Below are 69,789 nucleotides of genomic sequence, written 5' to 3'. Positions count from 1 at the left end.
GCTGGAAGTCTTGGGTTCTATAAGAGAGCAGGCTGAGCAAGCCAGGGGAAGCAAGCCAGTAAGTAACAGCCCTCCATGGCCTCTGCATCACATCAACTCCTGCTTCCTGACCTGCTTGAGTTCCAGTCCTGACTTCCTTTGGTAATGAACAGCAATGTGGAAGTGTAAGCTGAATAAACCCTTTCCTCCCCAACTTGCGTCATGATCTTTATGCAGGAATAGAAACCCTGACTAAGACATACATGTTCTTAATTGTTGAACCATCTTTCCAGTCCTTAAATATTTTAAGGAGTTTTTATTACATACCTCTCTCTCTCTCATGCTCATGCATGTGTGTCTGCATGTGCACACTTATGCATATATCATCCCACAGCACACAAGAAGTCAGAGGACAACCTGTAGAGTCAGTTCTTTTCTTCCTGAAATAGGTCTCTTATTAAATTCAGGTCATCAGGCTTAGCAGCAGGTGCTGAGCCATCTCACCAGCCCCAAAGAATAATTCTCTTATTAAGAATGCTGATGGCAAAATAAAAGAGAGAGAAAGGAAAAGGAATGCTGGGGGTGGTGCATGCCTTTAATCCCAGCCTTGGGAGACAGAGGCAGGTGGATTTCTGAGTTCTATACAGAGAAACCCTGTCTCAAAACAACAAAAAACAAAAAACAAAAAAAACAAAAACAAAAACAAATGCTGATGTGAGAATATGATATAAAGAAATTTAAATTTATGAAGTTGTGAATTTCCACTTCTGTTAATAACAAATAGTTGCAAACCTTGTTCCATAAAAGCAGAGTCAGGGGACAGGTTCATCCCACACAAAGAGCTTCATCTAAAGTACGCTCACGAGCTACTGTGAACTTTGAGACTGAGAAGCTTTTGGGAGGCAAAAGCCACAGGAGGCAGACTCTGCACCTATGGGCTGGTAGGACAGATTGGGCATTTTTATATCTTAGGGACTCAGAAGATAGGTTCCCATGTGGAGAGGGGATTTAATTTTCTCCATGTGATATGAAGTGGAGATGAAAAGAAATCATCGCCACTGCCTTGCCAGCTTCTGCGTTGCTCTCTCAAAACCTTTGTTCTCTTTGGTGATATAAAAGCATCATGCTTAAATGATACTTTACTAGTAAGTACATTTTAGCCCAGGAGCCATTTTTCTTAAAGCTTTCCAGGATGCTCATGGCCATCTGGTTCTCCTGGAATGATGTTCCTTTTGACTTGATATGACTCTGTCTACAAGTTGCCTTTGTGGTTTTATTCCGTTTTAGTTTTCTGCAGTTTCACTATGATGTACAAAAGACATGGATTTCTCTTTAATGCATTGTGTCTGGACTCCTAAATCTATAGATAATATCATTTCTTACTTTTGGAGACTCTTCCTTATTCTCTCTCTCAGTGCAGATTCAAAACCTCCTACATTTTCTCTCCTCCTCCTGTGACATTCTCCTCATGACTCTTTCTTTGTTTTTTTCCATTCTTGACCTTGTTCCCTCTGGTCTATCTTTCAGGGCATGAGGTTTTATCTTTACTGTTGGTCTGCTGTTGAACTCAAATTATTGTATGTATGTGTGATTTAAATGTTTTAGCTATTGTAGTAAAGCTCTAGGATTTCTATTTGGCTCTTTGAACCTGGAGTATCAATTTTTACAGCTTCAGTTCTCCATGGAGATTTTTCAACCTTATATTTATCCTTTTTATTACTCTTATAGCCCAATTTGAAGGCTATTACCAGTGGCACATGTGCTGGATTTGTTCACTGTGTGCAGAATCATAGAAACAAGTTGAAGCCATATCATCCTGGGAACTCCGTCTGGAACTTTTGTTGTATTCTTCTCAGGCTTGGACACCACATCCATCTGAGGCTGTTCTGACCTAGTGACCAGGACAGAGCTACCTGAGACAATCAAGGCTAAGCTGTAGCTCTGACATCAGTAGACTAGGTTTGCCAGGTAGAGGCTAGAAAGCAGAACTCACCTTCCTGTGGGTCCCAGTGACAACACCTGCCCCCCGCCCCTGACCTCAGGATACCTTCAAAAGAGTGGGTTCAGCTTTCAGGACTGGCAAAGCCTGCAGAAACACAGCTCTATCACGAACTCTTCATATTTCCATTTCTCTCGGGCGTCTATGATTTCAACCACTTTCCAATGCCTTCATTCATTCTATCAATTTTCCCACTGGCCCTTAGCATCAACTTAGTTTAAACTTAACTAAGCTTTCATTCTTAGCAATTATTTTTTCCTGTTTAGTGTTTAAAGAGACACTGAATTGGGCTGGAGACTCCATGACTCAATGACTTCTGTTGCTCTCCCAAAGGACCTGAGCATCTTCAGATCCCAGTACCCACACCAGGTGTCTCACAACTGCCTGTTATTCAAGCTCCATAGGATTTGGCCTCCTCTTCTGGCCTCCAATGATACTTCTCCTACACACACATGCACATGGATATATAATAATTATAAAATCTTTCTTTAAAGAAATAAAGAAAAAGACATTACACTTGCCCCACTCTTCTGCAGCCTCTGGCTTTGGTCTTTGAGTGAGGCTCAAACCTACCATTACCTGTTCTTTCTTGAAAAGTACCATGTAATACTCAGGTCCAAACTCTTTTTATCCCAGGCACAACCTCATATCCTCAAGTCACATGAAAGAAAAGACCATCTTATTCCTGTTTCTTTTATACAGAAGATACTTCTAAACTGCGTTCATAAGCAGTCTTTTCCCTGAACTATCAGGAATCATAAGCAGATATCCATCCTTGTTTTGTTTGCTTGTTTTTTGTTTTGTTTGTTTTGTTTTGTCAAGCTATTTGAGAAGAAGGAGCCACAATTAAGAAAATGCCTTCATAAAACTGATCTGTGGGGCATTTACTTGGAGAGTGGTTGCTGTGGGAGGTTCAGTTCATTGAGCCTGCAACCTGGGATGGTCATAAGGTATTTAAGAAAGCAGACTGTGCAGTTCAGAAAGCAGGGTTCCTTCATGACTTCAGCTTCAGTTCCTGCCTTGAATTTCTTCCCCAACTTCCTTCAGTGATTGAGTGTAAGCTGAAACAAAATATTTCCTCCCCAAGGTAATTCTGGTCATGGTGTTTTATCACAGCAATAGAAACCCTAATAAGATAAGGCTAAACACAGAAGCACAGGTATGTGGGTCTTTTGAGCTGCAAATCAGAAGGCTACACACACACTGGGTAACTGAAGACAGACATTCAGATTCTGAGCTGTATCTTATCAACATACTGTTGGGACCCATCTCCCTCCATGGGCTCTAGGGTAAAAACTGCACCAGCCTCTCCTTTGTATTTATATACTATCTATCCTCTGCACTTCTGTGTATCCAAATTTCACTCTTCGAACACTGACATTAGTCAAAGGCCTACCCTTATTCAAGAGGATCCTCTTAACTTAGTTTCATCCGCAAGCACTATTTCTAAACAAAGATTGGGTGTTGGAATTTGTGGGGATATTTATTTATTTATTATTTATTTATTCATTCATTTATTCATTTATTTATTTATTGTGTGTGCATGATGGGATGATGGCATGCACTTCCCATCTACTTGTCCCTTATTTGGAAGCCAGTTTTGTTTTATGTTCACTTATCTGTCTGGAGTTTCTATTTCATTGGTGTTTGTCTAGTGAATCCTTCCCATTATCCTTAAATATCCCAAATCATTATATTTAAAGTGGTCTGTTTATTGGTATCATATATATATATGTTTGAAAACAGTGTTCCCAACATTGACCATACATGGCATATAAATTTTAGGGACATTAAAACTAACAAAATTTAGAAAGTCTATATTAATCAAACACCAGCCACAAAACAGATGCTTTGTTATGGTCTTGAGAGGCGAGGCGCCACAGACTACTGGGATGACACTATTGAATGTGGATGTGCCTAGTAAGAAGGCTATAAAGTACCATCTGGACTGAAGGATTAGAAACCTTAGGCTCTTGCAGGGTCATAAGCAGTGCTTAAGCTGGCTAACTTAATGTCTCACAAGTCTGGAGCCCAGAAGTCCAATACCAAGATGCTGTAGAGATCAAGCCTATGAGGCCTCTCCCGTATAATCTAGATGCAATCCACTCCCAGTGGCTTCTACTTTGTCCTCGTGGCATAGTGCCCATTGTCTCCTGCTCCTCCTGGGAGTTTCTTTGTCATGGCAGGTCAGGGTTCACCCTCTAACCCTCCTTTGACACTCACTGTCTCTTGATAGCCCACTTCTAAATACAGTCACACTAAGGCTCAGACTTCAATGTGGTTATGCTTGGGCACGTCAGCCTTCCCATCCCCTCTATAAATAATTCCACACAGATGGAAGAACGTATCAGATGTGATCAGTACTGTGTAACCTTGAGGCACGCTTGGTCCATGGATCTTTCTACTTAAGACCAATACACATTTACCTTTAAGTACTTAGGGGCTCTTTGCCTTGAGTTACATGGCATACCTGACACAGAAGCAAACTGGGAATCAGTAAAAAAAACTTCTCTGGTACCAAAAAAAAAAAGACATAGACATGGGGAAAGGATTCATTGGGGGATGGAGGGGGGCTGACAGGGTAGAAGGGAAAAAAAGAGGTAGAGAAAGTAATCTGAATGTTTTTACATATGTATGAAATGTTCAAATAAACAAAATTTAATAAAAGTTATAAAAGCTGTTTTGAGAAATAAAACAGTTTTAGTAAAAAAAAAAAAAACTTCTCTGGTAAATTCTCAAATATGCAGAAATTGAACATTATTCTAAATAATCAGGCCCAAAGAAGAATAAAGTCATTTTCCAGAATGAACATAAAGATATAACTTATTTTAATTAAACAGTGTTTAGAGGGAAATTCATAAAACTAATTATTTCTATTAGCAGAATTTAACTAGAAAATAAATTTAGCATAAAAACTCTTATATTGAAACAGAAGAAAGTTAAAAACAATAGTCTAAGTTTCCATCTTAAATTAATTTCAGGAGAAAATGAAACCAAGATCAAACAAAAGAATAAAAATAATAAACATGTGAAAGTAATGGAATTGAAAACAAATACAGTAAAGAAAAATCAGTAAAATTAAAGTTGTCTTTGTTTGTTTGTTTGTCGAGACAGGGTTTCAAATTTATATAGCCCTGGCTATCCTTGAACTCACTTTGTAGACCAAGCCAGCCTCAAATTCAGAGATCCACCTACTTCTGCCTCCTGAATACTACTAGAATCAAAGGCATGAGCCTACACTACCAAACCAAAAGTTGTTGTTTTGTTTGTTTGTTTGTTTGTTTGCTTTAAGATAAAATGTGTAAGTCTTTAATCAGACTGATAAGAGAGAAAATTAGGGCAGGGGAGAGAGATGGGGTAGGGATGGAGGGAGAGTGGAAGAAGGGAAAGAAGGGAAAGAGTCCATTTTCAACTCCACATGCACTCAGCAAACTGAGAATAGGAAGGAAGGAACTTTTGTTTTGTTTTGGTTTGGTTTTTTGTTTTTTTCAAGACAGGGTTTCTCTGTGTAGCCCTGGCTGTCCTGGAACTCACGCTCTAGACCAGGCTGGCCTCGAACTCAGAAATCCACCTGCCCGGCAGGAAGGAACTTCTTTAACCTGGTGAAACATATAAACTGAAAAGCTTACAGCCAACACTGCTCTTCACCGTGGTAGAAACCAGGCTCTTTCTCCCAGAGATAGGGTCACAAGGAGGTCCGTTTTTTTATCACACATTGCAAACACCAGAAATACACTAGCTAGAGTCACAAACCTGAGGTGCCCAAGCCTCACAGGCTCTCAAGGAGGAAACGAAACCATTGATATACTGATGGCGTCACTGTTTGTGAGTCTAATTCCAAGGAATTAGCCATCAGACAAGCCCTGCTAGAGCTAGTTAGTCAAGGTCCCAAAGTCCCAGTGTTGGCACATAAAGACCCATCTCTACTTTACTCATAGGCAGGGAGCACATAGGGATCACAACTCATGAGAAGGATTAAAACATGTTCACCAAAGAACATGAGAAGACACTCACTCAGCATTGTTAGCTACAGAGGAAAACCTGTAACACAATAATGTGATGCCATCATACACCTAGGAGAGAGCACAAAAGTTGAAAGGAAAGGAAAGGGACTCACAGACAGCATAGCCTTGCCTTGGATTTATACAAGAGGAGAATGGCTCATTCCAAAGAGAAGCCCACATACAACTCTAAGGCTCACGTGAAGAACTAGAGAATGAGCTTCACACCCAAATGCAATTAATACATGACCTTTTAAAAACACTTTCACGCCGGGCAGTGGTGGCCCACGCCTTTAATCCCAGCACTTGGGAGGCAGAGACAAGCAGATTTCTGAGTTCGAGGCCAGCCTGGTCTACAGAGTGAGTTCCAGTACAGCCGGGGCTACACAGAGAAACCCTGTCTCGAAAAAAAAAAAAAAATAACACTTGTCACAAATTTTGACAACTTGTCTGCTCTACCTCCCTGAAGTTTCACTCTGAATCTTTAATTTTTCTTCAAATCCCTAAGGGTTTTACTTAAGGATATTAAACAAGTCATTTAATGCATTGCTTAACTAATGCAATACTTATCTTGAAAAGCAAAATAAAACTAAGTAAAGTCTGTGACATAGCTGTCATGTGGTGTAGTGTAGTGCAGACGGATCCAGAAGTAGAGAAAGACTAAATGCAGTGATTAAAGAAATGGGCCCGATGGAGACCAGCTGGAAACTATTCCAAGCAGAAGAAACATGAGGTAAAAAAGAGTGGAGTCTGGATCCTCACTTGGCAATGGTCAGAGATGGCAGCATCAGCTAAGAGTAAGACAGGCACATACCCCCACCCTCGCCCCTTGCCCCGAGTCTGGGCGGCAAGGGCCACTTAGTCTCCACAATCCTTTACTAGATGGCAATTCCAAGTCCCTAGCACCCTCGTAATCAGCCTGTGTTGTCCTACTCCATTCAGCTGCCTTCTGACAGCTTTCCTAGGTCTGTGATCGTTGCCTGCCATTTGCTTTTCTTCAAGGACTTTGCACATTTCACACCCCTGGAATAGAACCTAAGCCTTGGGGGGCTTGCAACAGACACATGAAAGCAAAGGGATGAGGCCCTTTGGGCATGAGTCAGCAAAGAAGGTTCTTGGGCTCTGACCCAGAGCACCTGCCTTCCCAGAACACAGGAAGCCAAGAAAGATAGCAGCCAGGGAACAAGGCCAAGGGTCAGAGGTGGAGGCTGTATCAGGACCCTGAAACTGGGTGGAGACATTGGCAAGAGTGAGCCCCCTTGTGATGGAGCTTCCCCCACCCCTCTACCACATACACAGGGACCCCCACCCCACCAGGTGGATCATCCTGCCCATCCCTTCATTGCATGCCTTCCCATTTTCCTTGTGACTTCAAGTCTCACTCTCTGCATCCCACGTTGGGATTCTAAGACATCAGTCATGTCGGTAGATCAAGAGCTGGTTGCTAAACACACCCCTTGAAGTTGCTGGGAATTCAGGTGTGTGCTGGCCAGCCCTGCTGGTGGACCAGGTGTGGGTGACTTAGGACTTCAAAGGTCTTGGGCAGGAAAGAGGTTGTGAGCTCAAATAGGTGAGTCAGGTCCATTGTTCCGTATATCTGAAAAATCAATTGAGTCCAAAGTAAAGCATGTATTTAACCAGCAAAAGTGTATGGCTAATTTGTTTTTAAAGGATGTGCTTCCTGATCCTTGATTCTAAAAGGGACCCAAGATAAAAAGAAAGAGAGAGAGAGAGAGAGAGGGAGGAAAAAGAAATGAAATGAAGCTGCAATCCGAGACCAAGTATAAATAGCAAAATAGCATGAAGTCCACAGAAGGCAACTCCAGCTTTCCTTTGGGGGTAGTACTACTCCAGCGAGAGACAGCACATAAAGACTTGTGAGCATGTATCACCAGAAACAGCAGGCTGATAAGGGGGTAGGCTCTCCCAGGGATCCATATGTCTAATAGACAAAAGCTTAGGCTTCTCTGCATGGGTTCTGGGTCAGAGCTAGGTAGCTCTCTGGCTCCCTGGCTAAATCTTCTGTAAGATGAGCTCTCGACTCAGACAGCACTCATTATGTTCCTGCCCCAGACAGCACAATGGAAGTTGCAGGCTACTGTGCCTCAGGTATCTTTGGGGAACAGGTTCTCAACCCTGAAGAGTATCTGGTAGGTTTGTTGCCTCTTAGAATGATTGTGTCTGGATCCTTATCAGCCTTAGATGTTCCTGTGAGGAGAGGCAGAGACAAGTGCTACTGTGTGCTACAGTGGGAACCAGCTGGGCTGTAAGTATGATGTGAGCCCTGCTTGGGCATAGCTTCTGAGAGAGAATTCTAGGGCTCTGAAGTCATCTTTTGTCTCCCCATGTGCATACTCAGGGCTGACATAGACTGGAGATGTGGGTGAGAATTTTGCACAGCAGGCAATGTAAACTGCAGTGTGATATGACCAGCCTCCTCTGGAGCTGCTGAAGAGACAGTGAACATGTATGAACAGCTTTCTATGTTAGGTCCCCATCAAACTGTCTTCTATATTCTAATGTTTTGATTCATTTTTGGATTAGGAATGTATAAAAATTGTCCTAAATGGAGTCATTTGTAGCAAAATAAATTGAAAATGTTTATTTGTTGTGAAGAGGGGGACTCTCATGTTCATGTGCCTGATTAGCAATAGCTATGGAGTAAGACTCTGCCAGAGTCAGAGCCAGGCGGAAACTACCCAAACCTCACATGGGAAACTTCTGCCAGTAACTGCCTGTTCATATTATGGTTACTGACATCCTGGTTTCTGATCTTGATAACCAAGGATTAGTGTTTCAAAACAACTTATGCAGACGTTTCGCTTTGCCTTTGAAAGGCTTCTTTTGTCTCATGTGTCTCATGTCCTGAATGTGCCTCGGATACATGGCTTACACGGTCTCCTTGTTTTCAATTCCAAACGCAGTAGAGTCTTTGGAGACACTCTGTGATTGGGGTTGACAAATAATGTGTGTATCTGTTGTTTCTGTGGCTGCTTTACCAAATTACTAGAGATTTGCTCCCTTGGAACAGCACAGACTTCTTGTCTCTGTCCTGGAGGCCCCAAGTCCCAACCAGAGGTATGGGTAGAACCGAACTCTCTTTGCACCACTAGGGGGTGTCTTTCCTGCTTCCTCCAGCTCCCATGACCTCAGGTGCTCTTAGACTAGGCCTGCCTCACCTCAGTCTCTGCTTCAGTCTTAACTGTCTCCTGTGTCTTTTGACTCCTACAAGGACTAGCCTAAAAACCAGAAAACTCACCTCAAGATTCGCAGGCAACTCTGTCTTCTGTCTTTAAGAGGTAACATTTGATATGCGAGCATTTTTCATGGCATCTCAGGCAATTCATGCTGCTGTGAGATGCTGTGAGCTTCAACAGTGTATGCTTCTTTGTCAGACCTAGAGTCCAGGATCAGGCCTGGTCAGGTCCACTACTGGGGACTTGCCTCCCTGCTTTCCTTCTTGACAGAGACTAAAGGAATAGCTTGCTGCTGCCTCTTGAAAGGGATTGATCCCAGTGAGAGGCTCTACCATATCACCTCCTAAGGCCCCTGGGTTTAACCCTTTTCCGCGGAGGTTAGCCCTTTAATGTGTGAGTTTGGGGCTAGAAACACATCATCCATAAAAAAAACATATGCTTTAGTTTAACAAAAGAACCTTTCCTAGCATATCACTCACTTGACTGAGAGCTTCTAAAAAGCTAAGTTCTGTCTTCTTTTCCTGGATGCTATCTATACTCACATATCCCTCAGCTCAGGAAAAGGAGTCTCATCCAAATGATTAAGTTAATATATGATTAGAAATGATAAAGGCCAACAATAAGCTCTCTGATTACTCCCTGCTTATACAGCTTATATACCTGGAAACCAGGTAAACAACATGCAAGTTTTTCTTTGTGCTTTGCCCAGATCCACCTTCACTTACCCACACTGCCTGGACTTCAGCCAGCTGGATCCCTGTCGAGGGTGTGACATCCCTCGGGTTCCCCTTCTAATGGCGCTCCTTGGGGTCTTCTCTGCTCCCTCATATCGCCATGCTCTGGGTACTGGATCTCCTTAACTATGCCTTGAGTCCCCCAGATAGAACATGAGTTCTCTTTAGGATCACAGACTCATTGGAACCTTCTTATAGTCACATGTTTTCTGGCTATACACCCACTATGTGGTGTGGCCTGTGCCAAATATATTGCATCCACCACCATGACAGATCTCAACAGGACAGATCAGACACAGCAGCAGTTAAGCAAAGCCAGTGTTTTCTCTCTCACTCAGGGAAAAGTCTACAGTCAGAAGGTAGTGACATTAGTTTAGAGCCCAAGTTGAGCACTACTGTAATGCCATTTCCTCCCTCTCGGTTTCATGGTGGCTGATACAGCTCTGGCCATCACAGCTCAAAGCAAAAAGAGAAGGTATGTAGCTTATCTCTTTTTCCAGAAACTCAGCTTTAAAATGTCATTGTAGTTTTATACCTACATCCCACTAGTCAGAACTTGTTACCCCAAGCTCTAAGAGATAGATCTCATCCTCTGCGACGGGGAAAGGCAAGGCTGAGGGGGTGAGGAGCCATTAGTTACATGAATAAAGTTTTAATATTTTCCATTTTTTAAAAGAGGTGAAGAAACTGAAGTTTGAAGTGAAGCCAGTCCAGGGGCACAGAACCTATGAGTTCCCACTCTTAGTACCCTGACAATATGTTGATATGCTATAAAGCCAGGTTGCCCTCTGACCCTTGCTTTAACCCCTGCCATGCACTCAATCTGAGAGGCTACTTTGGCCCATGCTTCCTGCCTTGTGCTGTCATATCAAGGTATATGACCGTAGAACAGAAATGGGTAGTGCTCACATAGGTCCTGGCCTCACAGAATCTTACCGCATAATAGCCTTGAGCCTAATGAAAACAGCACTCCAGTGGTGACAGGGCTGACATTGGGAATCCCAGGTACCAAAAGAGCAGAGCTTGTTGTTCTAGCTCATAGGGTCTGGGCCTGCTGATTAAGGCTGCTAAGCAAAGCCAACTTGGTGTGAATGGTAGCAGGATGGTGCTGAGTGTAAGTTCTTGTTTATAGGACACCATAGGCCTTCTACAACCTGGCAACCTGGGCCACATTGTCTAGTCTAGACAGAGAGTGATCTCCCAACTCTTCTAAGTGAGGAGGAGCTCCTCTAGACAGAGTGAGCCTGGGCCTCAGAAACACTAGGCCTTGGCAGAAGGTGCCTGATCCACCTAGAGTGGGGCCTCGCTCGCTCTGTCTCTTCTTGCAATATGCAAGCCTTGGTACAGATAGTTTGTCTGAGTGAATGGTTGAGGGAAATGCAAGGCATAGGGTAGTTCCTGCTGAAGACATGGGCACAATGTTTATGAGGTATTGTGCACCATAGCATTCTTCAGACATCCCAGTATTCCAGTTGGTTACTACCTGAGAGTTGTAGATACAGCTAGTTACCCAACCTTCCTCTCTGAAGATCATAGCTCAGCATTAGGGACCAACGAGTACATCTAAGGATGTCACACCAGGAAGGTCACAACTATGGAAGTCACTGCCAGTGAAGATTCACCACCTGAAGGGGCACCCATGTGGCACCATACCTGTGGGGGCACATCTGAGAGTTTATGCCTTATAGATCATCATCCAGGGGTCACACTTGAGTGGTCTCCACCTCTATCCAAGAGGCTCTTCCTCAAGGAGTGAGGCCTAGGCAATTTCTACCTAAAGGACCATATCTTGGGGGTTCATGCCTAGAGAGACCCTACCCAGAGGGTCATGCCTGGGGAGTCTACACCCACAAAGTCAGGACTGCAGGGTCACCATCTGGCAGGGTCCATGAAGAGTCCTATATCAGGGAATTATGCCTACGAGGATCAAGTACCTGGTAAACACCAGAGTGGTACCCACCTAGGGAGAATCTTATCTCTTGGGTTTGGAGCACATTTGGAGCCTCTACTACTTTTGCTATTGTTATACAGAACCCAAGCAGTCATAGAACTGGAAGTAGAGACATTTCACTTAGCTGTACATGCTGGGAACTAGCTCCCTCAGGCCCAGTACTGCATAGATACCAAGGCAGTCTAGTCATGGACAGGACTGGCTGGGCTCTGGCCTACGAGACCATGGGAGCTCTTTTGGGTTTCATGTCAATTTGGCAAGGTTGATAATCCTGAGACTCACAAAAGAAAAAGAAAGAAAGAAAGAAAGAAAGAAAGAAAGAAAGAAAGGAAGGAAGGAAGGAAGGAAGGAAGAAAGAAAGAGTTCCATAATTCTAAGCCAAACTTGAAACAAACTTTAATTAAATACTGACCAGGATGGGTCTCTGATCAGGTCTATTCCCTGGAATCCCAGCAAGAGTCATGTGTTGTAGGAGGTTTTTAAGGGCAAAACCACATGGCTACCATATTTCTCATGTGGCTTTGTTTTTTTCAAGGACTACAACTCCCAGCATTCCAGGAAGTTATCTGGTCCTTGGGCAGGTGGGGCTTACAAGTTGACATTGGCTCTTAAGGATAACCCAGCTGCTATCCGAGACTTAGCCTTTGGTTCCTAGGGCAGGACAATGCCAGTGGCTCATCTTCACCACTGCCCCAACTATATAACAGTGTTTTCAACTCCTGGATACAGTGTCCCGCTTCAGGAACTCATGACATGAAATTACTACAGCCTGGTCTTAGCTGACCTTTTAACTTCTGACCCAGGTTAGTGGAACCTGGGTCACTGACTTTGAATTCTCACCTTTCCAGAAACAGGATAGAATTCAAACCAGAGGTGCTTTCTAAATGCAATGAGAGGTAAGCTACAGCCAAGACCAGAGAGAGTAGATTCTCTCCCTAGCCATCAACCAGCTGTGAGAGCCAGTGACCTCACAGTTTCTCCACACAGTATATCAGAGATCTCCTCCTGCTCCTGTTCCTCACTAAACTGTTTGTTCCCTGTGCTACTCTGAGCAAAGTGTAAGAGCAGAATGTGGTCCCCCTCATTGGATTTAGCTTATAGGGAAGGTAAGATACCATGATACAGGCCTCTAGGCCCACATCAATTATGTTTATATAAAGCAGCCATAGGAAGGGCCTTGCTTGACATCTCTGTATGTTTTAGTGTATATGTGGGGGTTGGGGGTGGGAAATACATTGATAACTACCAGGCATTAATGCTGATCTTAACTGGTAGAGATATGGCTAGGGGGAAGAGTAAAAAACAGTTGCGACATGGATGTTAGCTGGCCCTGGATCAGAGCCTCTTCAAGAAGGGAGGTAATGGAGAGCCTTCTCTACCCCTTCCCCTACCCCTAATCCTGCTTCACTCCTTGAGATAGCAATAGTTTTTGCCTTTAAGGATGAAAGCCATTCTGCATTCAGTCACAGCTTTATATTCCCCTCATACAGCCCCTGCACCAGTCTCCTCCTGATGTACTGCCTGTGCCTCTTGTTTGCTCACTATCCTTTGCCAACATTACTGGGTTTAACACTAGTTTGGGGATACACAGTCAGAGCCAGAGCCTCTAGCATCTGTGTGCCTTGTATCAGTGGGAGGTCCACATATGAGCATGGAAGGGTTCCTTTCAACATTGTCAGCAGGCTGGTGTGGCTCCTGATTGACTTTAGGAGGAAATTCTGTGGTATGCTTCCCTGTGGTGACACACAAGCCCAGCTTTTGTAACAGGAAGGAGAGATCTAACTAGCTGACAAAGCATACTAGAGTATTGCCCCTATAAGAGAATGAGGGGCACTAACAATGTCATGTCACCCATAGCTCTAAGAGGCCCACTGAAGACACAGGGCCAGGATGAGCCCTCCTCCTATCTAAAAACGCTCAGTCTTGATGGTACCTTCTCCTTTTACTCCTTATGGCCAAAGATAATCATGGAGAAAAGCAGAAATCCTCAGGGGCCAGCTTGAACCCATATTTTTTTTTCAGGCATGCATGGGTCTGCCTCAGGCTGCCCTGCCTCCCTCCTGGTCTTTTGGAAGATGACTATATATTTTGTGCCCACATGTTTAGGGATTCAGGCTAGGGAGTAAGAGCCTCCATGGAAGATCCGAGAAAACCGCAAGGGGTATTGAAAGGAAAAAGTAAAGCTTTAGACCTGTACTGACTAGGAAGAAAAGTTATGGGCCTAAGAATCCATCACAAGCTGGCCCACATAGGCCTGGGAAGGAGCAAGCAAGTTGTTAGATATCATAAGAGCTGGCAGGTCAAGAAGACATAAAACTATAAACATAGAGGAAAACATGTCTAGGCAAACGAGGACATGTCCAAGGCCCAGGCCTGCAAAGACGTGCCTGGTGGACACTAAGTAATGGACCATCTGGTCTCTCGTGATTCCTTGGGTGTACGTCCTCCTGAGATTTGAGTGGGGGTCTCCCCCAGGGGTCTTTCAGTATCAGGTAGAAAGAGCCAGAGAGGCCTCCTCTGCTCCCACCAAAGTCCAGCTAGCCTAGATTGTGGTTCTTCTTTTTTTTTTTTAAGATTTATTTATTTATTATATGTAAGTACACTGTAGCTGTCTTCAAACACCCCAGAAGAGAGCATCCGATCTCATTTCGGATGGTTGTGAGCCACCATGTGGTTGCTAGGATTTGAATTCTGGACCTTTGGAAGAGCAGTCAGTGCTCTTAACCGCTGAGCCATCTCACCAGCCCCTAGATTGTGGTTCTTAAGCAGCACATATTTAGGCATGTCCTATAGGGATAGCATATAAAAAGAACCAGTTTTCACAAGCCCTATACATGGCAACAGTGGCTCTTCTTACCCTATCTCAGGCATCTGATGAATGCCAAGGTTGGGAGCAGCATGGAGGAGAGTGTATATGAGATCAATGGAATGTTCTGGGTAGAAGGACTGCCTGCCAACTCTCCAGGTAGTAGGGAAGACCAGGCTGTGGGCCCTCAGCTAAGGAAGGTTCCTGCTAACCTTCAGGTCTAGATGGGAAACCTTTATGAACTATGAGGCAGAAGGGATAGCTCCTGATGTGACCCAGCCTGGCTCACCATCTCTATCTCTGTGCCACATCACCATTCCTTGCTCTGTGTTTTCACCAGCACCAAATCAAGTTCCAGTGCTGCTGGTTTACTCCAAAACACTACAAATGGAACTTAAGGACATAAGACATGTAAGTTTGGCTTACAGTCTAATGTTACCATGGCAGATGGTATTTAATAAACCACAATAAAGAGTACTTGGTAGTAATTAACCATCATTAGCATAAACTTTTACTGAGGCTTGTAGAAATCATAGGCTTGTAGGAATCTCTGCAGTGTGCATAACTAATCCTTGTCCCTCTTTAGTGGAGATGCAAAACTTTAGTAAACAGAAATGTTATTTCCCAAGTTTCTACTGGCACTTTCATTGCAGTAGAAAAGCTGGTCTTGGGATCCCAGACAGACCACCCCTTTCCCCAAGGTTCCACTTGGACTCTGATCAGGCAAAATAGAATGAAAGAGGGAATTTGAAGCCTGTGCTGTGTCCTGAGGCGCCATGTCTCTTAGATGGCAACCACACAAGCCTTTATTCTGCTTCTGAAAAGCTTAGATATCTGTTCAGGGCCTGGAAGTCACCTAGATAGTTCTCATTAGTAGATCTCAAGTTTGATGAAGGGACTTTCAATGTGTCTTAGGCAGGTGAACATGTCGAAACTTTTGCACACAGCCACAGGATGAGGACTTTTGGAAGCACAGCGAGGCAGGGGGTGTGGGGCAGCATCTCAGGGGCTGGGGCAGGAGGGAACTTTAAGAAGGAGGGCTCCTGGAGGGAATAAGAGATGAATGGAAGTGGGAGTAGGTGCGAACGCCCCGGGCACTAACAGCTGTTACCACAAACCACACTGAACACAATGGGGTTGTCCTGGGCAAGATCCAGAGCAGAGTGAGGTTGCATTCAGAGCTCAGCCTGTTGGGATGGAGTGGGTGAACTTGCTCCAAGGAAGTTGTAAACACAGTCGAAGCTCCGCCCACTCCTCTGTGTCCGCCCCTCTCAGGGTTGGTCCAGCCCATCTCAGTCTACTACACTGCGCAAGCGTGCCACGCGCCAGCGTCCGGTTTGAAAACATGGCGCCAGGCCAGCGGTTGGTTTTGTGCGAAGAAACTGTACGGGAGCGCAGCGGCCTGGGTCCCCACCGCGACCTGGGTGCGTGGGGGGATAGACAGACATCGGGACTTAGGGTCTCCCTGGGTTGGCCTGCCTGGCCTGATAACTCTGCCTCAGTGTGAATGCCACTTGGCCACAAACGGTCCCGGCCGGTGGGGCAGGGAGGCAGGGCCGACTGGGCGGGTTTGTGGGGAAGGGCGTGGCTGTGGTTCGGGAGAGCCGGTGGCCACCGCCTGTGTTTTTACACGTGGGGCCATGGTCAGGCCTCTTTTTTGGCAGCAGCAGCTTTCATCTGTTTTCCTGGGTTCCTACATGGCATTTCGTTTATGAGGGATGCATGTCTGTTTTTATATGGTTTGGACATCAGAGCCTCATGTTTTGTGCAATAGATCGTGTGGAATTTATGCTGTGATTTTTTCTTTTTAAACTTTTCCCTCCTGGACTTTTACAGTAAAACCACGCAGGCCTAGAATTTTCCATTGTTGAAGATTTTAGGTTACAAATACGATTTTTAAACTTATAGTGGTTTTATCTAGAGTGAATTTTTGTTATCACTCCATTTCGTTATCACTACTTTATTTTTTTCTTGATTGTCAACCATATCTACATAGAACGGACTTTTATTATTTATTAGTGCTTGTGGGACCTGTAGGAATATCCCCTTTTTCATAAATGGTACTTACACTGGCTCTATTTTTCAGTCATGTTGGAGATTTATGGTTATTGATTATTTTAAAAACACCACTTTTGGGTTGGTTGATTTGTCTTCACTGTTTCTAAATTTTACCTTTTTCTTTGTGCTTGCTTTGCATTTATTTTTACTCATTAGATTCTAGAAGTGAAACCTTGTGGAGTAGAGCTTGTTTTATAATTTAAATATTTTAATCTATACTTTTCTCTTTATGTATCACATAGCTGCACACACTAACACATTTGTTAGTGTTATATCTCTCCTGTTTGTAATGGTTCTGGAGGTAGAATCTAGGACTTTGCATATGCTAAGCAAATGCTTTGTCATGAACTTCACACCAACCTTTTTAAATTTTTCAAGTGTGTTATTAAGCCAAGATGACCTTGATCTCCATATTTAACCAAACCTGGACTTGGAATCCTCAAGTGGCTAGGATTGAAGGCAGTTGCCACCATGACTGGCTCTAATTTTCACTGATTTTAATATGCTTTTCAAATATCCCTCTAGGTATCTCCTTAGACCTATGAATTATTTAGTAATTGCTCACTTTTTTATTCTTTAGTGATGTCTTTTTAAGGAATCATATGTTGGGAGGTTTTCTTGTTATTTTTCTGTTAATTCCAGTGTAATTCTATTATGGTCAGAGAACATACTATATAGGAGTTTAGTTCACTTAAGTCTGCAGAGATTGTTTAATGACCAAGAATCTGGTTTCTGTTGGAGAGTGTTCTAAGTATACATAAAAAGTGTGTCAGGTTGATTTTATTGGCTGAAAGTATTCAGGTCAATCAGGAGGATTTTCTGTATAAAGACTTTATTTAGTAAAAGGGTATATTAGTTGCTTTTCTCATTTCCTGTATTTAAAAAAAAAAAATCAACCTCACAAGAAACAACTTAAGAGTAAAAAGGTTTATTTTGACTCACAGTTGGAGGAGATAAAAGTCAAGATGAGGAAGGCATAGTGGCGAGGTGTCACATTGCATTTGCAATTAGGAAGCAGATAGCAATGAATACTAGTGCTCAGCCTGCTGTCCTCCATTATTTGTCCATTCATTCTTTCCAAGACAGGGCCTTGCTATGTAGCTCTGGCTGTCCAGGAACTTGCTAAGAAGTAGTGGTCCATACCTGTAATCCTGGACTCAGGAGTTTGAGGCAAGAAGATCTAGCATTCAAGGTCTTCCTTGGCTGCTTAGATTTGTCTCAAAAAAAAAAAAAAAAAAAAAAAAAAAAAAGCAAGCGAACAAACAAAAGCAAGCACATTAAAAAAAGACTATTCAGGGCTCTTGAGATGGGCACAGGCCCTGATGCAGTAGGATTTTTGCAGTATAAGAAGATTCTGTTCCCTGTATGACATGGGCAAGTAGATGTTTTAGCCAGCAAGTAGGGTAGGGAGGCAGGGGTCCATGGCTGGAGCATTACTAAGAGGAAATGAGGGAGCAGAATGTTGCTGTGGCCCTGGGGATAATGAAGGATAAGTGATATGATGAGGGACCAAGGTGGGCAGACACCAAGGGCAGAGAATTCTTGATGAACTGGCATCAGGGTTTTCTGCTAACCTCTGATTTATAAGAAGTGTACCACTGGGCCTAGGATAGCATCTATAGGCCTAACTTTGGTCAAGCAGAGTGTGTCTGTCAGTATCTGTTGTGTTTCTAAAAATGTCTAAAATATCCCCCCGAATTGAACTTCTATTATACTATTTTATATTTTAAAAAAGATTAAAATCTTACAATTTTCTCTTCTTAGCTGAACTTCGATCTTTATCTATTCCTGGAACATACCAAGAGAAGATTACTCACCTGGGGAACTCTCTGATGCATTTGACAGCTCTAAAATCCTTAGACCTCTCACGTAACTCCTTGATTAGTCTTGAGGTACGTTTAGGCTTATTTGTTAAAATATCAGTATCAGAGGAACATATTTTAATGGTTTAAAAAGAATGCAACATATTTTGAGACTACACAAATAATGCTTATGGACTATTCCTTTAGAATGATTGTGTTATGTTGTCACTAGTGTTTATCTGGAGCTACGCATCTAACCCATCCCATATCTTTAAACTACTTTGAATACCAAAGTAATAGCTTTCTGAAGAAGATGGATTATCTTTAAAGGGAAGGAAACAAGATCCCAAAACCTAAAGTGTTCGTGTCCATGTCTCTCCATCCCTTCATGTGCTGTGCTGCCTCCTCCTGTAGGTTATATCTATCCATGGTTTGGCTTTTGGTCTTCTACCCTAAATGGCAGTATGCAAATTTGGGGCTCATTGCAAGTACCCAGTCATGATTTGAAAATAAAGAAGTCTCCCAAGGTGACACAAGTGGGAAGTTTATATAAATACTGCTTATTGCTCAACTCAGAGAGGAAGGCCTTGAAAGAAACATAGGGTGTCATTGCCTAGGAAGATAGTACTTAATAGAGACTATTCCTAACATTGGTTTCAGAGTCTGACTTGTTTAGGGACAGGCTCCAACTTTGACTAAAGGAAGGATTGGCCTTTCTCTCAATTTCTAAGCATTAACCTCCTGCTCTGGGAATGTGGAGAGTAAATGAAATTGTGTAAATTATATAACGTGATTCATATTGGGCACTTAAGAGAGAGTAGCTGTGCTTAGTACTGCTGGGACTAACAGGCCTCTCTTCAGAAACCTCAGACGGTTGTTACCCTATATGGAACATAGGATTTCACAAGTAAGAACAAGTTACATTGTTAGTTTTTTCTGGTAATAGTATGTGTTCATTATAAGTGTGTTTAAATTGGTTAGCCCATACCATTGGTTTATTTTCCATGATGAACTGATTGAGATATTTTCTTATTAACAGGGCATACAGTATCTGGTCTCCTTGGAGAGTCTCAATCTCTACTACAACTGTATTTCTTCATTAGCAGAAGTATTTAGGCTCCACACCCTAATGGAGCTCCAGGATGTGGACTTCCGGCTTAACCCAGTTGTTAAGAATGAGTCTGACTACCGCCTGTTTATCGTGCACATGCTCCCAAAGCTGAGACAGCTAGGTGGGTGGAAGAGCCATTGCCCTCACGACCTCATGCAGTGGAGCTGTTTTTGTGCTCCTGGACAGATTATGCTGCTGTTCCACTACCACCCGGCCTGAAGCTGGTTTTTTAGCACTGATGGCCCAAATCCCTGTCAGCTCTGGGGTATCCTTCATCCTCCTGGTGTCACTCTTGCTAGCCAGCCAGTCCAATCTAATCACCAAGTTTTAGGCCCAGTGAGAGGCCTTATCTCAAAAACAAGATGGATAACACCTGTGAAAAGACACCCAAGGGCAGTTTACATTTGACCCCCACATGCATAGATATGTGCACATGCACTAGTAAACACATGTATACACAATACACACACATACCACCATCTCCACCACCACCACCACCAACAAATGCCAAGTTTACAAAGTCATTCCTGAGTTAATATCTGTAAGTTCCCAAGATAGTATTTGTAGGACTTGTAGGTCAAGGAGCTTGTAAGCGTTTTCTGGAATTTCTGTTGTTATTGGGGTCAGACCTCCTGTGCCTAGAGGATCATCAAAGCAATAAAACCACTAAAAGTTCTGTTAGAAATATTAGAAAAATAGACCATGTTTCCTGGAGGAGTGGCAAATGCCTGGAGGTACAGAGTTTGCCATTCAAAGTCTTTTGGAAAAGATAAAGTTCAGATGCTTGTTTTTGGGTCAGTGGGTAAAATAGATAAAGATACTTGCTACCAAGTCTGATGACCTGAATTAATTCCCAGGAACCACATGATGGAAGGAGAGAACTTTTGCACATTGCTCTCTGACCTCCACATATGCACTCACACTCATACATACACATAAATATGTACATAAATATAATTTCTTAAAAAAGATAAAGTAGCAAAAAGAGAGGTATACTTGAATGTCATCAAGCTTGTCTGGATAATTTTAGTTTAGCTTGGCCCTTATATGTAGACAGGCATGTGTTGGCCAGATCTAAATCAGCTCTGGATTTATACCCTCTACATAAATACAGGACAGACATCATCAGTCAGTCAGCCTTCTCATAGATGGCCCCAGCCTTTCACATCCATTTCTCAGGCCTGGGAGACGGACACTGGATAAGTTCTGTCCTGTGGGTTTATCAGTATGTCAAGAGCTTTCATGAGTGTACATCAAGTTAAATGCATCCATACAGTCTGGACTATCTTGTCATAGCACCAAGAGTTAGAATGTCTTGACCATGAACTGATCTTCTCTGTGTAAATGGTGTTCTGATGCCTTAAACTCCCTTTCCTTGCATCTCAGAGATGTTTCTAGAGATAACAGAGGAATTTAGCAACATGGAAGCACATGTTCCTTTTGTTTCATCCTTCTATAACAGTGTTAACTAGTAGAGTGAATTGTTCCTTGCAAAGGCTGTCCTCACTGGTCAGCCACAGCTTGACTATTATCAGAAGTCACCTATTTAGTAACTCAGTTGGCACTATTTTCTTCAGTCCTCTAAAGGAAACTTGAGGACTTGGCATAATAGCCCTGAGTATGGGCTTGCCTCTCCTAGCCCAACAGGTTATATTTCCACAAGAATTCAGCTCCTAGGGCGGGATGGGCTAGTAGCAATGGTGGGCAAGCCTGTCTCGTTTGTGACTGGTAGTCTATTGCCCATGCAATGGTGGAGGTACTCCACCACTAACTTTAAGGTACAGTTGTTGGCTAAAGGCGGAGGGTGCAGAGTGCCTGCACCTTCTGTGTCCTGACCTAGAGAGCCCAGATCCAGCACATTGTGAGTACTGACACTAATGCTCTAGTCCCTGTGTTAAGACCCCATGTCCTACATTCAGTTCAGTTTTGATAAAACTTGTAGCCATAAATTTGTGCTATGGACCTCCTGTAGGCATGAACACTGTTAGACTACAAAGTGTTGAGCCTGGGTGCAGATGGGCCAAGTGCCTAGACCACATTGTTTAGTTAAAACATACTTGGAATTTCTGTGTTTAATTTGAAGATACTTGGAAGGGATATGTACTGTGTTCTATCCTTTATTTGACTGTTTAAGTAACTTATAAACAGTTGAGTTTGGCTTTGTATTTAGAAGCATTACAACTATGGGCAGTCTTGAATTCTTCAGGTTTAAATCACTGCCTTCCTCTTTCCAGAAGAGTTTAGATTCAGAATCACAGTTTGTATGGAGAAGGAGTGTAAGGGATATTTTCATACAGAGCAAAGGGATATTACTGAAATCAGAGCCATTAGAAAAATCCTGTCCAAAGGCCCTGGATTGACAGATGCTGGAAGAAGAGTATGTTGGCCCTGGACAGGTTCTGTTGTAGAGAAAGGAGCAAAGGGGTAACCCCGGGGGCTGTAGGATGCAGTAGGGTCAGAGAAGATACTGCTGCCAGGAAAGATGGAAGTTTATGTGTGGGGTGAACTTTATTGGCTTTGGAAGTTTTGCATTTGAGTTCTGGTGGAGTAGGCCAGGGATTTGCACAGCCTCTGAAGGGAAAGTAGCTCAGCTTAGACATGTTCTCCAATCCAGAGAAGACATGTGTAATTATGTAACATTGGGGGGGGGGGTTCCTCACTTCGTACTGTTTTCTATAATTGTGTGCCAAGGGGTAAATACTGTTTTGAATGGGACCTAACTACATGCGCAACATCAAATGAGGAAAGTTCTAAAACTAGGGGTCTTCTCATCCTTAGGTACTTAGATAAGACATGTCAGAAGGCTTTTTGGTCAAGACCTTCTGAGGCTTTGTATCTCGTTATGGGACATTTGGGATTTCTCTTCTGTCTCTGTGTTCCAGCATTGGGCTTCTGGGACTCACCATTAAGAGCAAACGTATATAGTTGGAGTTTTTATTGTGCGGAGGACTCTCCTCTGTGCAGACCCTTGAGTGTGCTTATATGACAAGACTTACCCAGTGTCTGGCATGCACATTTAATAAACATTTAAGAAGCATGTCTTAAATGTGCACCTTACATGTCCTACTTTTGCAAAGAGCATCAGCCTGTTCCAATTGCAGCTCAGAAACAGCAAGCTCTACGGGCATGGGCCAGCCTCTTGGCATTGTGGGGAAGCCAAGTGTAGCCACCAGAGCTCGTCATTCTAGTATGATGCATGCCATTCAATGATGAGAGATTGTGTCAGCTATGAGGCACCAAAGCCTTCAGGTATTGTGAGCTCCAGAATGGGAGAAGTGGGTATATCCACTGTCATGAAGAACATGGCAGTCATGCCCCTGTCTTTTGTCTTTAGATGACCGCCCTGTGAGGGAGAGTGAGCGGAAGGCTTCACAGCTTCATTTTGCCCCAGAAGATTCACTGAACTCAAAGGAGAACTTCTCAGCCACTCTGACAGTTGGAAGGTATGGACTGATGTGGTTCCACTCAGACAGATTTCAAACATGCCTGTTGACAGTACATTCAGCCATCAGGCACAAGTGTCTGTGTGCCACCTGTCCCTGAGGGACAAGTATGCAGAGCAGATAGAAGTTTTCAGTTCTGCCTGGAGCTCAAGTAGATGGTGGTAGATGTCTATCTCTGTTTCTTCCCAAGTTCTTCAGTACTGCCAGTTCATTTCTTTTTTTTCTTGAAATTTTTTATTATTTAATTGCATTTTATACATCAAACATATTAACAATATTGAATATTTTGAGATCAAATAATACATAAAAATTTGTTCAACTTTTATATTTCATATCCTTTCATACCCTAAAAATATCATTACTATTTAATACTATCCATAACTGAGGATCCTATATCTAATGTTGAATATTAAATTGTTTCAAAACATATAAAAATTCTTTGGAAGTTAAGCATAGTAAAAGAGCATAAAATATTAAAAATGAATCATTAAGAAATATATTTATTCAAAAGCACTTATATGATACCACCTGACATAGATCAGATCATAGTGAGAGAGTATTTAAAACACATTATATATCTGTGTTCATTGTTTCACAATCAGTTTACTTAAAAAAGATTATCAGTGTTTCTAAGAGAGAAAATATTTTATCATTAAGTATATTTTGAAAATAGCAAAAACTTTGAAGTTAAACATTAAGAAAATGCTAATTTCAAGCACAGGGAGAAAAATTATTGATAATATTTCCATGAAGTTTGTAGAACATGATTTTAATATTTTCAACTGTTAATATTCAACAAACAGAATAATTATTTTAAGATATATTTCATTGTTATATCTTCCTTTTCATTTCTGATTTTATTGATTTGGATATTGTCTCTGTGCCCTCTGGTTAGTTTGGCTAAGGGTTTATCTATCTTGTTGATTTTCTCAAAGAACCAGCTCCTGGTTTTGTTGATTCTTTGTATTGTTCTTTTTGTTTCTATTTGGTTGATTTCAGTCCTGAGTTTCATTATTTCCAGCCATCTACTCCTCTTGGGTGTATTTGCTTCTTTTTGTTCTAGAGCTTTCAGGTGTGCTGTCAAGCTGCTAGTGTATGCTCTCTCCAGTTTCTTTTGGAGGCACTTAGATCTATGAGTTTCCCCTACTCTTTGGGCTACCTCTTGAGTAGATTAATAGTTTCCTTTGCAACTCATAAAGTTTTGAATTTCATGAAGTCCCACTTGTTGATTGTTGGTTCATTTCCTGGGTCACCACTGTCCTATTCCGAAAGCTCTTTACTTGAGGCTATGTCCTGCAGTGTGCCCCTACTCTTTCCTGTAAAAGTTTCAGTTTCAAGTCTAACATTGAGATTTTTGATTCATTTGGAATTGATTTGTGAGCAGGATGAGAGAAAGGAATCAAGTTTTATTCCTCTATATGTAGATTCCCAGTTTCTCCAATACCATTTAAAGATGCTGTCCAGATTGGTTATTTTAATACTTTGTACTCATTGTTGATGCTCTCCATTTAATGAGACCTGTTCTTATATCTTCTTCTAGTTCTTTATTATGGTTTCTTCCAGCTTGTCGAGCAAGATTTTTGTCTAGAAATCTCTAATGTCTTCACTTTGTCAAGTAGTTTCTGACTTCAGTGGGGTTGGTTTTGTGTTTCTCATTTTTCTTTTGTAGTCAGTACCTTCTTTTTTGTTTGTTTTGAGACAGGGTTTCTCTATGTAGCCCTAGCTATCCTGGAAATCACTCTGTAGAACAGGCTGGCCTTGAATTCCGAAATCCTCCTGCCTCTGTCATCCGAGTACTGGGATTAAAGGTATGCACTACCACTGCCCTGCAAGTCTGTACCTTCTTGTTGCTCTGAATCCCTTTCAGTTTCAGTTAACAACTGGACATTTTAATTAATAACAAGTTTGGTAGCATCTCTGGAAGTCAGTCAGTTTCTCTCCAGTCAGTTGGATATATTGTTCTTGAGCATTGAAGTTGTCATTGTTTGGTGGCAGTTCTGAACAATTTCTGTGAATTTTCTTCTTTGTTGTATATGACCCCTGAAGTCTCAGTTTAATTAGCTTATTGATTACTGATTAGTCAAAGATTGTCGTTCGTATATGGAACCAAAAAGTTGAAGGCTATGTTATGCATGCCTCACTCTGCTGTAGATAAATATGAGCATCAGGGACATGCAGTCCTTTAAGTTTCTTGATCACATGTAGTTCTTGTGAATGCGTCAAGAAAAGAATAAGTTGAATTTTAGCCTGTTAGAAGATTGTAGGAACAGAGGAACATTCTAGAACTTACATTTTTTAGCTAATTCTAGTGGACTTCTGTTTAATACTGGGGCAATAGAATTGGTGGCATCTCATGACATTGTTACTGGTTGCCAGTTGTGCTAGGTAAGTCCCTTTTTCAAGTTACTTTATAATGAGAGCCATCCTAGGCTGGGAGTATACCTGGGCATGTGGACACTGAGAAGTCTCCTTTTCCCTTGCAGACCACACCACCTCAGAAACAGAGGTACTGAGACCTCGGCCAAAAAATGCTTGGTCATGGATGCTGATGATGAGGCTGTCCTGAACCTCATTGCCGAGTGTGAATGGGACCTCAGCAATCCTCCTGGGAACATGAGCTCCAGCCAAAAGGAACATGAAGCTGACCTCCGTTATGCCCAAGGTGTGCTTCATAGCACAGTGAAAACTCCATGGGTTAGATAGGCCCTGGCTTGAGGATACACTTACAGTGCTCACAGTATTGACTCTGAAAACTAGTATTTCGACTATGGAATTACAAGGGGAAAAGTTAATGGATCAAAGTTGAGTCTGGTCATAATTGCAGTTGTTTGAATTTCATTCTTTCTCATAGCATAGGAAAAAAAAATGTCTGATGTAAACAAGAAAGCTAGATGTCTACAGCACCTGTGGATTTCTTTTGAAATCCTGGTGCTCCAGAGCCTGGTAGGCCGCTATTCTACCGGGATCTCAAAACTTCTCAAACCCTGTGAACTTAATGTGCACAGTCCAGGGACTCTGCTTTTCGACCAGAGACTTGCTTATAAGCTTTAACTTAATGTCTTATACTCCATGATGAGTTTCCCAGAGCCATTCATGCTGAGGCCAGCAGCTCCTAAGCCATAATCTCCCATTGCTGCTGTCCTCAGTCCTCTTAACTCTCGTTCCTCTCATGGGTGTGTGGGTGTATTAGTTTAACTTGCCTTTTCCTGGCAGGTATTGATGCAGTGTTGGCCATCTATATCTTCTCTTGATATACTTTAAAGCCTCCCACCCTGTTGTTTAATAGTTTATTTCTTTTTTTGGTGTTGAATCATACAAATTACATGTGGATTTTAGATCTAAGACCTTTCTTTCACTCCACTGATTGATTGCCTTTTCATATTCCTAACAGCACTTCGAAGAACAACTAAGCCCAATTAGACGTTTTTTTTTTTTCTATAATAGAACATGCTTTATTGTGTCCTAATATAGACATTTTCCCATCCCATGCCATAGAAGGACTACCCAGGTTTATACATGGTCCACAGTTGGAGTCAGTTCTGAGTGGTTTAAGAGTACTGCATCACTGGTAAAGACCTCTCCCACCTGCAGTTATTCTGGGCATCTGTTGAAAAGAGATGTCATGTAATTACTCTGGGCATTCGTTGAGACAGTTGACTTGCATCTTAATCAACATTAAGTTGATTGCATTTCCCAATCTGTAAATTCTGTCTTCTCTACACCTCCATCCCATCTTAGTAACTTGGTATTGAGTCTTGTCACGCTCAAACACTGCCATTTTCCTGCCTGTAGACTATCTGGAACTCACTGCAGTGTTGACTGCTATATTAACCTACTCAATATTTTTTGTCTTGCTTAATTGATTTAAGGAAAGTATATTTTATAGATTACATTGCTCTCACAAACTTAAAATGTAATTTTTAATGAAGTAAGGCTTAAAATGTTTTTAATAAAATAGAGTCCAGACATCTGTTGAGTCCTTTGTCAATCCAGCACCAATGTGGGGACTCAGCAAGGCGAGGCCATGAGAAGAAGAAAGTCACCTCCAGAGGGTGTCCAGGTCATTCACCACAGGACCAGCTCTGTGGGGAGCTCCCCCCACAGCATGGCTTGCCAGAAGCCTGCCATATGCATGTACAGCATGCCCGAATTACTTCACAGCCAGGTAATCAGTCAATCCTGCCAGGATTGAGCTGCCTTTCTAAATAAGTGTACACATTATTCCCAGTGTTTGCTATAACTCTGAAGTTTTTCCTGATGTCTTTATACCTTATATATGAAGTTGTAAACTATCTTTGGAAAGGATTTAGCACATCAAAATTTATCACACACCCATATTTTGGATTGCTAGTTTGGAAATGTCTTGGTATTTTTCCATTGTACACACACCCTCTTTCTCTGCCTCTCACATTTCTTCCTATCCCTCTTTAGTCCCATAGATGCATATTGTCTTCTAAATACACAGGTCAAGCTCATGAAACTAGCTACATTTTTAATACCAAAGATGAGAAAAATTAAGTAGTTGATTGAGAGTACCATGAGCATCTACAGTGTAAGTATCAAAACTTCCCACATAAATGAACCTGCTATCTTGAAGCACTTGTTTCAGTCACATTTGTGGGACCTTCAGAAGTACAATGGTCAGGTAATGTGGCTGTTCAGAGTTCTAGGCTGTGGTTAAGGCAGGGCCATGCTCCTGTTCAATGCCTTCCCCACTGTCATTGTTCTTCCCTAGACAAAAGTTTGTCTGCCCCTCCCAGAGAGTATTAGTAAGTAAATACATGGATCTCCCATGTCATTTCATTTTATTTTCCCGGCCCATTTAATATCTTGGAAACACACATGTGTGATGTTGTCTAGAGAACTTTATTGACACATCTGTTCTGTATGAGCTGATGCAGAGCAAGTGCCGACAAAAGCCTGCTTCTTAACAAGAATGGATTCTGTCCACTTTGTCCAGGCTCTTCTCAAAATCCATGTTTTACCACATGTGCTTCCTCATGTCCCTCCTCCTGCCTCTTCCTCTCATGTGTCTTTGTGTGTATGTGTGTATGTGTGTGTGTACGCGTACATAGATAAGCATGTGCTTGTTTCATGTGCCTGTGTTGGTGGACACACATTCATACTCATGGATATACTTTTTAAAATTATAAAACCAGACTCCAGATCGCAGAGGATTCAGTGTAATAAGGGCTCTGCCCACTTTCTCTGTGTTCCAGACTCTGTGGATGTTGACGACTGTGCTTCATCTTCTCAGAAGTCAACTTTGTCATCACAGAAAATAATAAATCCTTTGCCTGTCCCTGAAAAGCACAGGAAGCGAAGGATGCCTGGTGGGAGATTCCAGGTGCCTTCAGACCGGGAGTGTTTGAGCTTCCTAGAGAGGGCTGACGGGCCCTCCAGCCTTGAGGACAGTCTAAGCAGACAGGATGGCTTGGAGGGCCAGAGTCAGGTGGCCCTGTCTCACTCTGAGGCTTTGGAGGCTGAAGAGCGGACATCTCATGGCACAAGTGACCCCAGAGTGGTGAGCAGCTGTAGCAGAGGGGTCAGCAGCTGGAGACCTGCCTTATTCCCATTAAGTGTGTTTTAGCAGCACAATTGTTTGGTCTCTTGCTTGCCATATCTTATATTTTCAGTACTAAGTGTGACCCCACAGTGAATGTTGCTTTTAAACAACTCTCCGGATGCTTGATCTTGTGTTCCACTGTTCTAGTGCTGTGGTTCTGAGGCAACTACAGCTGCATAGTAAGGATGATTTTCCCTTATTTAAATTTGTCTCCAAAGTTGGAATCAGGCCTATGGCAGGCTGAGTCATCAATGACTCTCACGAGGGGGGAGTCTTGGAAGTAGATGTATGATTTCCGAAGGACTCATTCCTGATGAGAGAATTAAGAGTTCTCACATCCTCAAGGAGCCAGAGACTCCAGAAACTGCTCCATTGTCTCAGTAGTAGCCCAGTTAGAAGCTTTGAGACTTCAGGGTCCACCCACCAAGTTGAGAGCAGGCCATACTGACTCAAAGCTGCTGGAGCAGGATGGGGAAAATGGAAATGGAAAAGTCTAGGAGGTAGAGCCATTTGGCTTAGAAGCCAGAGGGCCTTGAGGTGGTTGATTCTTTGATTTGTCCTAAGCTGGAACTGAGGCAAAAACAAGGAAAGCTGGTTATGGGATTTCTGGAGCAAGCTAGAAACAGTAGACTAATGCCTCTGACTACTAGTTCTGGGGGCTGTTTTCATATGAGATGTGACCATGTCCATTTGTAGCCTGTTTTTAGGTTCTGGACTGAGGGAAAGAAGAAAAATGGGGGAAGGGAGTGCTACGCTATTACAGCCTCATGAGAAGCTAGCTTCACAGATGGGTGTCTCTTGTCCTCAGCTCCTGGGTGTGGGCTCCTTCTATTACAGAGACAAACATTTTAGACCCTGGCACGTTGTGTTAGAGACCTAGCTTTTGCAGTGAGCTGCCAACCTAAAGCCAGACTTCATCATTGTGTCTTCATCATAGCTGTCTCCTAAACTCGGCTCAGCAGCAGCGCCAGAGCGGAGGTCCACTCTGGAAGTGGCACTTTTGGAGGCGCTCCTCGACCTGATAGACAGGTGCTCAAGTGGCAGTGGATCCCTGCATGGCAATGAGGCCTTCCTTGGTGAGTCCTGACAGCGTCTATTAGTAGATGCCGCTCACTTGCTAGGTTTGGGGCTCTCAGTGTTCATACAACCTGGGGTTCCAGAGAAGTGAATAATGTCCCCATGGTAAAATAATAGATATCCTATTATGAGTATTACATGTTTTATTCCATGTCCTCCCTACTGTTTCTGCCCTTCTTGTTGGCTGGAGTGCTTTGTGACTATGGGCTACCACCTGCCAGTGCTACGAATGCCATGTCCAGTATTGGTCTTTACTCTGTCTTCTTATGGGCATTTGGGAGGCTTGGAAATTATTTCCTGTCTTCTGATTCTGTATGTGCATCTAGTTGAGTACAGGGCCTTGGATTCACAGAGCTTCAGGAATATGATAGAAATCCAGTGGGATTGTCTTCCCTACTGAGGTCTCAGGTTTATTTTCTTCTGCATACTGGAAATACAGAATGAGAGTGTGCCAGGGTTCCTCATCCAATGTTCTGCTCTGAGCCTGGGCAATGGCTGCTTTCACCAGAAGCCTGAGCTACACGTTAGTAGTATCCTTTGGGTGCCAGGCCCATCAGTACTGAGCTGCCTAAGCTACTGCCTACCATGGTTCCTGTCTTAGTCAGGGTTACTGTTGCTGTGATAAAACACCATGATCAAAGCAACTTGGGAAGGAAAGGGTTTATTCAGCTTACTCTTCCACATCACAGTTCACCATCAAAGGAAGTCAGGACAGGATCTCAAACAGAATAGGAACCTAGAGGCAGGAGCTGATGGAGAGGCCATGGAGGAATGCTACTTACTGGCTTACTCCTCATGACTTGCTCAGTCTGCTTTCTTATGGAACCAGGACCACCAGGTCACGGGTGGCACAACCTGAAATGGACTGGGCCCTTCCCCTATTAATCACTAATTAAGAAGAGGCCCTACAGGCCTACCTGCAGCCCCATCTTATAGGCCATACTCATAATTGAGGCTCCCTCCTCTCCGATGACTTTAGCTTGTGTCAGGTTGGCTTTAGTAGCCAGCATAGTTCCTGACCACTTCCCTCGGGGTTTTGACCCTTTTAACTGTTCTTAGATCAGAACCCCTGCGAACTGTAGTGCTGGCTCCTGGTGGCTATATCTTTAGTCTTTAATCAGGGCCAGTGTGTTGTTGCAGCAGAAGTGGTCCATGGTAGTTGTGATGACCATGATGTAGTTGCCATGTTGGAGTTTACTGACTAAGCTACCAAACATTCACCATATCTTTCGGATGTGGCTACCTTCTTTTGAGGGTTGCCTTTTTGTACATTAAAAGCCATATCCATTATTGGGAAGCCGAGCAAGATGATTTCAAGGTGCCAGTGTCTCTGTTCCTTTGTACGCTCTGCTTTCTAGTCATATAGCAATATACTGAGCATTTTTTTTGTAATTGTTTATATTCCTTCCTTTAGCTATGATATATTAACAGTATTTCCTTTTGTCTCCTAGCTCAGGCCAGGCATGTTTTGTCATCTCTTCAAGAGTTCACAGCAACTCGGGACAGTTCAGCACTTGAAAAGGAAGGGCTTGGTTACCTATCTCTTGAAAATAAGACTCTGCAGAGCCGCCTTACTGAGCAGCAGCAACAGTACAGTGCTACAGTGACCAAACTGACAGCAGAGCTCAATAATACAAAGAGGGAGCTGGTGAGTGCTCTCTGCTGGTTGCCGTTGTTCAGGGACAACAGGAGCAGGTTGGACAAGGGAAAGACAGGTCTGGCCCCATAGAGCAAAGGCAGCTCCTCAACCACCTTTGAGCTCCCTTGTGCTGCGCCAGGGCCACATAGCTTCTTCCCCTTATTAACAGGTGCCTCCACAGCTCCATCTGACTGTTTCACACCCAGGTCCCAGAAAACAGTGAGCCTATGATGGTACTGCTGCTAATTGCCAAAATTTGTCCTAGTACTCTCTTCAGAGTCTGGATGGAGGAGATGGGGGAAGAAGAAATGGACCATATTCATTCTGTCGGTTGCCTGGGCTTCTTAGTCCTGCTGTTTAAGGTTCCAATTAGCTGGCTCATCTGTGGTCTTTGCATCTGTTCTGCACCAACAAGGTGCATTTGATGGTTTTGTCTGAGTCTAGGGAAGACGCTTAACACCAGTTGGTCTACACAGAACGAACTTAGACCTGGCATCTAAGCTGATTGATTCTGAGCGGTTATATTGTGTTTAAAGTACTGGGGTGCTCTCACTTTTTTTAAGTTTATGCTAATGATTTACATCAAAGGCAGAAGGGTTGGGCTTCAGAGCCACCTACCAGTGCACTAACCAGAGTGAGTACTAATCTGCTTCACTCTGTGGCTTTGTAGTACATAAATCCAAAATGAGCCTGGGCCAGCACGATCACCAGCTTCTGCTTAGACTGAGATTAACTGACTCAACACCTACCAGAAAGCCTCACAGGTCAGGATCTTCTTCCAGGCTTCTTACCATAAGTCTTGATGCTACACATACATACCACTGGATGGACTACAGTGTCTTCATGATACCAAGAAGGGCATTATTACAGTCTGTCCCCTCTGCCAATGTGTATTGGTCCATCCCTGGCAAGGGTGAGTACCCAGCGACCATGGACACTTTGAGTCAGTGGGTCCCTGCAGCAGCTGCCTGGTTTGCCTCCTGCATTGGTTTGCCTCATTTGTATAAAAGATGAACATACCACAAGATTTCAGTGGGAAAGTTTAAAGTTGCCTCACAAATAGTATCTTCATTTTGTGAAGATCTGTACAAAAGATGACACTTGAAACCTCATTTTAGAGAAAACAAAGAAACTGAACTGACACCCATGGTCTCTGATATTGAAAACACTGTGAATCTCTTACATGTGCACAGCGCTCTTGCATCTGGAGAGGGCCAGAGCCCGGGATGCCTGGACCACAGTGCTATGCAGAGTTTTGTCCATGTGGGATTGTTGGCCCCATGGGACACAGCATAGTCTAATACAAGAAAGCAACCAGGAGTACCTGTTAAGGCAGACATAGTAAGTGAACCCTGCTGCATCTGGAACACTGACACCCAGATAGACAGGGCCCAGAAGTCAGTATTGCCCTGCTGCAGAATGGAAGTGATGCACAAAAGTATATGTGTGAAGGGCAGCCTTGAGTGCCAAGACAGGAACAGGCTAAAGTTATCTCTGCCATGTTCCTGGTTATCCAGCCATGGAGAAGGAGTATCCAGCAAGTGGATCAGGAGTTCATATGGTAATAACCACTTGCTGGGACAGCTAGGAAAGTACATGAGAGCCACCTTCCAGAATTAGACTGCATGGAGCTTCCCGTGACATTTAGATTTATGTCTTGAGGCAGAGGTTCTGCCCCTAATATGGTATCCTGAATACAGTTTCCTGTATTCAGATGTACCTGCCTAGTCTGGCTGTATTCAGTACCCTGCTGTCTGTGCCCATCAGAGCCTGGAATATGACTAAGGTGAGAGCCAGCACAACCCACCATTGACACCTAGTATCAGAAAGGAGAGTCTATGTAGGGGCTTCATTGCAGGAGGTGCTTTGAAAGGAAGACTTAAAGCTACAGCTGAGAGAAATGATTTGAAGTCTGGCAATCCACCTCTAAACAGAAGGCATCCTGGCCGGGTGGGCCTCCACATGTGAGGGTAGGCTCACCACATACATAATGAACTCACCAATTTTTCTGACTAAGCTTGGGTCTTGGTGAAATGCTAGTTCTCACTCTTCTTTCCAAGCCCAACCCTGTTTAGAGCCCAGACCTTTATGAGTAAGCCTGCTGGTGCATGAGCTGCAAGCAGGTGCATACAAAACTGTGGGAACCTTTACAGGCGATGTGCATGGCTCACCTGTCAGAAACCTGATGACTTGCAGCATCTTTGTAATAGCTGTCATTACTGCTCTGATGGGAGCCTTGATCTCTGTCTTAAGTCTCAGTGTTAATGCCCCAGCTTGTGTTCAGCATTTTCTCTGCCTATGAAGATAGACACTGAAGGACTCAGGCCTCAGTTCCTACTCGTAATAAGGTACAGCTGATGGAATTCCCCACTTTTGTAGACTAAGACTCAGATCATAATGGAGTTCCCACAGGAAGGGTGCCAAGAACACTGAATAGTATAGAGACCTGGTATCTGCTGTGACAGTGGGATATTTATGGAGACAGGACCTACCAACTACCAGCCATTGCTCCTCTGGTATTGCACCTGAATTCCTGTGGTGCATACCCTGTCTCCCTTGCCCTTTCCTTGTGTACTTCCTCTTCAAGTGGGTCAGACTAGGTAGCCTGCGGGTGAGAGAATATGCTTTAGAGTGTGATTTTTTTGTTTTCTGTTGTGATTCTTATTAATACTATGAAAAGTGAAACTTAAGTCTGTGGTAACTGTCCAGAGTTTTAATCCATTTCATTAAATATATTTCACTTGTCTGCCTTTGTTTTCTGTGCCTCTAGGACACATTGAGACAACATTTGGACAAATCATTGGAAGAGAATGACAACTTAAAGTCTCTTCTGTACAATGTGAAAAAAGAAGTAAAGAATGCAGACACTTCAGCTGCACTAACTTTGCAGATCGCTGGTAAGTAGCTATGCAGTTTATTTGGTAAAATCTGACTGCTCAGGAATGGTACACTACACATTATTCTACGTCACTTTATGCCAAGAATTTGAATCAGTAAATGCTGCCTGAGTGGGTCTCGAGACCCAGTCAAGTTGCTAACGGCTGCCTGTAGCAGGCATTGTGGTTATGGTTATATGTTCTGTGGAGGGAGCTCTTGTCTGGCCGCTCCCACTGCCATCAGGAGCTTGGCTTTTCTGCTTTCTCAGAAAGCTGCTTGTGTTCCTTTCAGGTCCACATCATTTTAACTTCTTTCACCACTTTTTGGGCTGTTTTGTTTTTCAGTTTTAAGAAAAGTCAGATTCAGATGCTGAGAGTGGTCATCTGTGTATTGGGAGGCAAACTGTTGAGCACACATTGCTCTTGTTTCAAGGGAAACTTTAAAGAGCCAGGAGGTAACGGGAATGCTACCCAGGTGTGGCTCCTGGGCCAAGTGTCTCCTCGGGTCTCTTGCTGCTTGCTACTTTTGAACTGTTTTGTTGAATGATAAGATTGATAGATAGATAGATAGATAGATAGATAGATAGATAGATAGATAGATAGATAGATAGATAGATAGATAGATGATAGATAGATAGATAGATAGATAGATAGATAGATAGATAGATTGATTGATTGATTTTTTGGGGTTTTTTGTTTTTTGGTTTTTTTCAAGACAGGGTTTCTCTGTATAGCCCTGGCTGTCCTGGAACTCACTCTGTAGACCAGGCTGGCCTTGTACTCAGAAATCCACCTGCCTCTGCCTCTTAAGTGCTGGGATTAAAGGCATGCGCCACCACTGCCCAGCTTTTTTTTTTTTTTTTTTTTTTTTTTTTTTTTTTTTTTTTTTTTTTAATTAGAGGTTTTTTTTTCTCATTTTGTTTTCTCTGTTGTTGTTTGGGAGTATCATTCCTCAGATGACATCCCATCTTATTTCTTTTCTTTTGAGATTACATCATTATTATATATAATATTGTTATATATAATCTTCCCTTTCCTCCTCTAACCCCCTCCCCCATATACCATTCTTTTTCAAATTCATGGCCTCTTTTGTCATTAATTGTTGCTACATGCATATATGCATATATATGTGGGGGTGTATGTGTATATATATTCCTAAATGTAACCTGCTCAGGTGTATGTGTTCAGGGCTGACCATTTGGTATGGGGTCACCAGTTAGAGTAATCTTCCCTGGGGAAGATTTTCTCCCACTTCCAGCATTTCTTAGTTGGCTGCAGGTCTCTGTATAGAGTTGAAGTTTCGTGTGTTTGTTTCATGGTCCTTCCCCCACCCACTTAGGCATGTCTGTTGTTCAGCTCATGTTTAGGCAGCCATGTTGGTGAGACTTTATGGATGTAGCTTCAGATGTTACCTGGAGACACAGTCTCACAGTAAGCCTCCTGATCCTCTGGCTCTTAACAGTCTTCCCCTGAACCCCCAGCACACCGCCCTCATCCACAGTGCTTCTGGAAACCTAAGTGTGGTGAGTTGTTTTGTAGGTGTGTGCATTGGGAGTGAGCTCTACATCTTTGCATTTGGATGTGGTTTTCTGTGATGATCTAGCTCCCTATGTTGCACAGAGGCATTTCCTTGATGAGGGGTGAGGACTGCATCTATCTGCGACTATAAGGACAAATGTTTAAAGTATAGTTAGGGATTATGCTGCTTTAGTAAAGTGGTGGTGTCAGTTTTCCTCCAAGATTCATGACTTCGTTCAACCTTAGTAGTTGGTTAGGTTTCCCTCTTGTTAAGTGAGTCCTAGGTCCATATTGAAAGCTTGTCTTAGGGTTTTATTGCTGTGAAGAGACAACAAGACCTCAGGAACTCTTACTAAGGAAAACATTTAATTTGGAGTTGGCTTGTAGTTCAAAGATTTAGTCCATTATTGTCATGGCAACAAGCATGGTGGCATGCAGGCAGACATGGTGCTAGAGAAGCTGAGATATCGCCATCTTGATCCATAGGCAGAAGGAGATTGCACACTGGGCACAGCTTGAGCATAGGAGGCTTCAAAGCCCATCCCACAGTGGCACACTTCCTCCAACAAGCCACACCTCCTAATAGTGCCAATCCCTGGGCCAAGCATCAAACACATGAGTCTATGGAGGCCGTACCTGTTCAAATGATCACAGAGTTGTGGTTACCAGGAAGGCATACATGCCACTCTGGGTCCTCAGGGTTAATCGTGCATGCTGGTCATTTCTGTGAGACATACTTATATTGTCTTGGCTCCTTTTTCCTCTAGCCTTGCCTTCACTTCTAGTGTAATGCTCCTTATTGCTAAGGTAGCATGAGTTATCTGACATTCTGTAGTTCTGGTTCAGGTTGCTCTTTATTTCTTGTGTCACTTTCTGATGTCTTTACTTATTTTGAACCGGTATAGGGGTCGAATCTGCTCTGTGGACCTGGCTCTCAGAAGCTAGGACTCCTTACACTTCTGTTATGGCAACAGGAGTTTTCTGTCATTTTTCATGACACTTGTTCTTCAGGATTTCCTTCAGGAGATAGGCTACAGCACCTTCCCTGACTATATGGATCAAAAATACAACTGCCTCCTTTTGGGCATCTCTCAGTCCTCCCCTCCCTTCTCTCTGTTATGTTTTGCTCAGTCCTCACCAATAGAAGTGTTTTTTTCCCAGTAAGGACCCTGTTCTAAACAGGACTAGGCTGCCCAGATCCTTAGACTACATGGAACATCTGGTCTCCCCTTCATTAGCAAGATGAAACCTTCACTTAATTTACCACAGTCCTGTCATTGGCCCAGGAAAATAGGTCCTTTTGGGATCTTCTCCATTGTATCTGTCAGATGCCCAACTGATGACAAATTGTCCCTGTAGAAAGAGATGTCATGCACTTATTAACGTATACCTCTGGAGCTTGGCCTAGTCCCTTGGGCTAGGGACTTGAGACTCCTGTGGGGTTTTGGTTTTCATCTAGCTTCTCTTGATATTTGGTTAATGTGAGGTTCCTGGGAGGCCCTGAGACCAGGCTACCACTGCTCTCTTCCCAGAATCCCTTTCACCTGTACTCTCAGGGAGGCTGTTGTCTTGACTGAGATTGACACAGATGTTTGTGTACTACTGACTGGTGAGAAGAACCTTATGCTAGTGTCACTGTCATCCTTTGCCACACTTTGTTTTCTGGCTTTGTTGATGTTACTGATGCTATATGGTTTCACAGCCATGTGTCTACATATAGATTTATCTGTATCCTTTGTTCAGATGTCGGGAGCCAATAAATAGTATTGCTTTCCTCCCTTGAGTTGGAAACGCAAGTGAAAGAGAGCACTGGCTCTAGCACTGGTAGGAAGGAATTTGTGGCTTCATCAGCTATATGGCCACCGTAGACTTCATAATGCTTCTCCCTGAACCACAGGCTCCCTTGTGAATGAATATAGGTTGCTTCCTGAAGAAGGAGGAGACTCTGCAGGCAGATCCAGTGGAGGAGTTTTGTGCTGGTACCAGCTTTAGGGTATCAATATAGGTGGCCAGGGGTATTAGCTCCCATAGAGGGGGGCAGGTGCTGCCTTGATACTCTTCACCCTCATCTTTGAGTCTCTAATATTCTTTCTCTGGCTTTAATTTTAATCAGAATGATCAAAATGTATAAATGAACATCATTACACAATACTACTTCCTGTCTTCCCCAGGACTTCAGGCAAGTATGAAGCAGCTCTCTGAGGAAATTGTGGAGCTGAAGCAACACGTGGAGCACTATGACAAGATCCAGGAGCTCACACAGATGCTGCAAGAGAGCCACAGGTCCCTGCCTCAGTGGGTCATGGGAGAAGGCTGAGACACAGGGTTTGAGGCACCAAGAAACAGCTGGCAGTATCTCTCAGCAGTTGGTGTTCAGGACCCACATGCATTGCCATGTTGACTTTGAACATGAATGAACATTCCCTTGGTAAAAAATGAGATATGATGATTACTGCAAGGAGTGTACTCTGAGGTATAGACCTGAAAAGTGTTCAGCCTGAGGCATGGGAGCATGCTGAGGCCTGGGAGCATTCTGAGACATGGGAGCATGCTGGGGTATATATGAGCCAGGAAGTATGGACTAGAATCTGAGGACATGAATGTATGGACATGTTAGAGATGGTGAGTCTAGTGCAGTGTTGTGTTTCCCTGCGTCATAGCTACTAATAGCATGTCCTCACTGGAGGCCATGGTTGTTCACTTACAAACATGGACATTACACTTCCACTTGCTGCTGTCTGGGTAGTGAAAGGGGAGTAGGAGTGTTAACATAGGCAAGGCAGACTCTCATCTTATTGAGGAAGTTTCTTCTGGGAAGGAGGCAAGTGCCTGAGTGAGAACAGGTCATCGGAGCAGCCTTTGTTCCTGGAGCCTCCTGTGAGGAGGGCTCACCTGTAGTCATGGTTACCACTCTTCCCCGACTCTCCTTCCTCCTTGTAACCCCTGTTGTTATTGTTTCCTTACTAGGTGACCACATGTAAGGCCCTCATAGAGGGTCAGCCTAAGCCAAGCTTTGCCTTTAGTTATTACAGGCCAGTAACGCCCTTGACCTATGGCAGGCCTGAGTTACAGAGCTGGAGGAAAGACTGCTGAGACTCAGCAGGGAAGAATGGAAGGAAGGAGCCAAGGTGCTAACTTAGAACAGTGGCAGGCAAGGAATAGACTCCACTCCAGCAGGCCACCTGTGCTGGGTCCAGGGACCATGGGGTTCGTGCTTTCAGCATCCTGCCCAGATATGGGTAAAACGAGATGCAGAAGGCTGAAGACAGTGGGATCAGACTTTTGCCCACTCATGGGCATGCTGATGCTATTCAGCAGCCATTTCTGTGATTTAAACAAACAAGGCCAGCACTTACTTAGTAGATTATTCAGTGGGGCGGCTATCTTCAAAGGTGGCAGAGGTTAATGTTGCTTTGCTTCATTTGAACATGTGATGCTATTCATTATGTCACCTTGGGGAATACTGCTCTCAGTATTGAGAAATTTTGAGAAACACACTAGTGCTTCTGAATCCAGCTCTGCACCATGCCGTTGCCACATCACAGTCAACCGTGTGACTAGGAATTAGAAACATTGCAGTATTGGGTCTTTACAGTCAGAATATGGTTTTACTAGTCATAAGGGTTATCATTGTCTTGCCATAGAACTGTGGTCTGTCAGGAAGACATCACCATTCAATTCAGCTTATTCCCAAGCTCAACTCACAGTGACCAACAGTGCCTTTAGGAAGGCTTTCTCAAGCCAAGGGCTCTGGTTGTGTCCATGTATGGTGTGGAGAGGACATATAGAAGGATAGTAGCCAGTAAGAAGATAATGGGGCCAGGGACAAGTGTTAGCCTTGGCACTGCTACAGTTAGGAGCATCTGGCCAGGGCATAGGTGAGATATGTCTTTATGCTGGTGGACTTCAGCCAGGCTGTAGCAGTTGGGACATAGTAGGCTGTGCACTGGGAGAGACTCAGCAATTACTCTCCTTTCATCCTCCAGCTCCCTGGTCAGTACCAATGAACATCTCCTGCAGGAGCTGAGCCGTACACGGGCACAACATAGAGCTGAGGTAGAGCAGATGCACTGGAGCTTCCAGGAATTTAAGAAGACTACGACCCTGATCCCTCGCCGTAGCTCCCAACTTGGTGGCCGACAGTCCTGCTAGTGAGCTATACTCCCCTCCATCAGGTATAGCCCCAGGGTTGCACTTGGGCATATATCTATCTGAATGCCCTTGTGAGACTTTAATTACCTTAGAATCCTCAAAATATATTCATAAGTTCAGCTTGTTTATGTGTCCTAAATTGATGTAGTTGACCCGAGGGCTTCATGTTTGAGAAGTTTTGTTAATTACACATTCTGTTGTAAAGTACCTGCATTATTTTTTTCTTCCCAATGTGGAAAAGTTTTGTATAATTAAAACATTTTCATGTGATAAGAATTCCTTATTTAAATAAATAACATATTGCTATGTTTAAAAAGTTAACTTTTTAAATGGCACCTTATAAATTATAGCAGACTTCCTTATGGAATTCTTCCATAAAACAAGTTATACAAAGTGAGCAGAAAAAAATAAGTTCCAAGTTGTAATAAAGAGTAACACTTATAGATGTGACAAACATCTTAAGAATTTGTATGGTATTGTCATAGTAAAACAAATAAACAAATAAAAAACCTCCCCACTTCTGTCTCACCCTTTTGCTTTCAATAGCTCTTGCAAATAAACAGACTATTCACCTGAAAACCAGGGGAAGACTTAAATATACACTGTATAGAGTGGAACCCAGATGAAATTCAGATGTAGATCAGGCTGGCCTCAAACTCACAGAGACCCTCTTGCCTCTGCCTCCTTAGTGCTGGAATTAAAGATGTGTACCATCACTCCTGGCTGTTTTTAGACTTTATCTTTTCACCATCTCTACCCCCATTAATTAGGAATCTGGTCTGCACTCAATACCTCCATAGTGCGTAACTTGTGAGCACTAGCATCTTGATTCCCCTTTGGGTTTGGGTTTGATTGTCCCCACATATCTTAATGAAATATTTTAGTTTTACAAAATATGTGCATAACTCCTACTAATCTGAGCTGCCTGCCTGTGTATTCTCCTATTTTACTTTTTGTTAAAAGACATTTCGCTTGCGATCACTTTTGCATTTTTTATGTCTACTGGTAGCAAATTATTAAATTATCCAAACAAACAAACAAACAAAAACCAACTTTTCTTTTCCCCTCATGAGTAGCAACCTCATTGGATGCTCTTTACACTAGTTTTTGAAGTTGACCTTATTTTCAATCATCTTGATGAGGCACCTGCATTTGGAGTGCTGGTAATTTGTGATGCAGTTTATGAGTAATTACCTTAAGCCTGGACCTCAGCCAAGGGGTGCACCGAAGCCAGCCCTGGCCTTGAATCTGACAGATGGCTGGTCTGCATTCGGTACTGCCTTAGCTAAGAAGCAGACAGACAGCTCTTGAGTAGAATGGACTTGAGGCTCTCTGCTGGTGAGTGCTGATGCAAGGAAGACTTTAGACACCTCGATGTTAGTACCCTGCCAGCCAGAGGCTGTGACAACTAGCAGACATATCATAGTACTTTAAGTAAACTAGAAGTCCATATTTTAAAACCTTTATTCATCACTTTACCAACTTGACACACAATGTTAATAACAGCAAACACAATGAACGAAATGATAGACACAAGCCATTTCACTAAAGCAATATGAGCCAGGCCATATGTCCAACTAGGTGACTAGATGCCTTGCACTCTATTGGAGGGACAGCAGGGCCATCCTGACCTGACAGACATTCTGCGCGAGTGTGGTTTAGATGTCAGCATAAGTGTCTTTCCAAGTCAGAACACCCATGACATCAACATTACCCATCACACTGATAAAGTGATAAACTCCATATTCCCTAACATTAATAAAATAGTGTAAAAATATATATCACATATATATAAACTTAACTCCCTTTCTTGAAAAAAAAACTTAGTACAAACTAGTAGTAGTAGCATATTATTCCTTTCAAGTTTAAGTTGTACAGGCTTCCTTTGTTTTTTGGCTTGGTTATGTCTAAAGGAAGAGATAATTTAAGCGTCCCAAGATGGCCATACCCCTGAACTGTAAAATGGTCAGTAGTATGTTGGTGAAGAAGAGCAGTTTGGCTCAGTGTTGAAAGGATATCTGTCTACTGATGTCTTCACAGTACAGCTAAACTGTCACTCTTGCCATTCTTAATTGGCAGGGCTTCCCCCATGTGCCCATGTTGTAGCCTGGTAGTACACAAGTCTACAGAGAGAGAGAGAGAGCCAGGCAGACAGACAGTCAATTTTCCCTGAAAAAGGACAGGTGGCAAATACCATATGTGTGTGTGCCATGGCATCTGTCTGAATCCTCCCAGCCAGTTCTAATACCAAAGCAGCTACAGAACAGTATGTAAACACATGGGTACAGCTGTATGCTAGTAAAACTATTCATTAAAACAGGCAGCTGAGGCAACCCAGTGGGCCTCTGGGAGTGGAAAGGTTGGTTCTTGGCTCAGGGCAAGCACCTGTCAACCCCCTGGGACAGACTACAGGGAGGTGGCAGAACTGCTGTGTAGCCCATTTCAAAACTATCTCCATCTGTCATAATGTCCCTATGCCCCAACATAAGATAGGATACTGAAAGGTGTAAAAATATTCCAGTATAAATATAGATCTTTCAACAATATTTAAATACGTAATTTGAACTCTGATTTTGGTAAAGTATTTCCACTAACTAGTTGTTCATAGCATTAAATAGAAATAAATAGGGGTTCTACTAGAGTCAGTGTTTTCAGACAGCCTCCAACCTACCTACCATCGTTCCCTGACACTTAAGACACCATCTGCATGGCTCTTCCCTGCAATTTTTCCCTTCTCCTGAATGTCACCTCCAACAGAGTGTATCCCTGTTTATCACCCTCTACAGACCATGTTCCTGGGTTTCACCCCAAATAGAATATATCCAAGTACCACTCTGACAGAACATATCTTCAGGTGTCACACACAACAAAATATGACTCTGTCACTCCAATCCATGTCCCTGAGTGTCACCCCTGACAGAACCTGTCATTCTTTGCTGTCATAACTCAAGAGAACCTGTCTCTTGTCTCTTGAGTGTCTTCCACTGGTAGAATATATCTTTTGTTCCCTGGGTCAGCTCACAACAAAGTATGTCTCTGTCTCCTGGGTGTCCCCTCTAGAAAAGAAAATGTCACCTCCTGAGTGTCATCCCCTGTGAGAACCTATCCCTGTCTCTTGTGTGCCTGTCACCTAATAGCACATGGCCCTGGGTCTTGGTTTGCATGCTGTGCAGTTTTTGTTTGTTTCTTTTTATTCACAGACACTGAATTCTATTTATCCATAATTAGTAATTATGCTAATTGGTATCGCATAAAACATGCAACAGAGACAAACACTCTACCTATGTGTTCAAATCAAACTGAGGAAAATACACATCTGTTTTGTGCAGCAAAGTTGGATTCAAATCAGTTTCTATGTTGAAAAGGTACACAGATGCCACAACGAATTCCATAGACACTTTAAACTGACGGTACAAAGACACTAAGTCTTCGTGATCTAATTGTTACTACCCTTTCCTTGTTAGATGACATATATCATCTAGAGGGAGGGTTTATGTTCAAAGTTAAACTTAACACTGACTAGAGAAAGGTGCTGTGTGTGGAAACTGGGGGGAAGGGGGACACAATGAAGACCACTTGTCTGACATAGTTCTGGGTGTTGCTGAAGAACTACATGGGCAGGCCTAGGACTATCCCTCAGGACCCCAAGGATGCTCAGATTCTGTGCTAGGACAGTGAGGACCGGCAAGGCAGAGTGACCCAGTTTTCATTTACAAAGCCTAAGCTGTGTTAGAGCCATTAGAAATGCTTTCTCAAGTGCTTTCCTGCTGAGGATCATACCTTTGGGCACTCTGATGGCAGTTCTGGTTCTCTACTGCCCGGACCTATATGGGCTTGCCACTCTGAGCTTTTCTGTTCAGTCCTGAGCACATGGGTGGGGTGACCAGTTTATAATGAAGCTTCCCCATGAAGCTGGGTGGTCCTGTTTAGGTGAACACTTATGTTGTTTCCTAGGTGTTCCTAGGCTGTTAACCCTGGACTTGGCTTGAATTGTCATCTGGACATCCTTCTGGCATCGTGGCCCTTTGAACAGAAGGTTGTGTCCAGGGTTTTTCATAGTACTATGGGGTCAGAAAAACATCTGACCCACTACATGTTGTGGAGACCCTCTGACGCCTCACTAGCCTGCCCCTTTGCCCTGGCCCACATGCAGTCACCTCCTGATGGATGTGTGTGTTCCATTTTACTTGGCTGTGATGGTGGCAACTAGGCTGTTCAGAGACCGTAGAAAAGAGCATCCTTAGACCAAGAGATTGCCAGCCACATAGGAACTAGAGGTTCTGGGTGAGGGTGTGAGAAGTGCAAGGGTCCTTTTGTCTCCCCAGACCAGTGAGGTAAGATTCCAGAAAGGAGGCTCCACCACTTTCCAGGTAGGGCAAACTCACAAAACCTTGGGAGGAAGCTGACCATCCCCTTCTGCCAGTGGTGGCTGTGTTGAGCTTGTTAACTTTGAACCTTCAGAGAGCCTGCTGTCTGGGAGGTCTGGCGTTGAGGCTCATGCTTTTCTCTCTTAGGCTAGTAGGTAGTCTTCGCTGGTGCTGTGGTGGAGGCATGCCCTCTGAAGCCCAGAGAGGTGGATAATGTGACTATATGCCATGGCACTGGGGAAGACAGCCTTGCTGTCTACCTGTGCTGTCCAAGCCATGGAAGAAGCTCCACCCTCAACACCCATCTGCTCCAGGAAGCACATCCTGAGGCCACTGTGTGTTCTTTCTAGGAACAAGGCTACCTAGTCCACCAAGTTGCATGCAAGGCTAGAGCTGTGTTAATGCAAAGGAACAATTGCTGTGGGACTCTTATGAGGATGGTGCATGCCTTTGGGCCTGGCTAAGTGTCACCCTCACACATGGATGAGCTGAGTCCTGAATTTCCTCTTGTGGCAAAAAAAGAAACCTTAGCAGATGCTGCAAATCTTTCTTGGGCCTGGTTCTGATTTCCAGTGCCCTGTACTTGCACTTGTGAGAAAATTTAGGAAGACCGAACCCAGAGAAGTCTCCGCAGAGCTGAAGACACAATTTTGAGCAAAATACAGCATAGCCTGCCCTGGTAAAAAGCTTCCATCTCACACTGGTAGAACAACTGTCCAGGCCTGGTCTAGATGAAGTGTCTCAGCATCTTGTGTGTCCCAACCTGATGGTGGGACATGGCAGCTTGATGTCCTGGATCTCCCTGAATCACTCTTGAGACCAAGCATACAGTCTTGTCATTTCTTAGAACAACACTGAAGAAACTTCATATTCCAAGTCATTCCCCTGGTCACTGGGGAGCTTCCATTTTCTCTTGGCCACTCTCAGCACAGACTCAGTTGCTGAATATGCATGCATGTGTGTGCATGTGTTCTGCTGTGAATTATTCTCACAAACACTGGCACAACCCACCAAGTAGCCTCAGTCATGTGCTGTGGTCAAGAGAGATGAAGGGACCTGTTTAGGATTACTCTATGCAGTTGGTTAGTTCCTTAGCTCCTGCTGCCCTAGAAGTGCCTAGATAAGGTCAGCGTGAGTTCTGACATCTGCTCTGCTCATCCTCATTTCTGTCAGTATCCAAAACACCCACTTTTACCTGCAGATCAAGTGGCCAGTGTGGGTATGATCCTGGGAGACAGTTGGAAATAGCAGTCCACTTCCCAGCTGTGGACAGGGCAGGTATGTTAGGACAGGACAATGAATCATGGCCCAAACCTGGGGTCTGAGAGAGAAGTGTCTAAGCACCCAGCAGGAGGAGGCCTGGGCATTGCCCCCACCATCGCCTAGTGGAGGTGCATTCTGAGTTCTGCCCAGTTAAACATAGGAATGTAATGAAGTGCAATGGGTGTAAGTCCTGGGCCTGCCACCTGTAGTGTCCAGAGCGTCAGCCTATGAGGCTACTTGCCCCCCTGCACCTTCTGGTCATAGGTGCCTGCATGCTTGTAACCAGGCACATAGCCTGACTCATCCACCAGGTCCACGCGGCCAGCCTTGCCCTTGCCCTTTCCTGATTGGTCGAAGCGCTCCTTGTGGGAGCCTGTGAACTTGCTTGTGTCTGTGAGCCGTGACACCGTGGGTGAGGACACAGCTTTCTGAAAGAGAACAGAAGACGGTGTTATCTGAGGGTGTTATCATAAGCCGAATGATACAACTGGGTAAGGACTGCCACCATTTATCGCAGCATTTAGGTGGGAGGTGGCAAGGGCTGGAGGGTAAGCTGGCCAAGGAGTAATGAACCTGCTAGGCCACAGACAAGAGGTTACCTCTCCTGGCTCTGGCTTAGTCCCACACTTACAGGACTAACAAGTGTAAAAATTTCCTAAATCTACCCAGTGTGACCTTCAGATACTGCTGGGCCATGGTCTCCCCAAGGGCAGATGTAATCAAGAACACTAAGTCCCACCTATGCCTCACCCCCTCACCCCCTCACCGTGACGCCAGAGATGACTGGTGCTCGTCCCTCAATGAGCCGGTGCACCTCACGAACAGCCTCCTCACTGCTCTTATCCTTGAACCGCTTCTTGGCCAGCTCCTCCAGTGCCTCCTGGAACTGCTCAAAGGTGATGGTCCTGCAGGACTTCCCTCTGTGGATGACAGGCTATCTAAGTCCTCAGGTAGAGGTCTTCTGGGACCAACCCCACAGGTATGCCATCCCTTCCTGCATTCTGCAGGGATCCCTACTGGTCACAGCCAAATGGCACCAACCAGAGTGTCAGGACATTTCTGTATGTGGTCTCTCCTGGGTGGGGGAGCAGCGAGAAAAACAGGAAACTCTTCCAGGGATTCCCCTCAAGGAGCAGGAGGGTCAGAAGTGGCCTGGAAAGAGCCTAAAGCCGTGGTTATCAAAGTAGGCAAGGAGCCATATCACCAGCCTGATCAGAATCCTAAGAGTGGGCAGTGCAGGGCACCCTGCTCAGCAGGGTGGCTTGAGGCTAGAGGTATACCTGGCCACCAGTGATCATCCTAGACATAATTTGTCATTTTACAAAATCCTCCTGCCAAAACTTGTTGTAATTCTAAGACATTTTAAACCCAACTAATCCAAACTACTGAAGTTTTCAATGTTTTGACATAACGTAGAAGAGACACGAGTCTGCACGTCCTGCATGTTGCTGGGGAGTTTCAGTGAAAAGGACAGACGTAAGCTGCCTTGTATAGCCAGGCATGCCACAGACCCCAACTGCAGAGTGCTAAGCATTCAGGGCCTTAATGCAGCTGACTTATGAAATCCCAGTAGGGCTTTGAAGTCTCTCCATCAGCATAGGATCCAGAGCAGCCAAGATGAATTTAAGAAAAAAAAAAATCAAGGCAGTGGTGGAGCATAGGCTACGCAGGCAGAGGCAGGTAGAACTCTGAGTTCAAGGCCAGCCTGGCCTACAGATCGAGTTCCAGGACAGCCAGGGCTCCAAAACCCTGTCTCAAAACAAAACAGCAATGATAAACAAAGAAACCAAAAACAGAGTTGGATGTCTGAGACTATACTATTCCAAGACACCATACAAAGTCTCCAGAAGGAGACTGGATGAGAGATACTAACAAAGTATAAGATGTTTAGCTCGATGTATCTGGAGTCCAGAAACACCCACATAGGTGCCTAGCTGAACAAGGTCAAGGAGAAAGGACTATTTCAGAAAGCAGCTAGAACATCTGCTACCTCTGCAAAATAGGCCAGCTAGTATCCACAGCTCCCTCAATCAACTCAAGGCATGGCCCCACAAATAACTTTCTTGCGTATATCTGGGAGATAACCTGGGTGACCTTGGGTGGGCAAGGATTTCTTAGAAATGATGATTTCTTATCATCACATTCAAAAAGAGAAAAGTGGGCAGACAAGACTTCAGAATATTAAAAGCCAGGCTCTTTCAAATGACATGGAAGTCAGAGAAATACCACAGAGCTGCAGAAAACATAAACCTGAAAAGAGGTTTGTATCTAAAATACACAAAGGACTTCATGATAAGAAAAGAAAATTTCAAATGGGCCAACTATTTGGACCAGGCACCTCACCAAGGAAAACCCATTGGTGGGGAACAACACACACACAGGAAGTAACCCATGGGAAAGCAGAAGTGACTGCTGCATGCCGAGGAGGATGTACCATGAGCCAGTCCTCCTGGGGGCCAGGCTGCTTCCAGAGAAATGAAGATTGAAGCTCATGTTAAACCCATTTATGAGTAATGTACAGATTTTATTCAGTCATTCTAACTTGGAAAACCACCCAAATATCCTTTAGCAGTGGCCAGATAAGCATTCCGTGGGCAACCTTGTGAGGACACAGCAGTGGCAACACAGCAACAGAGCGGACCCTTAGTGGCTGTGCTAAGGAACCAGACGTGACAATGCTACTGTTCCCACACACCCTGAAATTTTACTGGTGCCTGGAAGAGTCTCATACTTTATACATGTCCTGAATATTTAGGGCATTTTGTCCAAACAACCAGGAGAGCTGAGCCAAATGTTCTTGGAGAAATGTGCAGGGCCCCATGCTGGGGGCCACCCCTACCTTTCAGGAGATTGGGGAAGCCACTGAGCCATTACATGGGATCAAAGACACAGCATAGGAGCTAGAGGCCCACAGTGTGTGATCCTAGAACTTTGCAGAATGGCCTCTAATACAGGTAAGGAGCCTCAGTGGATACCTTGTGTCTTAGAAGATGGGTTCTAGTCCTTCAGTGTTCTTAGACCCAGCACTTACCAGCTACCCTTGAGACACTGGGCAATCTGGGGCATTGGAGCAGCTTGGCTTCACAGTTCAGTGGTGCCTGGAGCTGACAGCTTTCCCCCTCTTGCCTAGGACCTTGCGGGGGTGGGGGGTGGGGACAGTGTTGATCTAAGGCCCCTCAGGGCTGCTCTGTTTGTCGTGAGAAGTCAATGGCACTCTTGTCTCCTGCTCCCAACCCTTCCTGGGCTGACATGAGGATGCCAGGCCTAATGGCCAGCCTGGCAACCCACTGCTGGGGCACAAGGCCATTTCTGGGCAGCCTCTGCACCAGGCACCACCAGTATGAGTCACTGGGGGATGGGTAACTGGAGGGGCTCCCCCATCACAGGCCACATTCAGATAGAGTTGGATGCCTGCTCCACTGGTACCAAGAATCCCTTTCTGGCCTGTGTCCTTACAAGTTTAACTGTTTTGTTGGGGAGAGGGGGCCCTATCTTGGTGCCCCAGCTCACAGAGAAAACCCCAGGAGACCCAGGCACTTCTTGAAGCAGAATCCCCAACTAGCTCTGAGAAGACAATGCCCACTTCTTCCTTGGAGATGTAAAAACCTCTGCAGGGTTCTCCAACAGTCTATGTCTAGAGTTCTCAGGACTAAAAGGGATCTTCTTCCTGGGGCACTTCCCAGCCTTTGGTTCCCAAGCTGTCCAAAGCTGGCTTACAAGTGGGTGTCTGCTCACAAGTACTCCTGGGATGCGATCCCAGGCCCTGTCTCCATATCTGCAGGGGCACCTTCTCAGTCTCTTGGGAACCTTAGGACCTGGCTAGAGGGGTCAGGACCCAGCCTCAGCAGCAGAGCCCTCTGAGGACTAATCCCCTATGGCCAATACCACAAACATTAGCACTCCTTACCTCAGCTTTGGGCTTTCACAGAGCCCCTAGTTCGGCCTACTGAGCACTTTGCGAAGGGGTCCCTGTCAAGGCTTGTGTAATAAGAGAACTTTTAAGAGGGGAAGGAGTAGGGCACATAGGACAAGACGAGGGGAAGGCACATAGGACAAGTCGAGGCTGCCCGAGCTTCTTACTTCCTGGGATTTACAGAAGCTGTCGCTTCTGAAATAACCACCAGGGAGCAACCTTGTCAGCCAGAGACTATGAAGGCAGAGAAGGCGCTTCTGAGGAGTGGAGAGCTATACCCTCCCTATACGTGTGGTGGTCAGGGAGCAGCTGAAGGACCTGGAAGGGACTCCAGGGCAGTGAGGACCTCTAGTCCAGGACCCTGCCTTGCAGGAATGCTACCTCATAGGAAGCCCTTCCGGAGGCTTTCTGTAGAAACAGTAAGGACCACAAAGCAGCCTCAGCTGCCACAGGCCTCAAGTTGTCTGTTGCTACCAGTGTCTGACTGTTTAGATGTGTGCCAGGGAGGTGTAGAAGTATGGTCATTTTCTTCAGACACCAGTCTCTTGTTCCTTCCTCAGGACTCTCCCATGCCCACTGACTTCCCAGGACCCAAGCCTGAGCTCTGTGCAGGAGACAACGCTGCTGCTGCTGCTGCTGCTGCTGCTGCTGCTGCTGCTGCAAGTCTAGGCCTATCAGTTCTCTGTATCCTCAGCACGTCATTGGACTTAAATTCCTCCGGAGCAGGGATTCCTAGAGGGGCCTGGATGCCAGTTAGCCCCAGGGACTCTGCCCATCTCAGGAAATCAGAGGTCAAACAGCAAACCTACTCTGCTAACCCCACTAAGCTGTGGCCCTACCCTGGGCACATTCCACATTCCGTCTGTTTACTGGCAGTCACCAGCTTGCCTAGAGGAGGCATCTGTGACCTGCGATATTGCTGCTTCCCTCTGTTGAGAACAAGTCCTTAAAGCCCCTTTCTACTTGTCATTTTGTGTTTACCAAGGGGCCTGAGACTGTGCAATAAACATTCACCAGGTTACCCAAAGTGGGCGCATCTGCCTACCTCTACCTCCTCACAGCTCTGGCCTGGATTATGTAGGGGTAAGCCAGGAGGACAAATGTGCCTTCAGTTGTTCAGACAAGTCATGGATGTTTGGGGAAGTTCATTCTCTTATATGTCCTTCATGCACTGGCCAGCCAGCTTGCCAAGGCAAGGCGGAAGAGCAGAGGAACAGAAAATGCTTATCTTCCCAATGGCCTATCACTGCAGACTCACCAGAACACATGAAGCCTTATCGAGAAAGTCACAGGGGCCCCTAGCTCAATGACTATCAGGCAAAAGAGCTCCACATATCCGGTCTTTCCCCCAACAGAGGTCAAAACCCTAAGTTTCCCAGCAAGCAGCTGAGGAGTCACTATGTACTGCCATATACAGCCACTAGATGGCCATGCAGAAGTAGGAATAGCAGCAAGGCTTCAGGTACTGGGACGCCTGAAGATGCATGTTGGATCTTGTTCCATTCAAGGCCTGCAGGGTCAGGCCACTCTTCCCTGGAGCGTGTGACTGTTAGCCTTATCTGAGACCCAGGAAGCAGAGCCTGAAGGAGGAGCTCCAGTGACATGTGTGCCATAGGTGAGTGGAACTAGTGGGCTCCACAGCCAGGAACAGAGGCTGCCTCCAAGGGGCCTCACATGTCTAGGGTCCTTGGCCTCTGGACTCTATGAGATGTTTGTACAGGTAGTACACATACACAAACCCCAAACCCTGGCCTGGACTCCAGACCTGAGGTCTGTTCCTAGGAGTCATGGGCTGCATTAGCCCAGATGGCTTCCATCCTGAGCCTCCTTGGCAGCATACAGACATCAGAAAAATCCCATCAGTCCTTCCGGACTAGCTGTGGCATGTAAGGAACACTAAGCAGCTCATAGACTGAGCAGTGGCTGACAAATCCCCAGTCTAGACAGATCTAGACCCTGTTTTCTTACAGGTAGGGACTGGCCTGGCTTCCTTCTGACCTGTATCCAGACATAATGGACATCCAGTCCTGACACTCCAGCCAAGTTACTTTCTGACTCTGCACAGTGTTGGCAGGAATCTGTGCGTTTACTCTGGAGGGTACCCAGCACCCAATCCAGGCCCAGGGAGGCCAAAGGTCTCTGGGCCTTCTTACCTGGCAGTATGGTGGTTAAAATAAGGAGGCAGTAGCCCAACCCCAAGGGCTCTGTACCTCTTCTTCCACAAGCATACCCAGCCTCATCCACAGACACTCAGGAGCAGAGACCCCTGACAGACAGTCACAGATAGATACAATGCCTAGGGCCGGCAGGTGTTTCTCAAGCTGTACCACACTGGCTTGGCTTCAGTGTCAGGTCTCCATTAACTGTGTGGAGAATGGCCCATGCTGAGCCTTTCACAGGCATGGAGAGTTTAGGTTAACAGTAGTCTACAATAAAACTTGGTATAGAGCTTCAAGAAATTTGTTTAAAATTTAACACATAGTAACATCAAAACAAACAAGCAGTGCCATGGTGACAGGGACCTAAACAAAGGCTGCAGATACCCCAGCTGGCGCCACGCCTGCAGAGCCATGGCAACCTGCCCCAAAACAGAAATACTTGAACTTTTTTTTTTTCCCTCTCAAGTCCTGTCAGAGTCAGCAACTTCCTGGAGGTACCTAAGCAATTTCCTCCCAGGCCCCAAACTCCTACAGGAGGCGATCGCTGCCCCTCATGGGATCACAAACACCCAGGCCACATAACACAGACAGCACCACTGCAACCACATTTTTCCTGGAAATCTCAATCCCAGAGTTCCCCAGCCCTTTCTGCTGATCCCTTGTAGCATTCCCTCACCACCCTGGTACTCAGAATACACTGTCCCTCTACACTAGAGGACATAGGACTCTGAACCCTCTGTTCACAAATGCCTCTGGAGTGAGGATTTTCCACCAGAGCAGAGGTGTTCTACGTGGCACATAGTTCATAAGGAACCCAATGGAGTCCAGGCTCTGAGCAGGAACGAGAGTTCAAAGACAGTAAAAGATGAGGAGATGGCAGCCTCTAGGTCTCAAGGGCCCAGGTGTGTAGGCAAAAGGAACATCAGAGTTTCTGGGTCTCTACTAAGTACAGAATCTTCACCTGGGCTTCCCCAGCCACCCAGCTAGACATCAGCCCCACAGTGTCAGCAAGCCCAGCACTGATAGTCCGTCTGCCTAGACTGTCATAGTCTTGAGCCTTCTCTGGGCTTGAGCTGCATGTACTTGCTCTCTGGGACCTTGACTTATAAGATAGAGACAGGCCAAGGTTCCCAGGCAGCCCAGAGTCTACAGTGAAGAATGGTCATGTCTTGGAGTCAGGAATGAAATGTCTGAGCATCCGAAGTTCTACATTCTGGGAACAAGCATGCCCTTCACATGGTTCATTCATATGGGTCCAGCATTTCCCATGGCAGGAAGGACATGTGGAGCTGGAGTTCTCAGTCCTCGCTGGCTCTTGTCATCCACAAGACCTGTGACCACATAGGACCACCCACAAGGAGGCTGTAGAAATACAAGTTCTACGTAGGGTGGGAGGTGCAGTGCACATATACAGGCACACAAAAGCTGAAGGTAGCCTCCTTCAGAAGAAGCTGGAGAAGTTGACTGACCTCTGGAAAGGTCACTTCTTCATACTTTTCAACTATCCCTTCTAGAAGCTTCTTCATAGACACCAGTCTCTGGGTCTCCTTATTTTTTGGTTAGATCTTGATTATCTAGAACACTAGAATGACTGAGGATACAGTATCATGAGGGACATGTCTGAGAAGAGCATGATGAGCTCATTGGCCTTTGTAAAAGACACCATTATGCTCCCAGTGTAGGAAGAGCTTCCAGGGTTTCTGGTAAGCTTAGGGTTGAGTCTACATGGTAAACCTGCTGGTGGAGGAGGAACATGAGGAGAGATAAAATGAGGAGCTGTCTGAGTTCGTTTGCCAGTTTAGACACTGGTGGGTGAGCTCCATAAAACCGTCAGCTTTAACTGTATACACATAGTAGACGTGGCTATTATACACATGGTAAACAAGGCTTTAACTGTATACACATGGTAGACAAGGCTTTAACTGTATACACATGGTAAACAAGGCTTTAACTGTATACACATGGTAGACAAGGCTTTAACTGTATACACATGGTAGACAAGGCTTTAACTGTATACACATGGTAGACATGGCTTTAACTGTATACGTGGTAAACATGGCTAACCTGGCTTTTCTAGGTCTCAGTGTTGCAGGTCATTTCCACTGGCCTGACAGGAGCTCTTGGCACCAGGATGAGGGTTATATCCCTGTTTCAGAGGGCCTAGTGCTGATCATTTTGCAGCGTGGGTCAGTCCCCCTCACTCATGACTGGCCAACCTACCAGAGAAGCTTTGTTTACCAGGACCTACTTGTTTGTCCCTGCCTGGAACTGTCCAGTGAAACTCATCAGGCTAGTTTCTATGAGGAGGCTGCACATTTCCCAGATGGTGATAGCCAGAACAAGCCATGTGACTAGCACAGTGAGCTCCAGCAAACCTGGGAAAGCCTCCCCCAACCTCTGGCTAGGCCCATGGTGGTGTCAGTACCCAGACTCAGGGGCAGTCACTTTGGTGAAATGTACAGGGAAGGTCTCAGGAACTATAAGCATCAAGATTTCCAGGTCATCTATGAAGGAGCAGCAGCAGTATAGAGGCTCTGTGGGCTAATCTTGCTGCATGCATATCCCTGGGTCCTCATGACCTGTTCTGTACTTTGTAGACTGCTCTTGATATCCAACGATGTGCTGTTATATTTAGGGACTCAGGAGAGAATTACTATCTCCTGACCCTTTGTCTTGGGCCCTTCCTATAAAAGCAATAGAATGAGTACAGTGTTCAGTAGACCCTCCTCTGTGGGGGTCACATAGGGGTCATTGGTACCCAACAGCACTGCACACAGATGAAGCTGTGAAGAAGAAAGTGTTGACAAAAGCCTAAGAACCACAGTCTAGAAGTACCTAGGAGCCCTGGCCAAAGGCCTTCCAGAGTAAAAGTGAGGGCTTTCATAGTGCGAATCAGGCTAAAGTGACCACACACATCTGAGCCACTGGCCATAACTTCCTCTATCATCCTCACACACAATAATTAAACTTCGAGCAGAGGTAGATCTGAGACATCATAGGAACACAATCTCAGGTGGATGGGAGAAAGGGCTGGGGCTAACTAGGTACATACAACATCTGCTCTCATAGGTTGAGGCTACATGAAGAGTCTCTTCGCCAGCTTCTCACTGGGGTTGGAAACCACAAGGAGACAGAGCAAGCAGAATAGACTAGATTAGACTCCTTTTTGGAATCCTCTGGGATCAGCAGAGCCTGGAGAGGGTCAGGATGCAGGACCCCTTTTGGGACGTGTTTCTCAGCCTTAACAGTAAAGCCATTCGAACCCAAGACACACTTTTGTGTGCTATGTACAATAGGAAGTTCATTAGGGAGCACGGGGTTGAGATTCTCTTGCTTTGCAGAAGTCTCAAGCTCCCAGTACACAGCGACGTTGATATCAGCATTGGAATGCATGGAAACAGCTAGGCTCCAGCTCAGTAATCTCTACTGAGCCCCCTTCCTAGGAGCCAGGACCTTGAAAATTCAGGCTGAGCTTCTTTCATTTCCTCAACCAGGATCTAGAGGAAGCTCTAGAGGCTAAAGACGTCAATATCAGCCTGAATCTGGTAATCTAGCTTATGCCACCTCTTCCCATTGAGACATATGTTAAATCCCTCCACCTTCCCAGGAACGCCTAAGTTCCTGACATGTGATATTCGTTGATGCTCTCAGGAGCCATCTGCCAGGCCATGTCTACCCTTCTAGCTGTTGCTCAAAGACTCCCCCGTGCACCAGTGCACGACCTGGGGGCACGGAAGCCTCGCTGTATCTGAAGAACATGAACAATTCCACAAGCAAAGTGGTGATTGGCAAGCGCAGTAATGAAGACATCTCCCACCCAAATCCGGAGGAGGAAGCGATGCTCAGCTAGTAGCACCCACAGAGATCAACCACAGAACCTGATAGCATGCCGATGTAAGACAAAACAGTAGATGAGTGGCCATTCTCTGATTTGTATCAGTTTGGCTGCATATGTGATCATTTCTCAAGTACAAAATTAAATGGAGGTGGATAAGGGGCTGGAAGAGGGTGTCATGAGCCACTGCCATATCCTGGAAACAAAGCCACATAGGCCTGAGCCTCACACTAACCTCATAGACTCATCCCACAGTGGATGCTTCTCTTTTCACCTAAGCAGATCCTAACCACGTCTAGCAACAGCTCACTAACCTGGGTATTTGTTAGAGTTAAGTTTTCTCAAGGCCAGAAGCCCCAACCCTGGCCACATCCAAGGCCAAATGGATCGAGACAAGGACCACAGCTCAGGACAGGGCCAAGCAGTCCCAAAGCACTTGTGACCAATGTACTGCCCAGACTGTCCCAGACACCACAGATTCTGTGCCTACTTCTTAGCTTCAAGCTTTCAACATCTGCAAGCAAGATACTTAACAGCCCTGCACAACTACTGATAGGAGTTGTGCTACCTAAGCCTGCATGACACTTACTTGATCTTGCTGAAGACAATGTCCACATCAGTGACGGTCACATTCTTCCCATCGATCACGTGGCAGTCCTTGCACAGTTTTGACCAGTTCTTGCCATGCATCTCCTTTCCAGTTGCCCTGGTGTCCCCATGTACTGCAAACCTCCGGAAGGCCTCCTCCAGGGCACTGAGCTCAGGAGCTGCAGCTGCACCCTCGTTGGCACCCTCTGACTCCAGTGACAACCTCTTAGCAGCCTTGGCTGGGTCTCCTGGGGACTTGGGTGGTGTCTTGTTGGCAGCTTTACCAGGCTTGGCCTTGCTGTCAGCCATGTTGCTAGGGAAGAAGGAGAGGAAAGGGGTCATTCTGCTTTTCACAGCCCATCTGTGTCCCTGGTTCTTGCTGCAGTATGTGACACCAGGCAACAAGATAAGGCAGGAGCTGAAGAAGAGCACCCTTTCTGGGGTCTGGGACCCCTGGGAGCTAAATGCCCAGCATGATCATGTTGGTCCAGCTGCTGGACCCGGCACTGACCCTGCCAGCCTGACACCTGCAGACTCTAGAAAAAGGAAACAGGATTTGACTCAGCAACAGTGGGTTTTACCTTAACCCCACCCATCATATTTCCATGGCCTCCTCCCTGGGCCTTACCTGCTGTGGGTGAATGCCTGGAGGGATGATTAGAGTCTATAAAATAATGCCATTCTTAAGATCCAGGCCAGTCATGCTATGCATACTGTCCCTCAGACCTGAGCTACTGAGCAGAGGCTAAGCCATGCCCAGGAGTGGTGAGAGACCCTGGAAACACAATAAAGGCCCTCCTTGGGATCCTAGAATGTGCACTTGGCCCTTGGACTCAGAGGAAGGGAAAGCCAGAAGTATAGCCATATTCTTTGGGATTTTGTGGGCTGTTGAGTCCTAAAACAAGCAGACATCCAGGAGGGCTAAGAAGACTGGAGAGAGGGTTCTACTTCCCAGCCAGACTCAGGAGCACAAGGATATGCAGATGAACCCACCACAGCCACTGATGTTCCAGCAAGGGTAGACACATACCCTTTGTAGCCCCCAGGAAGCAGGAATGAGGAGCTACCAGCTAGCTTCTTTCTGGAAACTGAATGCTTAACAGCTAAATGCAAGGAGAGGAACTCCTGGTATAGGTACACACCACTGACCCACAAAGCTGAAATGTGCAAGCCTTGTCCAGACTGGAGATCTCAATGACAATGTGGTCATGGTGTGAAATGTGGCTCCTGCTGAATTCACAAAAGTGTGAGTTCCCTAAACAGCCAGAATAATATATGATAGTCAGCCACAAAGGTCAGGTCCCCTTCTTGCCCACCCCCCTTGGAAATGGTAATAAAAGCATAACAGAAAAATTCGGCAGGTGAGGACAGCAAGGTTAAGTGGGAAGCTCGAGCTGAGTGTGAAGCCCAGGAGCTCCTACATCTCCACAAGACCTGACTCATGGTAAATCAAGTCCACACAGTGCACGGGTTATCCGAGCTTCTGCCCTGGGCCCTCACAAGACACTGAAACATGAGAGGGGCTCTGCCTTCTGAGGACAACAGGACACTAAGGCAGGTCAGAGCCTAGCAAGCAGCAAATTCAAACCAGGCAAAAGAATTGTGAGTGAACCTGCAACAGAAGAATGGCACATGAGGACAGTGAGGGTGTGTCTCACGCCGGTGTGGCCACTCCATATCAGACAGGTGCAGATTGTGTTCTGTCCAGGTTTCTACAGCACTATGGACCCACAAGATAGTGAACAGGTACCAGGGTCGGGGGATGGGCCTCATGGGAAGGAACTCTCCCTTCCAGTCCTTCCACTGTTCATAGGCTGTAGGAGAAAGATTCCTGGGCAGGACTCCCACCCACATCCAGGGGATCAGGGATTACAGAGGTAGCTCAGAGAGCCTCCTGGTGACTTTGACACTCCAGAAGGACGAGTGTTCAGCATCGAGGAGTCAGGACAGGGTCCAGGCTGAGAGATATCTGCCCAAAGGAATCAATAGGAGATTCAAGTAACTTCACAACCAAGTTCTGAAAAGCAGAACCCATCTAAACTCAACCCTGGAATAAGTCATCCTAGAGCTTTCTGGGGCTCTGTGGCAAAGCAGCTGATAACTGTGACTTTACTGAGTAGCTAACAGCATGGCCACACTGTTTTAAAGTCCCAGTGCCAAGATTTTCCAGCGAGATCAGCTCAGAATGGGACCTACATAGTAACCACGAAAGAGTGCCAACAACACACTTGCACAAAGGACAGACTGCAACAAGGAAGTTGAGACCCTTCCCTCGGGATGTACCTTGGAGACTGTAGTCAGGCCTCCAGACTCTGTCCATCTTTGCTTTGTTTTACCCTGAGCGTGTATTATCTTCATAATGTATCATAAACTGTTTTTAAAATAAAAGACACCGTAGGTTTGGTCCTAACTGTGGCTCTACAAAGATCGCCAGAGCATCACTTGCTCTGTGAAAGAAAGAGAAAGGGTGCTGCACAATCAGGGCACACCCAGGAGCAGGCTATGAGGACCCAGGGCTCCTGTCCACAGGTTCTCTTTTCTGGTGTGAACTGATCCGTTAGCTCACAAAGGTAGCAGTGAGAACAAATTAAAGAGAATTGAGGCTGCAGACAAGGTATCCTGGAACATGGAGGAACCTATAGGCCTAAGTCTCTCCTTCACTCCTCCAGTATTGTGGGATGGCCAGCTGCAGTCTTTTCCCAACCCCTATCCCCCAATTAAAGGCCCTGGCCTTCTGTTTTTCCTGCCCCACGGCATCTGAGGCAAGCCTAAAGTTTAAGGAGATCTCTGTGTGTCCCACCTTGTCACTACAATTTCCATCTGGGAATTAGCCCATTTAGAAGAGGTTCCAGAAAGGCAACTGATCCACCAAGTGTGGTGATAAAGGGCAGCCTCTCAGGTGTGCTCTCCACTTCCAAGGTGTGACTCCTACACCTCAGGTATGTGTCCTAGATATGCCTTGTGCCCCTTTCCTGATAACCTGTAGTCCATTGTCTCGCAGCCAGCCAGAGGGGATGTACCCCAACTTCATCCTATGGGGCCTGCCTATCAGCAGGTGCCCCTTCCTGAAGCTGCCTCCTTCAGCAGTGATTGCTCTGGGAGCAAAGAGAGCAGGTGTGGTGGAGGAGGGGAGTGGCGCCAGCCGGTGACCCAGCAATGACTGCTTATGTTCCCCGAGGGGTCAGAAGGACAGGAGATGGTAACTTATCCACAACAGCACTGACTGTAGGGACAGACTATGTTACCAGATTTGCATCTTCAGACCAGGCCTGAGGAGGGCAAGGGAGGTCAGCTGGAGGTAGAATTACAGATCTTGCAGCGGGAGGGGATATGGACAGATGCCAGGGACAAGGCTTTCTGCAAACTCTGAGGACCCCTTTAGCCCAGACAGGATTTCTTGCACCCCATGTACCCCAACTTTTCCTTGACAATTCCAAAGGATTGAATGTTCCCGACAAAGCCTACAGGAAATCAACTGGGCCCCATTTTTCAGAATGAAAAATATCAAATCAAAGCAAATATAAATGATTCTTTTCTCTTAAAGAAAAATCTAACAGTAGGTCAGAAAAAATAGCTCATCGGTTCTGAGGGGATGAGTTTGATTCCTAGAACCCATGTTTAAAAATAAATTAAAAACAACAACAAAAGATATGTCAATGTGTGCTTTTAATCCTCCTATCCACTGGGGAGATGGAGATGGGGCAACAGACAGACAGCCTAGCCTAATTAGTGAGTTTTGAGAAAGGACGGTGAGGTTGGCTTCTGGCTTCCATATGTACACACACACACACACACACACACACACACACAGAGAGAGAGAGAGAGAGAGAGAGAGAGAGAGAGAGAGAGAGAGAGAGAGAGAGATGGTACATCTGAACACATACAACATGCACACATGTAGCAATACAAAAAGAAGGAAATAAAAAAATACAAAATCTAGAGGTGACAAAGAAGAGACTTGTATAAACCAAGCATCAACTGCTACATACCTCAGGGCACAGCCCCCTTACGAGACTGGAAATGAGGGGATCCGTGGATTGTCTGTAAGCAGGGTAAGGAATCTATTACTACAGCCAAGACAAGGTGTCCATGAGCAAAGAAGGCACTTATGGATGTGATGGGTGTTCATGAATAAAGTAGGGGTTATGACTAGGCTAGGTGCCCATGAGTGAGACAGACATCAGTGCGTGGGGCAAGTGTCTAGAAACAGGAAAGAATACAGAAAAGAGGGAGAAAGCACTTCTGCCTCTCTGGGGAATCTCCACAGGAGCACACAGGCCAGGGATCACTCTTTCTCTAGAATGTTCCAGGAACTCTATTTCATCCTTGTTACCAGAGGCTGATAGGGCTTGAAAGAAGCAACCTCCAGATAAATCCAGCGAAATGAGACTTTCATCTGCTTGCAAGACACACACCACTCAATCTCTGACCACCAGATAGGCGGCCCTCAGTTCCATAGGCCTCATCGGCAAAGGCGAGGTCAGTCACAGCCAATTAGAAGGACTGTGACCTGAAGTTCAAGAGAAAGAAATCTGTCCAAGATGGAAAGAGAAAATGGGCATTATCCACTTGGAGCTCACCTCTTCTTCCTTACCACGTCCCACCAAAGCTTAAGTCCTATAGGACCCCATGTAAGACCAGGGTTAGTCTGACCGTGTGGGATCTGGACACATCCAGCTAGCCCTAGAGAGGGCTCATCTGAGGATGGGACACAGGCAGCCTCTCCTATACAAGCTCTGTGCTTTAGAGTGTGCTTATACACAACACAGCCTTTGATAATTGTTTCATTAATAATACAGCCATACACCCTGCTCCTTGTCAGGATACTCCATGTGAGTGGCCTCTTATCTCAATGGGAGCTGTCATCCCAGGCAGGGTGAACTCCCACAAAGTGGGCATTTTCTGAATGTGCATATCCTGCAGGCACATGGAGGCAGTACCAGAAGCTCATATCTATCAGGAAACCCAGCCAGGCCTCTTGTTACCCAGGCCCCATCTCCATAGTGCACCCAGAAGCCTACAGCCCAGAGGATGACTAGGTCAGGATGGAACACAGTCCCAGTCACTAAGACTGGAGTCCCAAGTCTTAGTGGGCTCTGTGGGCTGCTGCCTACAGGCTGACTTGTGAACCAAACCCGATGCTTCTCACTGTTTCTCAGTTAAACACAACCCGATTTTCCTGAGTGTTGCAGGGGAAGGGTAGCCCCAGTGTCCATGTCAACTTACTTCCTGTATCCTAGGTCTGGGCTACAGGGTAGGCAGAACAGGACTACATGTTCCAGAAAACCCTGATACCTATGTTAGAAGAAGGGGAATCCTAGGCAAGGAGACTAGAGTTAGGGTTCTATACATCTAGGTCCTTTTTTGTATCCAACATCCAGGGTGACAGAAATGAGCCCAAAACTCCCCCAAAGCCATGGGCTGCTCTACCCAGCTACCCATACCTTCCTGGAATTCACATTTCAGGCCTTACCCACAGTGTTGCCCTGATAGCCATCAGTAGGAAACTCAAGGATATGGCCACTTTTAGAAGTGACTTACAGTTCTAGGGAAATGAGGATAGCCACCATTCTTAGTTGTGGGAGTTACAGAAATACCTTCTAAAAATAATGAATGAGACACACTCCTGTCGGTAAGTGGGAGCCTAAGACTGAGCATGTAGAAGAACCATGAAATATTTCAGTGTTCAGTGACTCCTTAAGGTTGTTCCCACTGTCCAGCTAGAGCCCTGGGTGGCTATAGAAATGTGAGTGGAGAGTAAGAGAATGTAGTCCCCACATAACCAGCATTTAGGATGAACTCCAGGATCTAGACAACTGTCTAAGGCCAGTAGTGAGTACTGAAGCCAAATCCCATCACATATCATCTGATCAAACACTATTTCTAGTCCATCTTCCAAAATATTTGCCAATACAGCATCCTCCATGGGTCCAAAATGGATAAAACCAAGATCAAGATGCATGTTTACAGTGGGTCCATGTTCTGAGATCTACTTACAGCAGAGGTGTTGAAGACCATTCTTTTGAGTATCTATCTCACAGTGGGATGCCTAGGTTTGCCACCATGCTCCCTCTAGAAGCTCCATGTGTCAGGTTCAGATGAACTTGTAGGTGACTGGTTCCTAACACAACATTAACATGGCTTCATGATCCCCAAATGTATGTGGGCACTCTCAAGTTACATGCTACACATCTCAGCATTGTCCTTGGATAGTGAGAGGGGGCTATGAAGACTGCCAGTAGGTACAGCTAGCTGACCTGGGACCAGGCAACTACCTAACAGAAGCTGAGCAGTAGCCCCTCAAAACACCTTAATTCCAGAACCTCTGCATGGAACCTGATTTGGAAACAGTACCTTGACATGAAGTCAACCTAGATTGCCCACAGTTGGAAGGTAAATTGTATGCCAATGCCCCTGTAAGACAGAGACCAGACAGAACTCCGTCTGCATGTATCCTTCCAAGAAGATGAGACTTTGAGGGAAGGGATTAAATCTGTTTCCTGTGCTCTCCTGAGTAGAATAAGACTTCCCAAGAGGGTTGTAAGGAATTGGTTGAAACCTTTCCTCTGGAGTATACTCCAAGAAGGCTCTATCTTAGAAGCAGCCACAGGGGGACAAAACCATGGGAGGGGGCCAGAGAGTCAGATGTGGCTACACCCAAAGGCTCTGAGAAGTCAGCCCAAATAGACTGAGTTTTACATGGAACTACATATGTCACTATCTTCTGTGACATGAAGTTCATATCTCACCTTCCATTATTAGGTGCTGGGACAGAAAAAACGGAGGTGCACAGAGAAGGCCAGCAAACATATAGTGTGAGCACATGGCACACTTACAGGGGAATGAGGAGACTGAGCTCCTAAGGGTTCTTATGCCATCTACTACTGTCAGGAGCCAAATACCCTTGGGTAGGGAAGATTTGCCACAGGACACACTATACACTCTCCCAAAAGGACTTCTGCTTATCAAAAAAAAAAAAGTGGTAAGAGACTAAAATGTCAAAGCTTGGAGAAGGAAAGATTCTTGTTATGTTCAACAAACATGGCTTGTCCAATATATACAAAAGGCCTCTGTAGTCAATAAAGGGGGAAAGGGGGGAGATTATTCATCAGAACAAAAGACTACTACGTCCAGGGGAGAGCCAGAGAACACAAGGAATGCCAAGTTTCTCTACCAGGAAAGGGAAGACACAACTCCAAACCAGATACCAGACACACCTTGCCAGGTGGGGACAGGCAATTGGACTGTAGAACACAGAGCACCAAATGGGGAAAGGAACTGGGGGGACACTCTAGAAAGCAGCACCCCTGGGTCATTAAATCTGAAGGTGTACATGACCTGAGGCCCCAGCATCTGCAGTTCTTCAGGAACCTTTTGGTTCATAGGAGAGTGCAAGGCATCTATCTGTATTCTCGATCTCCCAAGAGGGAGGCAAAGACAGCTGACAACAGAATAGAAAGGTAGAACACAAGAACCATAGGTGAGCCTGCTTAGACCAAGACTGGTCAAAGAAGATAGTCTAATAGAACAGTAGCTGTGTGATTTCATATGTGTAAAGGTCAAAAACTACAGGCCAGAGCTAACTAAGCCAGTGTTCAAGGATGATGGTCACAAGGTGAAATTGTCAAGACCCTCTCACCCCACACTTTCCACCACAGGACAAAGAGCAGTGGTACTGAAGCAGGGTTGCTATGGGAAGGAACTTCAGAGGCCAGCCATCTGACAGAGCTCACTAAAGCCTGGCAGGTGGGAAAGGAGCCTGAGATACGATTCATGAACCACTCTCCTCATACCTGCCCAAAAGACTAAAGAAACCCTTACTTTTGAGCACCTAAACATCAAACCACGGCTTACAGCTGAGTTACATCATTGTACAATTACAGAGACCCTGGGCCCAAAGAGGTCTCATTCTTCATCAGGAAGTGTCATTCTGTCCATGAAGTTTTCCCTGATAACAGTAAACCATTTGTGGGACACACAAGTACAGGCTTCAGTTCACAGAAACCACACCCTCTGGGACCCCAGCAGGGTTGCTCCATTCCATTCCTGCCCGGGACAAAGACACTGGGGAGGGGGGAGGCTTTCCAAGTGTTGCAGAAGTAAGATAGAGCACAGATCTGAAGGTACTATGGGTCTTCGTGGAGCTACGATAGGTGGGAAATGCCCAGAGTGATGCCATTGGTGAATGATGCCCTAAGGAGACTCCTGCGGGTCATAGGTGGGACTGTCATGGGTGGGGCTACTTTGACTGGGAGGTGATATAGGTAGGGAGAAGCTGTGGACAAGGAAAGCCCGGGCCATAAATAGAGAACGCTAAAGTCGCAACACTGTGACCCTTCTTATGAGGAAACTGGTCTCTGCAGGTTGAATCAGCACTAGGAGACCCCATGAGGGTGTTAGGGATTGGTGGCCATGTCTGAACCCTGGATGTGGCTGTGCAGCTCCAACTCTTCCTTTCAGGAGGAAGTGGGAAGCTCCATTCTCTGGGCACAGCCTTTCTGGGTGGGGGAGAAGGGATGGACAAGACTGCAAGGTTCCCTTCTCTAGCAAAACTGAAATCACACCTCCTACAGGCTCCTCCTTCGGTTGTGCACTATAAATAGGACAGCAGGCCCTGCTGAGGAAGCGAGGAGGTCTCATCCTCAGCAGAGCTGTCTTCAGGGCCCCATTCTGCAGACTTCTCCCAAGCCTCTACCTGGTTTCAGTGTTCTTAACGGAATTTTCTAATGCTTATAAAAATTTCCAAAACCTTAAATGATAGTTAAAATAGCCATATTCCGCAGCCTCTAAGAATGGAGAAGGTGGAGCCAAGGAGCACCAGGAGGAAAACGTGCAGCTGCACAGGTCGCCCTCACTTCACCATCGGTAATAGGGACTCTCAAACCTGTCTGTTCCAATACGCCACTTGAATAGGGAAACTTTTCTAATGGTGGGTCCCTGTGGTAATCACGAGCTTTTCTGAATAGAGGAGTCCTTTAGAGAGGCTCAGATTGTGCCCCTCCCCCTCGTCAGTCTTCCAGGGTCACGTGATGGGAGAGGGGCTGGCACGCGAGCAGAAACAGCAGCCCGCCGCCAGAGAACCCAGCTAAAGGCAAGCAGGGTTTCGCTCCCCCCCCACCTCCACAACCGCCCCCCACAACATTGCTCCAGTCCTGGAGAGCTCGCGCCGCCTAAGAAGGCCACCTACGCGGTCAAGAGAGGCCAGATACGCAAGTGGGCGCTGGGCCGAACGCCACCATTCGCCCCAGGACACGCACAGGACCGATCACCAAGACACACTGCCTTTCCAACGCTGCGCCACAAAGGGTACTACTTGTCTTCCTCACCTTGTTCAAGGCCTCGTTTACATAACCGAAACCGCCGAGCAAGGGTCGAATACTCCCTCTCCGTCACGCAAACATGGGGATTCAACACGCGACCCTGACCTAACCCTCGCCATCTCGAATGAGAGATGCAGGCTCGAAAGGACGGTGGCGGAGCGAACAGGCGCTGTCACCTGCAGGACGCAACGCGCGCGCGCTCAGGATTCTGGATCCACGAACGCCCCGGTAGCTCCAGCTCTGCTACGCGCAGCTCGGGGCGGTGGCTTCTCTTTTACCCCGTTTCCCACCAGGTTCCACGGGCAGCGACCCGGGTCCGGGCGAGGCCTGGCTCCGGGGTCCGATGGGGAGCCGTGGGGTGCTTTCGGTCCACCGTATTAAGTGCCGACGCAATGCGCCTGGCTCAGTGTACACGCATACCCCATTCTTGACACCTCTGCTCGGAGGTCTCTGAGGAACCACTGCTTCAGCCGCGAGATCTGATCTAGCCGCTGCAGAGAGTGGCAGGTGGCCAGGCTCACAGACCGGAGGCGTCCCGAGCCTTGGCCCCAGGACCGCGCCTCGGACCACGGACAGCGCCCGGCGCTAGCTTACCTCCCAAACGCGTCCGCTGCTGCGCCTCCGCGACTAGACGCGCGCCCGGAGGCGCCGAGCTCTCAGAGCCGTCCGCCCGGGCCCCGCCCTCCAGCACCGCCCACATGCCCCTCCTCCTCCCACTCCGCCGAGGCGCGCACTAAGGCCCCTCCCAGCCGGAGCGCAGCGCACGGACACCCGAGGCAGCCACTGCCTTACAAGGCTGCCACAGGCACAGCCGGCCTATAGACGCAGCTCGACCCAGGGTGCGGTCGCTGTGGAGCTGGGGAGCGTGGGAACCGGGCTGAGGTTGGGGAAGAGTGAGTGGGGCACACCTGGCCCTGGGGCCCCGGGCGTGCAGCCAGTCCCAAGTGGGGGAAACAGAGGCTGGTGGCGCAGTCGCAGCCTAGCCTGCGCACCACCCGTGGCAGATCCCTACGTGCCTGGAGAGCTTGATGCGCGCGTGGTGAGATGCTGGTCACTCGGGTTACCTGCACGAAAAGGATCCCTAAGAGTCTCTGCTGATTTTCCTTCCTTCTAGGGACGCTTGCCGCGGGACCTCCACCCCGCTGACTCTGTGGTGAGGTCAGGGTGGCACTGGTGGCTCTGAAGAAGATTGTGGGGTTGGTAAGGAGGCAATGGGGCTGGAAGATTTGGTGCAATAGACTCTTCAGTCCTCCAGGTTCTATCTCAGACTGTAGCCAAGTGATCCCCTAAGTGTGTGTAGTGTGTGTGTGTGTGTGTGTGTGTGTGTGTGTGTGTGTGTGTGTGTGTATTGGGGGATTTGCTGAATGTCTGACAAATTAACTCATGCTTGAGGGAATCTTGTCTTGAAACCTCAGAAATGGGGTCCACCTGAGCACTTGCCCTCCCCATGGCAGTCTCTGACCTCAGATCCCTCAGACTCTCTGCTTCTTCAGCTCCTCAAAAATGACTAAAAAGTCACTTCTAATTCTTGCTCTCCCGAGAATTCCCACTCACTATAGAAACCATATGAGTTCAGGACTGTGGGACTATGAGGAATGGAGAACCAGACCCAGACTCTCTCCTTTTTTATGGGGTCCTGGCTTGGCCACTTCCCGCATGTCCCACAAAGTCCCAAGCCCTGCTGTGATAGTTTGTATATGCTTGGCCCAGGGAGTGGCATTATTTGGAGGTGTGGCCTTGTTGGAGTAGGTATGCCACTGTGGACATGGGCTTAAGACCCTCACCCTAGCTGCCTGGAAGTGAGTAACAACTTTCAGATGAAGATGTAGAACTCTCAGCTCTGCCTACACTACACCTGCCTAGATGCTGCCATGCTCCCACCTAAATGATAATAGACTGAACCTCAGAACCTGTAAGCCAGCCCCAATTAAATGTTGTCCTTCATAAGAGTTGCCTTGGTCATGGTGTCTGTTCACAGCAGTAAAACCCTAACTGAGACACCTCCCACCCCCTGAAAATCAACAATGTAAACGAAGTTCTGAAAGCTGAAATTCATGTTTATGTTTCTATTAGCATGTTTTCAAATGGTAACTCTATCTTTAAATTTTGTATTTATTTACTGTATGCACATATGCCTGTTTGTCAGTATGTGCACCATTTGCATGCTGGGTTCCCTCGGAAACCAGATGGGTAATTTAGATTTCTTAGAACTGGAGTTATAGGTAATTGTGGGATGTCTAATGTGGGTTCTGGGAATCAAATCCAGGTCCTCTGCAGACTTGTATCAATATACTAAAGTTCTGGAGGCCCCGCTGTTAACAACCATAGTCCAAGATGTCAGCTTGATGGCTGCGGGTAGTGTCTTCTGACCTGACCCTCTTATAGCATGACAGCTGCTGAAGCTTCAAGGCTCTTACCTGCAGACAATCTGTATAGCAGACCTGCACCAAATCCGAGTGGAGGTGCCTCTGGTGAGCATCCCTTGTAGTGACCTAGCAAAACACCTCTGCTGGGGTGATGGTGAGCCTCCAGATTCACTACATTGGGAACCTCAAAAGATGACCTTCTATGTAAACAGGGTCTGCATATGAAATTATTGTCGGTATCTTCAGATGGGAGCTTGTCCTAGATTATCGCAGTGGATCCTATATCCAGTGACATGTCGTGTGCACACGACCCCTGCAGTATCAGAGCACATACCTAGGCAGACCACTATGGACAAATTCAGGCTCCTGGAGATTTGAATGCTGCAGACCAAGGTAAGGTCTTTTTTGTGACAGTGGCTTAGGAGAGATACACAGACCAGAGCAGTAGCCTGAGCAAGAAGGGTCCTATCTGTGGACAGCATGGAGTTCAGGGAGGGAGAGAATGAATGATCATTGGCAACTTCAAATTCGTTCCTGTCTCCTCTAAGGAGGGTCTTGGCAGCACATGTCCTAGGAACCTGCTACAGAAGCCTCCATCAGAGTTACAAAGACCAGGAGGTACAGCCTAATGTGAGAGCCTACTAGATATAGCCCTACAGAGAGGCTTAGAAATGCATCCCACTGCGAGAGAGCAACTAGTATCTCGCAAACAGCTCCAGAGAATTGTTCCTGCCTGGCAGAAGCCTTTGTTGATAGCCTTTGTTTCTCTCTGAAGTCCTGAGGAAAGCATGTAATAAGTCACATGCTGCTGCTGGCAGTCCTAGCCTAGACCTAGCCGGAATTCTAGGGTGGCTTCTGGTTAATTCTGAAGGATCTATGTCTTAAAAACCAAATTATATCTCTTTGTAATTGTGAGCAGGTAGGTGAGGTCTGGTAAGCCCTAAATATTTAGCTGAAGATGCCAGGGAGACCTGCCTATGGCTCCCACTAACAATGGGCCATGAGCAAATTTCATCACCTCTACGACTGCCAAGCACAAGCCTAGCCTGGCAGCTAGACTGAGACCAGCGGGCTCATAGCTCTGGGGCCTGGGTCAGAGGTTAGACTCCAAAGGAAAAGAGGAATGCAGCCTTGGGACCTTGCTACCCCTCTGCTCAGTATGATCTTGGTAGTGCCTTCAGAACCAGACAGGGCTGGACACTGCCAAAGCCTTGTGAGCAAGCAGACCTGAAGATGGCAATGCATTGTACCTTCATACCACCCTACATCTTTCCACCTATACAGGGCCAAATTCGTAAATCCATAAACAAGGTTCTGCTTATGGCCTCAGCTTATTTCTATGTAGCGCTAGAAGGCTCCATGCAGAGAGCTTGTCTACAGGAGTCACAACAGGGTCAGGTTGTCACTAAGTAGCCCAGCCAAGGAGTCACAGACAATTCTACTAATATGTGAGCTTCTCTAAGCCTGGGGTTCTGCTGAGTGTCCCCCTTACCAGCCACAATGTTACTTCTGGTTGACTTGGATCCCCAGAAATCCCATCTGAGACCAAGAAGAAGCATGCTGGAAGCATTTGGCCTACAGAGCATAAGAGATGGGCAAGTGGCCCTTCCCATCTGGAGACATCTGATCCGGCTCAGTAAGCCCGTCACAGTTGGCCAATGATTCATTGGACTTCCCTGGGACAAAGATTTGTTAGTTTTCTATATTTATCACATATGAAAAACATGTATACATTCTGTTAATGAAAGTATGACATTTTATTTTTGAGCTGTAACTCTACAAGTTTATTATTAAAATGTTTCAAGTTTTAAGAACCTAAAGTTTTGGTTCTTTTGGCTAAAAACATTCTTGATCATACAGCAGCCTCAAGGCTTGGCAAAGTGTCTCCCTCCACAAGAGATAGCTCAGCCTGTGTGGATTGAATTTGCAGCCCATGGAGACAATATGTGGATTGGCTGTAGACATCCATCTTGCCTACAGGACAACATTTTAAAGAGCTTCCTTCTTCACAGGGGCACACACTGAAATTTGCCTATGCAGCCTTGTCCTGGAATTCTAGTCACACTGGT

At 45.6% G+C, this 69,789-nt stretch overlaps 2 protein-coding genes across 3 annotated transcripts; one reads left to right on the top strand and one right to left on the bottom strand.

Annotated features, from left to right (window-relative positions):
• Positions 1–15,976: 15,976 nt before the first annotated feature.
• Cep72 (centrosomal protein 72) lies at positions 15,977–40,426 on the top strand. Of its 2 annotated transcripts, none has more exons than XM_031360286.1 (12): positions 15,977–16,091; positions 18,490–18,617; positions 19,567–19,759; positions 22,973–23,081; positions 25,565–25,743; positions 27,040–27,246; positions 28,301–28,428; positions 29,585–29,723; positions 31,176–31,372; positions 34,134–34,260; positions 37,929–38,040; positions 39,744–40,426. In XM_031360286.1, the coding sequence occupies exons 1-12, from the start codon at positions 16,013–16,015 to the stop codon at positions 39,907–39,909; spliced, it is 1,764 nt and encodes a 587-aa protein (XP_031216146.1). In that variant the 5' UTR covers positions 15,977–16,012; the 3' UTR covers positions 39,910–40,426. The 2 variants fall into 2 exon arrangements, with proteins under 2 accessions (XP_031216146.1, XP_031216145.1); XM_031360285.1 differs by having other exon boundaries at positions 28,301–28,605.
• A 929-nt stretch (positions 40,427–41,355) lies between these two features.
• On the bottom strand, positions 41,356–66,022 carry Tppp (tubulin polymerization promoting protein). The gene is made up of 4 exons (XM_031360280.1): positions 65,949–66,022; positions 56,036–56,347; positions 46,306–46,459; positions 41,356–45,967 (listed from the first exon to the last, which is right to left on the bottom strand). The coding sequence occupies exons 2-4, from the start codon at positions 56,341–56,343 to the stop codon at positions 45,773–45,775; spliced, it is 657 nt and encodes a 218-aa protein (XP_031216140.1). The 5' UTR covers positions 56,344–56,347; positions 65,949–66,022; the 3' UTR covers positions 41,356–45,772.
• Positions 66,023–69,789: the final 3,767 nt, after the last annotated feature.

The sequence above is a fragment of the Mastomys coucha genome, unplaced genomic scaffold, assembly GCF_008632895.1.
Source record: "Mastomys coucha isolate ucsf_1 unplaced genomic scaffold, UCSF_Mcou_1 pScaffold8, whole genome shotgun sequence".
In the NCBI taxonomy this organism is placed as follows: Eukaryota; Metazoa; Chordata; class Mammalia; order Rodentia; family Muridae; genus Mastomys; species Mastomys coucha.
This window is presented reverse-complemented; position numbering and strand designations above follow the sequence as displayed.

Excerpts from the sequence above, each read along its gene's own strand:
- Tppp (XM_031360280.1), bottom strand. The coding sequence starts at position 56,343 with ATGGCTGACAGCAAGGCCAAGCCTGGTAAAGCTGCCAACAAGACACCA. Across the intron at positions 46,460-56,035 it reads ATTGTCTTCAGCAAGATCAA|AGGGAAGTCCTGCAGGACCA; the intron begins GTAAGTGTCATG and ends TGTCATCCACAG. Across the intron at positions 45,968-46,305 it reads CAGTCATCTCTGGCGTCACG|AAAGCTGTGTCCTCACCCAC; the intron begins GTGAGGGGGTGA and ends GTTCTCTTTCAG.
- Cep72 (XM_031360285.1), top strand. The coding sequence starts at position 16,013 with ATGGCGCCAGGCCAGCGGTTGGTTTTGTGCGAAGAAACTGTACGGGAG. Across the intron at positions 19,760-22,972 it reads CCCAAAGCTGAGACAGCTAG|ATGACCGCCCTGTGAGGGAG; the intron begins GTGGGTGGAAGA and ends TTTTGTCTTTAG. Across the intron at positions 25,744-27,039 it reads TGACCTCCGTTATGCCCAAG|AGTCCAGACATCTGTTGAGT; the intron begins GTGTGCTTCATA and ends TTAATAAAATAG.